This window comes from Bos indicus x Bos taurus, chromosome 12 (assembly GCF_003369695.1).
Source record: "Bos indicus x Bos taurus breed Angus x Brahman F1 hybrid chromosome 12, Bos_hybrid_MaternalHap_v2.0, whole genome shotgun sequence".
Taxonomy (NCBI): domain Eukaryota; kingdom Metazoa; phylum Chordata; class Mammalia; order Artiodactyla; family Bovidae; genus Bos; species Bos indicus x Bos taurus.
In genome coordinates, this window is record NC_040087.1 from 74,228,630 (window position 1) to 74,300,718 (window position 72,089).

At 41.2% G+C, this 72,089-nt stretch overlaps 1 protein-coding gene across 1 annotated transcript; it reads left to right on the forward strand.

Moving 5' to 3' along the window:
• The first annotated feature begins 9,873 nt into the window (after positions 1-9,873).
• RAP2A (RAP2A, member of RAS oncogene family) lies at positions 9,874-51,298 on the forward strand. Its single transcript, XM_027557854.1, has 2 exons — positions 9,874-10,282; positions 47,468-51,298. Exons 1-2 carry the CDS (start codon positions 9,969-9,971, stop codon positions 47,703-47,705), a joined length of 552 nt encoding a protein of 183 aa, XP_027413655.1. The 5' UTR covers positions 9,874-9,968; the 3' UTR covers positions 47,706-51,298.
• Positions 51,299-72,089: the final 20,791 nt, after the last annotated feature.

Here is a 72,089-nt window from a genome sequence, read left to right on the forward strand (position 1 = left end):
CTTTTACTTTTTCATCCATCCATTCATTCATTTGTTGAAAATTAAACACTTTACCTAAGAAGTCATCTCTTTATTTTTCCTTCTCTTTCTTTTGAGAATTATCTGCATGCTGCCACTTCTACATCTGCTTCCCATTATCTCTTGGCTTCCCCCTTTTCTATTTCTTCATACTCCCTTCTTTCTTTGGGGAGATGACCTCAATCTGATCTTCCAGTGCATTCACATAATTGTATCTGTTCTGCTATCTCAGCCCATCTCTCTCGTTCTTTATTTCAACTACTACATATATCATTTGCAATATATCCAAACTGGTTCCTTTTTGTCTGTTTCTTTGTTTTCATACAGCTAACATTATCCCTTATATTTTTTAGGCTTACTTTAAATTTTTGGTCCACTCGAATGTTTATGTTTTTGCTGGAAACTATGACTACTACTTTCTTTGTCTTTTGAAATAACCATATTTATCAAAATACCTTCTTTGCACATGCATTCATTTTCCTCTGGAAATGTGTGCGAGAACAGGCCTAGGATGACCCACTGGCCTGAAGGGGTTTTCTGGGATGCTAGATTAAAATCAGGACAGACCAAGATAAACAAGGATGGTTCATCAGTTCACTAGACTCCAGTCTGAGTGATGCCAAGTTGCTCAGGGGGTGAGAGTAAATGAGCTCGACAGTGAAGAATCCCAAATCCCAATCAATCACTTCTTAGATCAAGAATTCATCTTCTATTTTCCCAGAGAGAAGCAGTCATTAGGTTGTAATTCACCAGCCCAGGGGAGTTAGAGAAGGAGGTGTTAGTGGGCAATTTCCCTGAGTTGGTTAGGACCTAAGGAGTTTCTTGACTCCTCAGAAGCACAAGGCAGGACTTCCCTGGTGGTCCAGAGGTTAAGAATCTGCCTGCCAATGCAGGGGACAGGGCTTCCATCCCAGGTCTGGGAAGATCACACAGCCATGGAGCAACTAAGTCTGTGTGCCACAACTACTGAAGCCTGTTCACTCCAGGGTCTGTGCTCCACAGCAGGAGAAGCCACTGCAACGAGAAGCCCGCTCTCCGAAACTAGAGAAAGCCACTAGCAGCAACGAAGACCCAGTGCAGCCAAAATTAAAGAAAGAAAGAGTAAGCACAGAGCTTCTACACAGCCTTGATTGTCTTCTTGAGTCCTCCTGGACCAGAGCTCAGAGTCAAAATACAGGTGAGGGCCGGCGCTGATTTTCCCAAGGCAATGCTGACCGAGAAGCACCGGCAGATTCACAACAGTTCTTTTCCTATTTTACTCTCCCACAAGGTGGCTGGCTGCTGACTGCCCCAGGCCTACACCACCACTACCCTCTTCTAGCCCCAAACAATCAGAAAAATAAACAAAAATCCTCATGACTGGCTTCTCCCATAGTCTTCTTCACGGAGGGCGTTTCACTCTCCACAATACTCTAGCGATCTAGGAGGAAGGAGCATCTTCATTTTACATATGAGCATGCTGCTGCTGCTAAGTCACTTCAGTCGTGTCCGACTCTGTGCGACCCCACAGACGGCAGCCCACCAGGCTCCCCAGTCCCTGGGATTCACCAGGCAAGAACACTGGAGTGGGTTGCCATTTCCTTCTCCAATGCATGAAAGTGAAAAGTGAAAGTGAAGTCGCTCAGTCGTGTCCGATTTTTAGCGACCCCATGGACTGCAGCCTACCAGGCTCCTCCATCCATGGGATTTTCCAGGCAAGAGTACTGGAGTGGGGTGCCATCGCCTTCTCCACATATGAGCATACTTGCTCCTAATTAGTTTTAAAATTTTTGTTAAAAACAAAATGCATCTTGGATTTATAGGACAGGCCTTTGAAAATGCAAAACACAACAAATATTAGTTACTTTATGAGTAACATCAAGATACTCATATGTCTACTATAGCTTAATTTTTTTTAATATTTTTAGATTTGTATAGAAGATAGCATGAGAAAAATTACTAGAACTGTATTTGACCAAAAACCAAATAATAGCTGAAAAATTTCTGATTTTTAATAGAGGTATTTATTGCTGTTGCTATAGTATTACATTTGGCAAACCTTTTTTTTAATTTCCAAAATGTATCACTAAGCTGTAATTTATTGCTCCTTAACAGCTTTTTTATTGAAGTTTTTTTTTCTCCCTATGGCAAAAAGGTACTGTACAGAAAACATTTTAAATTACATTATTTATCAAAAAGACTTCTCTTTATATATTACTGGTCTGTTGAAATTTTTTTCAATCAACTTCCATTCATTTTTACATAACAGCTACCATGAAAAAATAACTCTAAGCAAAAATTATTTTCCAACCTATCTTCCATCTTCATTTTTTGCTTCACCTCATTTTTCCTTCCTGCTTCTATTTGTGAAAGTGTGAATCCCTTCTTCATGATGTCCTCAAGTCCATTATTACGTCCTATGACAATTTCTTCATGGCACCCACGTTATAAATTATTCATTATTTTGAATAATGCCTTAATTTACCCATTCCTGTCCATTTTATTGACAATTCACTGATTTCTAAGATGTCAATGTTCACTCTTGTCAGCTCCTGCTTGACCATGTCCGATTTCCCTTGATTCTGGACCTAATCTTCTAGATTTCTATGAAATATTGTTCTTTACAGCACTGGACTTTACTTTCACCACCAGACCCATCCACAACTGAGCGTTGTTTCCACTTTGGTCCAGCCACCTCACTCTTTCTGGAGCTATCTGTAATTGCCCTCTGCTCTTCCCCAGTAGCATATTGGACAACTTCTGACCTTGGGGCTTATTTTCCGGTGTCATATCTTTTTGCTTTTTCATACTGTTATGGGGTTCTCGTGGCAAGAATACTGGCGTGGTTTGCCGTTCCCTTCTCCAGTGGATCATGTTTTGTCAGAACTCTTCACTATGAACCCTCCGTGTTGGATGACCCTGCACAGCATGGCTCATAGCTTCATTGAAGGCCAGCTCCTTTGTCACAGCGAGGCTGTGGTCCATGAAGGGCTAGGTACCTTTATACTCTTCTACTTTTTCTTCTGTATTCTTTTTTTTTTTTTTTTTGTATAGTATTTTTGTACCTGTTATAATCTTGCTTTGAGACTTCTGATTTTTTCCCTGAGAGTTGTCACTAGAATGGTACTGCTATAGAGAAGTAAGGAATCAAGTAGTCCTGTATTACCCTTCATTTCACTCCGCCTCATTCCTGCTTTCTTCTTTTGTTCTTTAGGTTGTCACTTCCTCCAAAATATGGCTTCATATTAATTTTCTCAGACAGCTTTCCTTGACTAAATCCCCTCCAGGTTATTACATTTCTCTTGACCTCTAGCAATTCATGTATAAATGGCACATAATATAGCATATTAAAAAGCAGAGATATTACTTTGCCAACAAAGGTCCGTCTAGTCAAGGCTATGGTTTTTCCAGTGGTCATGTATGGATGTGAGAGTTGGACTATAAAGAAAGCTGAGCACCGAAGAATTGATGCTTTTGAACTGTGGTGATGGAGAAGACTCTTGAGAGTCCCTTGGACTGCAAGGAGATCCAACCAGTTCATCCTAAAGGAGATCAGTCCTGGGTGTTCATTGGAAGGACTGATGCTGAGGCTGCAACTCCAATACTGTGGCCACCTCATGCGAAGAGTTGACTCATTGGAAAAGACCCTGATGCTGGGAGGGATTGGGGCAGGAGGAGAAGGGGATGACAGAGGATGAGATGGCTGGATGGCATCACCGACTCGATGGACATGAGTTTGAGTGAACTTCAGGAGTTGGTGATGGACAAGGAGGCCTGGCGTGCTGCGATTCATGGGGTTACAGAGAGTCAGACATGACTGAGTGAATGAACTGAACTGAACTGAACTCAACTGAATATTACGTGTACTTGGAAAAGTGTTTTTGTAGTTTTATTCAATTATTTAGTTATGTATTTTCTAACCTTATGATTTTATTATACCCGTTGTAATTCCAGAGTTTTTCCCTCCTTACTAGCATTAATTATAACCATTAACATAATAATTTAAATGTGCAATCAGCTGCCTAATTCATGCCTCTTCTGTTTATAGTTTATATACCTCCTTCTAGAATGCAAGCTCTTTTGGCTAATTGTCTATTGTTATATCCTCAGAGCCTAGAATAATATGCATAGTAAGTGCTCAATAAATATTATAATGTCTTTGAAATACCATCCAGGATATTAGTAGAAAGAAAGTGCTCATGAGTGTTTGCTAATCTTTGTAAACATATTTTTGTCTCAAATCCCTAACACTTTGTGTAACAGTTGAGATGTATCTGACTGCAAGATGCAGGAAACCTAACAAACTAAAAAACGTAAATGAAAGGACTAGCTGTGTACTTAGCTGTGGTCCCAAAGTGGGCATTTACAGTATAGGTTTGACATTTCAATGCTGTCATCAGGATTAGGCTCTGCCCATCTTTCTTCTTAGCCAACCAAAGTATCACAGCCCAAAGATGGTGACCATATACTCACATTTCAACGTGCAAAGCAGAAAACAAGTGATGTCAAAATTGGGGATGTCGACTTCATCTTATCAGAATCCCATAAATCCCCCAGTCTAGCATCCTTCTTCCCAGACCAACAGCAGGAACTGAATCATGTGCTTACTTCTGAACTATTAGTAACTGTATACAGGGGTGAAGGTGCTACCTTCAGTGATCAATCCTGATTCATCCCCCTCACCTTTTTTTGTATCTTCAAAAGTAAAGGAAAACCAGGGTATGCAAGCAACATTGTGCCTGGTCTTCTACGTTCAATAAATTACACTAGAGTTATGTTGTTCTGGGCTTCCCTGCTGGCTCAGTGGTAAAGAATTCACTTGTCAATGCAGGAGACTCACAAGACAAGGGTTTCATCTCTGGGTTGGGAAGATCCCCTAGAGGAGGAAATGGCAACCCATCCCAGGATTCTTGTCTGGATTATCCCATGGACAGAAGAGCCTGATCTGCTACAGTTCCCATGGCTGCAATGAGCCAGACATGACTAACCACACAGGCACAAATGTTCCTCTGGACCTTCAAGCTCTTAAGATTCTTCAAGGTTTTTCTTTTTTTCCTTTCCCTTATATTTTAATCATTAAGCCTTTCCTTCTGGACTTTGTTTTTTTTTTTTCCTCTGCTTAAAATTGCCTATTGAAAAATTTCTCAACAAAAAGGTTTCTTTCACTGATTTGTTTACATACTCAATTTCTGCATTCTAATTATTTTCTAAAATACTGAGACATATCATATTTTCAAAAGAGACACACATTTATCTTGCTCCTTCCTTTTCACTCTTCATGAATATTTTTGATTCTAACCTGTACTGGAGCCTGGCAGGCCAAGAAAATGTCTTCGGCTCTAACTGCCAGGACCATTTCATAGGTTCTAGATGTATTTGACTTGTCCTTCCCCTTTACGGCTAATCAAGAGATACATAGGCTTTTATGGAAAGCCATAGAAATCAGGGTCTTATAGCCAAGAAGCTCTGGTCATTTAAAAATGCCCTCTTACTTGTTTACATTAAATTCATTGCATACTTGCTTCTTGCTATTGCCAGAAAGTCCAAGAACACAGTGTATTCCCCACTTCATCCCACCTTTTCCAACATCTTTCACAGAAGCAAAGAAAGGAGCTGGGTTTCCATGGTAACACAAGTGTGACAATTGAGGGTGTATGGGCATAGGTGAGATAACTCTCAGATTCAGTGAGGAGAGGAAAAATGAAGTTTCTCTCTCCCTCTCTCTTTTTTTTTCTCCCAGCAGTACACTTCTGAAGCTAAAGAGATCCTAAAGTGTCAGTGTACACTGTTAAGTTTTCACTAGCATACAGATTTACCGCTCTTGGGGAAAATTCAATTTCATTTTATCTCATTTTTATTTCGTGTTTTCCACAAACAAATGAATGGAGATATTTTATTTCTAAAATCACTCTCAGAATAGATAGTTCATGCTAGCATAGCAATCAACACGATTAAGGGATCAGAAGATACACACCCAATTCCCACCCAAATCTTTAAAATTCTCTCCACATTTCAACATCCTTTCTTACAGCAGCTAATTCTTCAACCAGCATTTTACACTGAGCCTCAAATCAGGTCATGACCAAGACAGAATAAGAAAATATGCTCCTACTTGACATGTTTGTCTGAGTGATTAAAAATCTATCTTTATGGCAGCACTGAGAATGAAAACTGAGGTCTGTCATTGTGAGAAACATAAATGAGGTACGACTACTCCAAGAGCCACAGTCTCTACACTTCTCATAAAGTCCACACTGATGAAAAAGCAGGGAAAATAACCTGAGAAATCCCCCTAAAACTTCTCCTCTCTCTATAAGGCTAAGAGGAGTAAATGGGCACTCCATTCACTATTTGTGTGTGTGTGACAACTTCTAACAGATGCGTTCCAGGTCATAGCTTCTCAACTTCTGGGGACCTAAGAAATGAAAACAGTTGCTTAAGGGTACATTCCGGACCCACAATCCCAATGCAAACTTATTTATGTGCTTATTTATTCATTTATTTTCACTGCACCAGGTCTTACTTGCAGCAGGAAGGATCTTTATTTTGACATGCAGGATCTGTAAGCTGTAGCATGTGAACTCTTAGCTGAGGTATGTGAACTCTTAGTGGCAGTATGGGAAATCTAGTTCCCTGACCAGAGATTAATGGAGAAGGAAATGGCAACTTACTCCTGTATTCTTGCCTGGAGAATTCCATGCCCAGAGGGGCCTGGCAGGCCGCTGTCCATGGGGTCACAGAGAGTCGGACATGACTGAAGCACACACCACCAGGGATTAAAGCCAGGCCCCTTGCATTGTGAGTGCAGAGTCTTAGCCACAGGACCACCAAACAAGTCCCTCAAAGCAAATTTCTCAAAAAAAAAAAAAAAGTTGCTGGACTTTTATTCCTTGCAAAGTGAATGGTTTTCCAGTTCCACTGTAATAGAAGGTACTACACAGGAAGTAAAGAACTATACAAAGAGAGAAAGTTTGATGTTTCTTGGCCTATTTAAACCCCAACATGTCTAGGAACTTATTAACACAATACTCAAGTTGGATATTAAAAGAGACAGTATGTCTTTTCTGTGAAAGAAGCATAGCTCTTACAAAGAAACCACAAAAAGCATGTAAGTTTCACGCAATATATGAAAAGTCTAAAAAGCTAGTTGAATATTGTATGCACCTACAAAATCATCTTGAAACATGCCTGCCAAAAAAGCTTAGATGTGAAGTTTTATCTCAAGCCCATGAGCTCTTAATTTTAATTCACCTAGGCACATTACTAGTTTAAGATGGGATAACAGACCCTCTTTGGTTTCAATTCTCTTGAAACTTTCCTCTTGATTCTTAGTTCTTTTGCAATCTGCCTTCGCTGTTGATTCTGGTGGCTCAAATGTAACTCTCATATTTTGATATGTAATCAAGAAATAATGACTCGTTTATATATTACTACATATTTTGACAGGACACTTTCCTGCAATTATTTTAAGCACAAACTTGAGGTGTTATACTATACCAAGGTAATGCAAAAGTAAGCTATCCATTTTAAGGTAACAGCGATACAGCTGTTAGGACACTGCTCAATTTTAGTACATCTTTATAGTAGTAGTTCGATAATTGACGGAAAAAAAAGATGATAAAGAACATCTGTTTTACTGATTAACACAGAACAAAACCCTCTCCACAAGATGACATTGTGGGGGCCAAAAAGGGTGAAGAGGCACGCTATGATCAAACCTTGCTGCGGTGGTGGTTTAGTCGCTAAGTTGTGTCTGACTCTTTCTGCAACCCTATGGACTACAGCTCACCAGGCTCCTTTGTCCATAGGATTTTTCAAGCAAGAATACTCGAGTGGGTTGCCATTTCCTTCTCTAGGGGATCTTACCGACCCAGGGATTGAATTCAGTCTCTTGTGCGAGTCGTGTCGCCTGTATTGCTAGGTGATTCTTTACCACTGGAAGCCCCAGATCAAACCCTGGAAGTATAGAAATTTGTAATTCCCAAGAAACGTGTACTAGTAATGAATGGGTGTAGACTGGTTAGAGAAGGACATAGTTTAAGAACGGTAAACCCAATAACCAGTTATTGCAAAATACAAGCCAGGAATATTTAGGGACATAAGTTCTCCTAAATTTCACTTTATGGATGGGAGAGAATGTGCAATTAAGAGAACAGTAAGTGGCAAAAGTGTGTTGCTAAAAACATTATAGGAGGCATGCCTGGATAACCCATGCAACTGCTGCAGTATGTCTCCCTAACGTCTAGAAATTTTCTCACCCTAAATACAAGATACTGTTCTCTCGATTCATCCCACGATTTAGCCCGCATCCCTCAGCACTATTTCTGTGTGCATCATTTAGGCAGAATGCCACGGAGACGACATTAAAGCGAAATTCATCACTCTCGCTTGCAATTCAACTCGTTCCTTCGCCAGAGTAGGGTGCTGCGACCGCCGCCTCAATCAATGACCCAGCCCAAACCCCACCAGCTCGTCCCTGTCTCCATACTACCAGTCTGGGTTGGCAAGAGAATCGCGATTTCTGATTGGCTCAGAGCAAGTCTCCGTCATGCGTGAGCTCACCTACCATTGGCTGGCAGAGCACGCTCAGGCGCAAAGGACCATCATCCTAGCCAAGCAGTTGGTGATGGGAGGGCGGAGCCTGCAACTGGACTCCCCCCCCCATTGGCTGATGGATGGTATCACGTGGTATAAGGCGGCTCTCCATTGGCCGAGAGTGGCACCACGGGGTCCACAGAGGTGGGCTGGTTGGCTGAGATGGACCCCTAGCTTCCTACTAGGTTGTCCCGGCTGGCTGTTGCTATGAGGTGTCCCTGGGCTTTGCGGCTGTGGCTGAGGGCTCCGCTCTCCCGGTTTTCCAAGCGCCCGTGGTGACAGGGCGTGGGAAGAGCTCGACTTTCTCTCAGGCCAAGAAAAGGGCGGGGCTGGGGGAGGTGGGCGGGACCCCCGGCGACGTCACCGGGCGTGGGCCCCGGCTACCTCGGCCTCACTGCCTTGGGCAGTAAGCTCCCTGCGGCCTCTCGCGTCTCCGTGAGTGTCCTAAGGCGTAAAATAAAAGCTTCCTTTCGTGGTGTGCCTGCTCCTCCCTAAAACAAAGAGCCTTCTCGTTATCTTTATAAAAACAAATCCCTCAGGAATGCTGACGCACCGCGTGGTGTCCAGCCAGGCCCTCGTGCCATGGTCGCCGTTTGGGCCCTGCCGGTGTCTCTCTTCTCACTCCCCTCCTCAGGTTAAATCTTGGAGACTGCTCTGGCCCCTCCAACATCCTGTCTCCACCAAAGTCTTGAACGTGGCGTGTTCAGGTAGAAACCCCTCCCGTCGCCGGGTGGAGAACTGCGCATGCTCAGTAAGTCCCTCACCCGCTGGGTTCGACGGGGTGGGGTGTTGTCCGGTGGCCCAGGTGGTTGTTTATCTAAGCCGCCAGCCGAGGCTTCCGCGCCGCGCAGAGCCTCCCGGGAGCGCGCGCGCGGCTGGTCACCTAGGCGACAGGGGCGCAGGGGCGGGGGCTGCGCCGCCGGGCCCCGCCCCCTGGGCCGCCGGGCCCCGCCCCCCGGCAGCGCTGCGGCTGGGGCTCGGGCGCGCGCTCAGCCGCCGGGAAGAGCAGCAGCCTCGGCGGCGGCGGCGGCGGCGGCGGGCGGGGAGCTGGGCGTGGAGGCGCGAGGGGCGGGGCGGCCGGGCGGGCGGCACTGCGGGCCCGCGGTTCGGGCGGCTCGGGCGGCTCCTTAGCTCCCGCTCCGCGCTCGCCTTCAGTGCCTGCCGGCGCCCGCGGGGCCGCCTTGCCACCTGGCTCGGCCCCTATGCCCAGGGCTGCGCTTGCCTCCGCCGGCGCCCGGGGGGCCGCGGCGGCCGTGAGGTGGGGGCGGCCGCGGGAGGCGGCGGGGCCGGCCGCCGGCGCAGGGTCCGGGCGTGCAGCAAGGCGGGCGTAGGTCTATGTCGCGGGCGGCGGCGGCGGCGGCGGCCGCGGAGGGACGATGCGCGAGTACAAAGTGGTGGTGCTGGGCTCGGGCGGGGTCGGCAAATCCGCCCTGACCGTGCAGTTCGTGACCGGCACCTTCATCGAGAAATACGACCCCACCATCGAGGACTTCTACCGCAAGGAGATCGAGGTGGACTCGTCGCCGTCGGTGCTGGAGATCCTGGACACGGCGGGCACCGAGCAGTTCGCGTCCATGCGGGACCTGTACATCAAGAACGGCCAGGGCTTCATCCTAGTCTACAGCCTCGTCAACCAGCAGAGCTTCCAGGACATCAAGCCCATGCGGGACCAGATCATCCGAGTAAAGCGGTGAGAGGGCCGGGGGCGCGGGCAGGGGGCTTCGCCGGTGGGGGCCCCTCAGCCCTCCTGTTCGGGGATCAGAACTCCCTCCCGCGTGCTCTCGGGTGGCCGTGGGCTGGAGGAGCTGTCTAGGGAGACGGCTGTAGGATCATAACGTTTTATAAAAAAAAATTTTTTTTTTACCAGCATCATCCTCATCCTCTTGAATCTCAAATTTGAGTGCTTTGTTTCACAATTCAAATTTGGCATCCCACAAGCACAGCTCTTTGTCTCTTGGATGTTACTAGTAGCGCCTGTGCAGAACCCCCAAAGCAAAGAAAGTTTAAAACTCGCAGAGGGGAGAGGGGCGGGTTGGTTTCTGCTGGGAAGAGGGCAGCTGTGCAAGTATAGTGGAGACATTTTCAGATTCAACAACAACAAAAAGACCTTTGCAGTTAGTTGACAGCAAAAATTGCTCACACATACGTGGTAAACATGTCAAGTCCGAAGGAAAAAGACCTTTCTCATTTCATAGAAGACTGAATGGTGCCAGGGCGTTTTAACAAAAATGAACTCTGCAATTAAGATGAAACTTGAAAGACAGATTATCATATTATTTGAAGACTTGGCTCAGTGGAATCGATGAGTATATTCTAGTATATAGAAGCACAAATATACCACTCACATTAAAGAATATGACAACTTTTTTTTTCTTTCTTTAGTCTAGCTGCCTTATTCCTCTCAAAAACAAAAAAGAAAGACAGAAAAGGGGGGAGGGGGAGACATTCCTGGAAATAAAGCAAGTTTCTTCAAAGGTGTGACTCAAATGTCAGCTAATGTAAAGTTAATGCAAATAAGCACTTTCCTGATAGGAACTCTTTTACTCTTAAGTGTGCATTTTGAAAATATGGCTGATAGCTTAAATGGCTTATGATATTTGTATTCTCTTAAATTGATTATATTTTTTCCTATAATTTCAAGAATCAGAAATGCAATGTCTCAGTTCCGAGTTTTAGCAAATTTTTCTAATTACTGGTTAAGTGCACGTTACTGTTTTGTCTGATTCTTATTATTAATAATTGCTAATAATTTTGATCTAGTGTAATTTTGTTTTTCTTACCCAATTCTACCTATAACCCTAAATTAATAGACATTGGCTGAAAGCTAGTTGTAAGTGTACTGTAGACGTAATCTCATTTTTAGCCAAGTTGAATCAACTCATTTTGAAAGAGCAGATACCAAGTCATGTGCCCTCAGGGGTTGTTCAAAAATTCATTACAAGAAGCAGATTTTTGATGCCACATATGAGATCAAAGGGGAAGCCCTCTCCTGAAGCACCCCTCCCCACCTTTAACTCATTGAATATGCACTTTAATAGGTAAATTAAAATTTTGTATATTACTTCTTCCATTAAATTTCAAACTAGAATAAAGTCAATATTTTTATGGTCTCTGATGATGTTCTAAGATCTGTGAATTTAATAGCTTTTTTTTTTTCAGTATCATTTTCTTAAAGTTAATTGCTATAGTTAACATAGGAATACTTTTGGTGTTAAAGCATATGATATTAAGAGGCTACATTTAAGTGACTGAAATCTTTAACACTTCCCCGGGACTATTAACAATAACAACAACAAAAAATCCCTATAGAACAGGGCAATGAAACACATTGTCACATGTCAATCTTGGGCTGTATACATATATCACATTAAAGTAAATGCCCCACCTGCTCCACTCTTTGTATTTACATATATACAGATAATACATACATTGATAAAGTCACATGCCCAGTGCAAACTTCTTGACAGGAGCCTAGGGGACAGAATAGGGCAAAATGTCATTGGATAGTATATTCACATGATTTTGTAGTTTCTTTTGGTATATTTGAGATCACCAATAATGAGTTATTCTGAACTTAGTGTACTGGACCAATTTATTTGTTTGCAGTATGACCCAGGAAGGAAAAAAGTAAAACTCTACTTGCCCTGATGTCATTTTACTCACTCGTCTCAGTTCCTGATGTAAAAGGTAGAAAAAAATCAGCTGACGTGGAGTTCATAAGCTCAAGATAATTGTCCATAAGAACCACTTGGGCCTATCTGTGTCCTGATATTTTTTTTACCTTTCCCTAACCTCATTATCTGGCCTCCCAGCCTATAGCATATTTTAAACAATATTGAAAGAAAGGATCTGTGTATTTCATGTATATTATAATACAGTGTATATTATGCTAGAGCAGGCATTCAGTGTATTGATTCTTTAACTTAAAGAATAAAATATGATTTTCAAATAAGTGCATTTTCTATTCTTTTTGAGGATCAATTTTTAAGCAGTTGCTGTAGGAGGTATTTGTAGTTGTTCTTTCCCCTCTGCCAGTTAGCTGCTGTACATATTACATACAACAGTCGTTTGAGGATGTTTAATATCACCATAATGCTGATGACATAAGTGAAATGTAGAGAGGGTTGATATTTTTTGCCAAAAACTAGTCACTGGTGGAGAGGATATTTAAACCAAATCTGCATGAATCCATATACTCTTCTCTTCCTCTACACCAGGCTGCCTTTGAACTTAGCATTTACTGACAAATTGAATTATGCAGCCTTTTGTCTACGGCAGTACTATTTAATTCAAATATAATTGTGGGCCACATGTGTAGTTTTGAAATGTCTAGTAGCTGAATTTTTTTTTTAATGTGAAGCAGGTAAAATTAATTTTAATAATAAATTTTATTTAACCCACTCTAAAATGCTGTCATTTCAACATCTAATCAGTATTCAAAAATTGAAGTATTTTCATCATTTTCTTTTGCATACTAAATTTTCAAAACTTGGGGTGCCGTTTATACTTACTGCACATCTCAGTATTTATACAGTATTATTGCTGTATTTCAGTTGCTCGGCAGCCACACGTGGCTCCAAGGCTAACATGGGACAGTACAGGTCTAAGGTGTAAATATTTTGGGGAAACGCTTGCTTCTCTAAGCTCCAGCTTCCATGTTGTGAATTAACAGTGTGGCACGCACCTCTCAAAGAATGTGCCTGCAGTGCTGGAGACCCAGGTTCAATCCCTGGGTCAGGAATATCCCCTGGAGAAGGAAATGGCAACCCATTCGAGTATTTCTGCCTGGAGAATCCCATGGACAGAGGAGCCTGGTAGGCTACAGCCCATGGGGTCGCAAAGAGTTGGACACGACTGAGCGACTAACACACGCACGCACATGTACCTCTCAGAGTCTTTGTTAGTATTAAATGAGGTAATGCATTTTAAGGTGTCCAGCGCAATACCTTGAACATTAAAATGCCAGCTGTTATTTAACTTTGTTTCCTTGTCTGCTTAAGTGTTATTTTAGAGGAAATAAATTTGTGGCTGCATTTTGAAATTCATTACCTAGTGTAGACTAGTAAAGTGTTAGTCATGTCTGACTCTGCGTCCCCATAGATTGTAGCCCCCCAGGCTCCTCTGTCCATGGGATCTCCCAGACAAGAATACTGGAGTGGGGAGCCATTCCCTTCTCCAGGGGAATCAACCTGACCCAGGGATTGAACCTGGGTCTTCTGCCATTGCAGCCAGATTCTTTACCATCTGAGCCACCAGGGAAGCCCAAGGTGATACTAAAAAGGCAATCGTGATGAAAACAATCCTTGGAAAAATTTTGTTGGTATTCTTTTAAAATATTTTCTCTTATTTCTCTCTTAGCCTTATTTAACAGGCTTATGGACAAGAAAAAAATATATATATATATTTTCTCTTATTAAGGATCTTGCAGGAAAAGGCCACAGAATGAACATGTAACTTTTACTGTAGCATCTGTGCGTGGGCAACAGTGAAATGGAGCGTGTCGCTAGATTGTTCTTGTATGGAGTGTTGCTTCTAGAAAATATAAAAGAGGCCCCCACTCCCTTAAGTGTCTATCAGTTCAGTTTAGTCGCTAAGTTGTGTCCAACTCTTTGAGACCCCATGGACTGCAGCACACCAGGCTTCCTTGTCCATCACCAACTCCTGGAGGCTACTCAAACTCATATCCATTGCGTCAGTGATGCCATCCAACCATCTCATTCTCTGTTGTCCCCTTCTCTTGCCTTCAATCTTTCCCTGCATCAGGGTCTTTTCCAGTGAGTCAGTTCTTTTCATCAGGTGGCCAAAGTATTGGAGTTTCAGCTTCAGCATCAGTCCTTTAATGAATATTCAGTACTGATTTCCTTTAGGATGGACTGGTTGGATCTCCTTGCAGTCCAAGGGACTCTCAAGAGTCTTCTCTAATACCACAGTTCAAAAGCATCAATTCTTCAGTGCTAAGCTTTCTTTATAGTCCAACTCTCACATCCATACATGACTACTGGAAAAAAAGTAGTCATAGGTTCCTAGGTTCATGGATATTCATACACAGATTTCCCACGCCCCATCTGAAAGGAGAGCATTTCTATGAAACCTTTCCTAAGCCACAATGGCATTAAGTGAAGAAGTGGTTACCTTAGGACACATCGTGCTTACACATACACACAAAAAAATTTAGGTGAAGCTCAGATGTGCACAGACACAGTTCAGAGCTGTGGCAGCTTGATGCTGAGATGCTGAGCGTGGTTCCTGGGGAGGGAGCCTGGGGTGCCTCTCTCCTTGATAGGGTAGTGCTACTTCTCAGCTGCTCACATCAAACCAAATGCTGAACGCCATTTTCGTTTTTCACTTTTAAAAGCAAAAATCACCTGATTTTTTTTGGTTATCAAAAACGGGTACTAACAGAGGTCTTTTGTAAACGCGAAGTGGCATAAAGCAGCTTTGGAAAAGCACAGGACATTTGGAAAGTACATACGCAAGTTCCTATCCAAGCCTAGTGGGCCGACTAAGTGGTGGTTTTTATAAATTCCCATGCTTTCTTTTTTTGAAATTGACTTTGGATGAGATCAAACACATAGGGAAGAGTGGCGGGGATATAGAATATATTTCAGTTGAAATAAAACTCGAATTCTTTCTAATGTCATGGGTGCTTGTCCCATTCCTCCCAGGGTAAGCTGTGGTCCTGACGTGCAGTATCTTGGAACACGCTGTCCAAGGCCTGTCTTAGGATAAAGCCCAGAAATCCTCACCATGACCAGGCTTAGCATGCTCTTATCCCTCTTGGCCTTTCCAGCTTCACCTCTGGCAACCTTCCTCGTCCCTTGCATTTGAGCACCCAGACCTTTTAGTTCCGCAAAATTGCCTATCTTCTGGGCATTCCTTCTACATGTAGAAATCACCTGCGTTTTGCAGAGTTAAATCCTCTTGGTGGTTGTAGTTTTTTAGTCGTGGAGTCATATCCAACTCTTTGCAACCCTATGGACTGTAGCCTGCCAGGCCCCGCTGTCTGTGGGATTTCCCAGGCAAAAATACTGGAGTGGGTTGCCATTTCATTCTCCATGAGATCTTCCCGACCCACGGATCGAATCTGCACCTCCTGGTGGCTCAGACAGTAAAGAATCTGCTGCCTGCAATGCAGGAGACCCGGGTTCCATCCCTGGGTTAGGAAGATCCCCTGGAGGAGGAAATGGCTACCCACTCCAATATTTTTGCCTGGAGAATTTCAAAGACAGAGGAACCTGGAACCTATGACTACAGTCCGTGGGGTAGCAAAGAGTCGGATATGATTGAGTGACTAACACTCAGTTAAAAGATTTCCTCCTCAGGGAAGCCTTCCTCATCTTCCCAAATTGAATTTCCTCCTTCCCGTCTTCCCACACTATACTGACTTCATGCCTCTCCCCTTCCCTCAACCACGCGTATTTCAGACATCAGTGACACCCTGTGCTTCCCCTCTGCTTGTAGTGCTTATCAGAATTTAAATATTTGGGTGATATTTAAGTACAATCAGTCTTTCTTATTAAACTCTAATCCCATGTGGCTAGCACAGCTCCTGGCACTTAGGAAACAATCAAGAAAAATATGTTGAAAAAATTCAGTGTTCAAAGAAAGAATTACTCTAGTGGCCTCAGTTTCCCAAAGCATTTGAATTTTATAGATAGAGGAGATGATTCTTTAAAGCCCATTTTGTAGTCCCTTCAACTCTTAACATTCTAGGAGAATACTTGTGTCTGCTTAGGGCAACTGGAAAAGAGATAGTTTAATAAGAACCTTAACGAATTAGAAACGTGACGTTGTCCAGATGGAGAACACAGCATGGGAAATGCATAGGGGGTTTTGCAGGTACTCAGTCGTGTCCGACTCTTTGCGACCCCACGGACTGCAGCATGCCAGGCTTCTCTGTCTTTCACCATCTCCCACAGTTTGCTCAAACTCATGTCCGTTGAATCGGCAATGCCATCCAACCATCCCATCTTCTGTCATCCCCTTCTTCTGCCTTCAGTCTTTCCCAGCATCAGGGTCTTTTCCAGTGAGTCAGCTCTTCGCATCAGGTGGCCAAAGTATTGGGGCTTCAGCTTCAGTATCAGTCCTTCCAATGAATATTCAGGACTGATCTCCTTTAGGATTCGCTGGTTTGATATCCTTGCTGTCCAAGGGACTCTCAAGAGTCTTCTCCAGCACCACAGTTCAAAAGCATCAATTTTTAGGCGCTCAGCCTTCTTTATAGTCCAGCTCTCACATCCATACATGTCTACTGGAAAAACCATAGCTTTGACTAGATGGACCTTTGTTGATAAAGTAATATCTCTGGTTTTTAATATGCCATCTAGGTTTGTCATAGCTTTCCTTCCAAGGAACAAGCACGTTTTGGTTTCATGGTTGTGGTCACAGTCCACAGTGATTTTGGAGCCCAAGAAAATAAAGTCTGTCTCTCTTTCCATTTTTCCCCATCTATTTGCCATCAAGTGATGGGACCAGATGCCATGATCTTAGTTTTTTGAATGTTGGGTTTTAAGACATCTTTTCCCTCTCCTCCTTCACCTTCATCAAGAGGCTTTTTAGTTCCTCTTTGTTGACTGTTAAATAGACCAGATTAGCTAAACCAGGAATTTATATAAAGTGTGAGAGGAGGTAAGGCTAAATATTAATATGCAAAGCTGAATTACAGAAGGTTAAAGACTTTCGGACTTGATCTTGTAGTCAAGGAGCATGATCAAAATTCTTGCTGAAATGGTAATATGGTGATGATATGATAGATGGCTTAGTGATAATAGACCAGAGTCAGAAGGAAGAGTTGTAAGATACTGTCAGAATCTCACACAGATTCTGAGTTAACACAGTGTCTGTCAGAACAGAAAGGAAAGAATGGATGCAAACAATGTGAATTAATCAAACTTAGTGGGAGAAACGAGGGAAAGGTCAAAAGTAACCTTGACATTCTGAACATGAGCGAATAGGATTAGGGAGAAATAGCTGCGGGAGATGTTTTCACCTTTTGAGCCGGTGATCATCCAGATAGATGCACCTAATAAGCAATTAGGATATTGGAATAAAGCCTGAAAGATCAGTTTATGTATGAATAAATACAGAGACTCGAGATCATCTTCATAATTCAGATTTGGAGAGTAGACAAAACCTTCTGGATAGAATATAGAGAGACAGAAGTGGGTGGCCAGTAATAGAAAATAAAATGTACATGGTCAAGGATAGAACTTGAGAATTGCAAGTTACCTAGAGGAGACTTCATTATGTTAGAAGAAATGGCATGTTTTAAGACTGGGACAAAGACTGGGGAAAGGGGTGGTTAATGTGTACTACCCAAGTGAGTGAGTGACTTTTTTTTTTTTTTTTTACTATTCTTATTTATATTTCTCTATCATTTGAGCGATCACTTTAAGTGACCAGCTGGTTGTTTGCCCTTTTTCTTTTCACCACAAGTTGCCAAAAAGCCTGCTCTAAGGTAGAGATGGATTGCCAATTGCTAAAGCATAGATCTTGACCCACAGTAATTTGGCGCATAGAGCTAAAACCAGGAAATACATCCAGTGCTGTTTGTCCCAATAAATGATTTCTGGAGTCTGCCACCAACTCCTTCCCCAAACACTACCTTGCCCAGTTTGATCCCTCTGAAAACCAAAATTGTAATTGAGAGCTCCTCCAAGGTACAGAGCCTAATAACTATGAGTCATCTTTTTACAGCCCAGAGTTTTTTTTTCCCCTGAAAGGGGAACTTGGTTTCATTGCAATGTAAAATTAGAGTAAATTACAGTAGAGTCAGGTTCATTTTACCATCCCAGTATTAGAATTTTTTGAGTTCACTTTGTAGATGATGTCCCTCCAGCTCAGCTTTCTGGGAATACCTCTGTCTAGTTAGCACGATAAGGGAAAAAGTAGTTTGCTATGAATCTTAAAGAATCAGCAGCGTGTGACTTGCAAATCTTAATCTAGTTAAGGTTTTGTAATCATTGTATCAATAAAATCTCTAATCAGGGGAATCATTACAGTTTCTTTTTAAAGGTAGAGAGGGCAAAAAGAATTTAGCCAGCCATCCATGCCACTGCACACAGACAAAAGATATAAGCCCTCCCCAAATGGATAAATCCTCTGGCAAATGGAACAAATGGATGATTCGAAAGGCACTTTGGCCACTGAAATGAGAAGTATTCAGGCAGGTAGAGGACACTGACCTTCTAACTCTCCTTTAGGAAAAAGTCAATAATTGATAAACGTTAAGGAGTAGGAACTAATAAAATATGTCTAGATGACGAAACCAACAGGAAAAGCCAACACAGTTGGAATCTTTTTAAGTTTTCCAGTAACACTACACTTAAGTGGTCTAATTGTATGCCATCTTTTCAGAAATTATATATGGCACATTAGATATTTATACATATTTCTAAGCAGTGATCTTTACATAACACTAGGTATACCACACTTAAGGAGGTTTTTTTCCCAAGGATAATTTTTACTTTCTATGGTTTCTCTCTCAGCCATCGTCTTTAGAACCTGAACCCCTGGGGAAAGAAGTGTGGCTCCCATTCTAGGGTTTCCTCTGGCTCTGTTTGGGCTTACCCCTTTCTCTCCATCTGTTCTTACCTACTGTTTCCTCATGTACTTATGTTTTTCTGGCTTATAGTATAAAAGGAATTCTATGTACCCCACATTTGTGGGGAGAAATTTGAGTTTGGATATGAGTAGACTTTAACCCAAGATAAAACTGTTGGAGACTGAATAATTGCAGAAGTAAAAATGAAGAGAGTGGATTTCTGTAGGAAATGTATTATGAAATATTAATGGTGTACAGAAACCTACCATGTATATGTTTGCCTTTTGAGTTGTAACTCGGACAGTTGTGAAAGTGAAAGTCGCTCAGTTGTGTCCGACTCTTTGCAACCCCGTGGCCTATACAGTCCATGGGATTCTCCAGGCCAGAATACTGGAGTGGGTAGCCTTTCCCTTCTCCAGGGGATCTTCCCAACCCAGGGATCAAACCCAGGTCTTCTGCATTGCAGGCAAATTCTTTACCAGCTGAACCGCAAGGGAAGCCCAAGAAAACTGGAGGGGGTAGCCTATCCCTTCTCCAGGAGATCTTCCTGACCCAGGAATCGAGCCAGGGTCTCCTGCATTGCAGGCCGATTCTTTACCAACTGAGCTATATCAGGGAAGCCCTTTGACAGCTGTGGTTCATTAAATTAAAAATCATTCTCAGCCTGACAGAAAAATTTCTTAAACATACTTTTATGGTTTACCAGATCTAGCGTTTTAGTACAATGATATCAATAATGACAATGCTGCGATTTTAGACATCTGCATTTCAGTAAAGAATACAAGTAAAATATATTGATAAGATTTAAGGTTATCAAAATATATTAAAACACATATTTTGATAACCTTAAAGATTAAACCTTCCAAGATTTCGACATGGTGTATACTACTGAATGGGCTTCCCTGGTGGTTCAGATGGTAAGGAATCTGCCTGCAGTGCGGGACACCTGCCTTCAGTCCCTGGGTTGGAAGATTCCCTGGAGGAGGGCATGGCACCCCACTCCAGTATTCTTGCCTAGAGAATTCCATGGACAGAGGAGCCTGGTGGGCTACAGTCCATGGGGTGGCAAAGAGTCAGATATGATTGAGCAACTCTACACACACACACACACACGCACACAGTACTAAATACTGTTTAAATGATGCTTCTAAAAGATTGAAACCTCTTTGGAAACGTATGACCTAATATTTCAACTACTTCACCTTTTATTCTTGTAGGAAAACTCTAATAAAAAAACAGACACCTATATTAGCCTGGTTTTTAATAAATTTCAGTTTAAAGGTCACCGCTAGGAAATAAGATTTTTTTTTTCAGCATGTGAGTCAGAATAAGGTTATTGGTTATCTGAATCAAATGTCAGCAGCATATTATACTGCAGACATGGTTTGGGAGATCTAGTAACAGAACAGCATTGGAATTCTTTGCAGTTTGATGTATTTCATTACTTAATGTTGGAAATGAACTTATCATACGTTGCTGAACTCTGTCCGAATAAGCTATTTAAAACAGATTGCAGCATGTAAATAAAGTATACTTGTAAATTACACATTCTTTAAATCAAAATGCTAAAATGTATTCACTGGTCACATTGGATAGATTGTTGGTTTGGTTTTGTTTTTTGTTTTGAAAACGAATCAGATTGGTATTTTATGGGGAAGTATGCTGATTAATGATTTTGTGGGTTTTTTAAAGTTTATTCTTACTGAGATAATTGACATATATACATTGTAATAGTGGTAGGGTTTTTTCATTCAGTAAAATTACCCAGGACAAAAACATTGTAAAGCTTTAACTTAAAATATTTAGAAGTTATTTCTCATAAAACGTAAAGATTTAATATACGTATATACTGCAAAACAATCACCACAGTAAGTTTAGTTAACATCTGTCACCACACATAGGTAGAATTTGTGTGTGTGTGCTGACAACTTTCATGGTGTACTCCCTTAGCAGCTTTCAAATATCCAATACAGTATTACTGCCATGCTGTACCCTGCCTGCCCAGGGCTCACTTATTAGTAATTTTATAACTGATAGTGTATACCTTTTATTTTTTAACCACCTTCGCCCATTTACCACCCTCCCTCTGTTCTCTGTATCTTTGAGTTCAGTTTTGTGGTTTATTTGTTTCTTTTAAGATTCTCTATGTAAGTGAAATTATACAGTATCTGTCTTTCTCTGCCTGACTTATTTCACTTCGCAGAATACCCTTAAGTTCTATCCCATATTGTCTCAAATGGCAGGATTTCCTTTTTTTTTTTCCTTATGGTTTAGTAATGTGCTGTTTTGCGTATATGCCGCATTTTCTCTATCAGCCTGTCCAACAGTGGATGCTTAGGTTGTCTCCATGTCTTGGCTCTTGTAAATGATGGGGCAGTGAACTTGAGGGTGCATGTATCTCTCTGAAATAGTGATTTTGTTTTCTTCACATGTAAATGTCCAAATGTGGCATCCCTAGATCATATGATAGTTCTTTTTTTTTTTTTTAATTTTTTGAGGAACTTCCATACTGTTCTCTATGGTGGCCGTGCCAATTCCCATCCCTGCCCACTGTGCACAGGGGTTCTGTCTTCTCCACATTCTCAACAACACTTGTTTTTTGTGTTCTGAGTGGTGGTCACTCTAACAGGTGATAATCTCATTGTGACTTTGATATGTCCTTCCCTGATTAGCAGTGTTGAGCACCTTTATATGTACTTGTGGTCATCTGATGTCTCCTTCGGAAAAATGTCTGTTCAGATCCTCTTCCCATTTTTTAATTGGATTATTTTTTTCTATTGAGTTGTGTGAGTCCCTCTTATATTTTGGGTATTAACCCCTTATAAGGTATATGATTTGTAAATGTTTTCTTCCATTCTATAGATTGCCTTTTCATTTGGTTGATGGTTTCATTTGCTCTGCAGAAGCTTTTTAGTTTGATGTAGTCCCCCTCTTTTTTATTTGTTTTGTTGCCTTTGCTTTTTATGTCAAATCCAAAAACTTATTACCAAGACCACTGTCAAACAGCTTACCACCCTATGTTTTCTTTTAGGAGTTTTATGGTTTTAGGTTTTGTGTTTAAATCTTTAAATCCATTTTGAGTTGATTTTTGTTTGTGGTGCAAGATAATACTCCAGTTCTATTCTCCTACATGCAGCTGTCCAATTTTCCCAGCACCAGTTCCTAAAGAAACTATTCGTTCCCATTGTATATTCTTGGCTGCTTTGTTGTGAAGTAGTTGATCGTATATGTAAGGGCATTCTTTAGTCTGTTCCACTGATATATTAACATATGTCTGTTTTTATGTTGGTACCATACTGTTTTGATTTCTGTAGCTTTGTAATATAGTTTGGAATCAGGAAGTGTGATGGCTACTGCTTACATCTTCTTTCTCAAGATTCCTTTGGCTATTTGAGGTCTTTTGTAATTCTATACAATTTTAGAATTGTTTATTATATTTATGTGGAAAATGCCATTGGAGTTTTGATAGAGATTGAATTGAATCTGTAGACTGCTTTGGGTACTATGGACATTTTAACAATAATCTTCTAGGTCTTGAGTACAGAACAATATTAGATTTTCCTTCATTTTCTCTCATCAGTGTCTTATTTTTTTAAATTGTTATTATCTGTCAAAAAGAATATTTTTTAAGAAGCTATCTACTTCTTTGTATTCAGCCAGCAGTGAGGGGCTTTTACATTTTCTTAAATCATGGCTCTCAGAAATACATTTTACAATGCACATAGAGATATAAATATGTATAACTGAAACCAAAATTTCATGAAACAAGAGTTACACTTGCTGTGTTGCTATTATTATAGTTTCTGTATTATTCTTTTCTTACTTCGTTGTTTATAAGTATTCCTCTTGATCCACTAAATTGATCTCATCACACACAATTTGAAAACTGCTATTATGGAACATTTTTCTCTGAGAAAAATAAATGGAACTATCTTTCATAGTTTGAAACAACTTTTATCTTCTCTTCCCACTTTTCCATTTTCCAGCAATGCTGTATAAATGCTCTAAAAGTGAAGTAAATTTCCCAACTTGAGCTAGTAAATGCAGCCTCTGTTACAGAAAAAGAAACCATTCAGTCAAGGACCAAAAAGATACAGAAAGTGTATCTTTTGAGGAAGCATTTATTACTGTTTGTTGGGCAGATTACAGTTATGAGGACTTGTTTCTCATGTAGTTTTGTTCATCCTGATAAGGCAGGATAGCTCCGGCCCTGTGCAGTGTAGAACAGAGAACGGGACGTTGCAGGAGGATTCCGACCGGAATGCATGTTCATTACCACAACAGGTTACTGGGGAGACTGATCTCTATAAGAGGCTTGCTGCATCTCTCCAAGATGATATTGATTCAGCTCTGCCTTTAAGACAGTAAAAATAGATGAAGATGACCGTAATTATAGCTATCTTAAAATCACTTAGTAAAATTACCCCAGAGAAACATTATAAACCTTTACTTAAAACACTTAGTGTTGTTTTTCATGTTTTTCTTGGAGCAGCCCTTAAAAATTAATAATTCAAATGTGGAAATCCTACATCCTATTAATAATTCAGTACATCTTAATATTTTCTTCTTACCAGATGTCTTTACATCTTTCTGCAAATGAAGCCTTAGAGTGTTTTTCTCGCATTTTGGGTGGAAATTTTTATTTTGTTCTTAATTCTAAATACATGTGTTCTTAGGTTTCCAATGAACATAATAAATATACTGTGTTTATTGTAGTTGTTCTAATTATTCAGTTTTTAATTTTATCGTACGTAATGATCTGATTTTACCTATGAAGACCATAAGGGTTAATCTGATTAAAGCTGAGCTTCAGTACTTACTAGTTATGTTATGAGGAGCTATGAGGAGCAAGTTAGCATTCTCTGCATCTCAACTTCCTCATCTGGAATATAGGTATAATAAAAAACTGATTAGGTAATGAATGTAAACTTTCTTTGCTTCGATTCAGTTCCTCAGTCACGTCTGACTATTTGCGACCCCATGGACTGTAGCACGCCAGGCTTCCCTGTCCATCACCAACTCCCAGGGCTTGCTCAAACTCATGTCCATCGAGTCAGTGAGGCCATCTAACCATCATCTCATCCTCTGTCGTCTCCTTCTCCTCCCGCCTTCAATCTTTCCCAGCATCATGGTCTTTTCCATTGAGTCAGTTCTTCACATCAGGGCCAAAGTATTGGAGCTTTTCGGTCCTTCCTTTGAGTATTCAGGACTGATTTCCTATAGAATTCTTTGCATAGTAACCCTAAAATATCAATAATAACATTTCACCAAAGATCAAAGAAATAGAAGTGAGACCCAAGTGTTTTCCAACTTTATAAAATCAGTGTACTGCCATGTGATTTCTTAGGCATTAGACTCAGTTGCCTTCCTCTATGTAGATAAATTATATAGCTAATCTAGTATTGCATTTCCATTTTTCCATTGCTTTCTCCTCCGTGGGCTTCCCTGGTGGCTCAGAGATAAAGAATCTGCCTGCAGTGCAGGAACTACAGGAGACACAGGTTCAACCCCTGGGTCAGGAAGATCCCCTGGAGAAGGAAATGGCAACCCACTCCAGTATTCTTGCCTGGAGAATCCCATGGACAGAGGAGCCTGGCGGGCTACAGTCCATGGGGTTGCAAAGAGTCGGACACAACTGAAGCGACTTAGCACACAGCACGATCTAGCATTGCATTTCCATTTCTCCACTGCTTTCTCCTCCGTGTCTGGAGTGCTCATCCGGTGTGTGTTACAGACCTTGTCGGCCTCAGTGCTTTGTGTGTTTGTCTTCCACAAGACTCTCTTGCCTATAAGTGGTGACAGTATGATTTTGGACTTACAAAGAATTGTGATTTGTGTGTGTGTGTTTGTCACTCAGTCGTGTCCGACTCTTTGCGACCCCATGGACTGTAGCCTGCCAGGCTCCTCTGTCCATGGAATTCTTCAGGCAAGAACACTGGAGTGGGTTGCCATTTCCTCCTCCATTGTTTTTAGTACATGTATGTAAAATGTAAAAATACTTCATAGGAAGTAATCATACATATAAAAAGTATTTGTTAAATAATATTTCTTTTTTAAAAAGTTGACAATGATAATAGACCTTGTGTGAAAGCCAAAACTGTGCATAGGTTAGAAATAATTTTAATAGTGTTTATGGCTAGTTACATATAAGTACATCTGTATATATGTGTGTGTGTATATATATAAAGAGAGAGAGGAGGGGGCAATGGAGGGAAATAATGTTGACAGAGGTTTTTAGTAAATTGATTCTAGAAGTCTTGTCTTTGCATAAAAGTCATCACTGTCAACATGAAATACTATGGTTTAAAGCATTTTATTTGCATAACATTGCCCTGGGCGTTATGCAGAATAAGTACAAGATTCTATCTTCGTCCATCTGGTGTGTCAACATGTACTACAAATGAATATATGTTTGACAGTGTTGAGTTTATTATATATGGAGAGAGAGACAGAATACATTTTTTTTTTTGGAACAGTTTTATGTCTAAGTTTTAAAGTATTATTCCACCACAGACATTGCTTTTACCAGACCACTTTTTCTAAGGAAGCTTTGGGGGTACAACTTGTTTTCCCCCTTCCTATTTTATTCAGCTGTAGCTCACCTACAGCACTATGTAAGTTTAAAGTGTACGGCATAATGATTTGACTCATGTACATCATGAAATGATTATCACAGGAGGTTCAGTGAACATTAATCATCTCATACAGATGCAACATTAAAGAAATAGGAAAAAAAGATTTTTTTTCCTTGTGATGAGACTCTTAGGATTTACTCTCTTAACAGCTTTCATTGATAACATACAGCAGTGTTAATTATATTTAATCACATTGTACGTTATATCCTTAGAACTTATATACTTAGAACTGGAAATCTGTGCATTTTGACTCCTTCATCCAGTTCCTCCCTCAACCTCCATACACCCCTGCCTCTGGTAACCACAAGTCTGTTCTCTTTTTCTGTGAGTTTGTTTTTCTGTTTTTGTTTTTGAAGCATGACTGGCCTACAGTGCTATGTGGTTCCTGGTGTACAACATAGTGATTGGATATTTCTACACATCGCAGAGTGATCACCGTGATAAGTCCTGTTTCCATGTGTCATCATACAAAGACTTTACATTCTGGTGCACAACACAGTGATCGGATATTTCTACACATTGCAAAATGATCACCGTGATAAGTCCTGTTACCATGTGTCATCATACAAAGACTTTACATCATTACTATGCTATTCCCCTGGACAGCTCTATACATTTCATACCTCTGAATCATATTTTGTAACTGGAAGTCTGTGCTTCTTAATCCCCCTCAACTATTTCTCTCACCTTTTCTAAAGATGCATTCTGACTCAAAAATTTCTCTAAGTCTAATGTCAACAATTGTGTATTTGCTTTATTTAGTACATCTTAATCCTCCCTGGAAATGAAATCTTAAAACTTGCTGTTTGTATTTGGTTGTTGAATGGTTTGAGCAGAATTGTTGTCTTAGAAAGCATTAAAAAGGCAAACTGATTTATGGATAATTGAGAGAAAACAGAGTAGGTTAGCTAGTACCCAGGGAAGATAGCTGGAAGGTAAACTAAAGATAAAAGTTCATTTAAAAATAAAAGTTCATTATCAGGGTTAATTTAATAGAGATTAGGAAACAAAGGATAAGCTTTGTTGTCATATCAGGGTTTTGCGGGGGTGAGGTTTGGTTTTTGCACTTAGTAAAACTGAAAATTTCAAACATGATATATATAAAACTATTTTTGTTCAGCCTCTAAGTCATGTCCAACTCTTTGAGACCCCATAAACTGTAGCCTGCCAGGATCCTCTGTCCGTAGGATTTCCAGGGCACCAGGCAAGAATACTGGAGTGGGTTTCCATTTCCTCCAAAACTATACTGAGATATAATCTCCTCCTCACCCAGACGACCCACGTGTACTCAGAATGTTTTCTCTTTGGCTTTGTGAGCCAAACTTTGACCATCAGTCCTGTTGGCATAATGAGGGGCTAGATGCTCGCTGTTAAGACGGGTGCATACTACCTGAACGCTAACTAGAAAGTTAAGGTGATTTTCAAGTTTTATTTTAGAGGAGCTAGAGATGAGAAAATCACATCTCGATGATTTATCAGTTTACGCATAATACCAATGACACAGAACTGGATTCAGTGGCCTTACATTAAAGAGCTGTAATGCTTGCATGAACTCTACCTGTTCTTGCTCTCAAACAACCATTAACCAGTTTGGCATACTGCTGTCTTCAGAGGGGAAGGACCTAAACACTGTCGGGTGGTAGGACGCCTCCCAGAGCTACATCCATTTGAAAAGGCCAGTCTTGGTGTTTATTCCTCAGGCTGTCCTGAGCACATCATCTGGTTTTACTAAATGAAATGGTTGGACATTTATGGAGGAAGGACTATTTGGGGAAGGCGAGTGGTTCTGTTGCTCCCATCAGCACATGCTGTTGAAATCACAAATCCTAAAGCTTTTGGAGGGGAAGGGGACAACAGAGGATGAGGTGATTGGATGGCATCACCGACTCAATGGACATGAGTTTGAGTAAACTCCGGGAGTTGGTGATGGATAGGGAGGCCTGGCGTGGTGTGGTCCATGGGGTTGCAAAGAGTTGGACACAACTAAGCAACTGAACTGAACTGAAAGCTTTTGTACGCCATACTGATTGGCTTCTAACAATCCCATGAATATTTTCCTTTGAATGAGTACCACCACTTTCATCTGTTCCCCTTTCTCCAAAGGTGACCTGGTGTCTCTTTACCTGGGACAGTTCAGGTTTATGCCTGTTGCCTTGGCACATTTGTTTACAGTGTCCCTTTCCATCTCAAAAGCGTCTCTTGGCAGTAAATTATATAGTCCCTCTAGACTCTTACCTTAAGTTCTCTGTTTTTAGAATCATGACAACTGCAGCCCAGTTTTTTACATGTATTTTTGAAATACCCAGTCTGTATAAACAGTTTCTTTCTTTGACTTGGCACCATCCTTCTGTATTATATTTCTTAACTTGGGGCAGCAGATCCTCATGAACCGGAAATTCAGTTTAAAGAATGACATCTTCTTTACAAAACATACTAGACTGAAGATGGCTGTGGATTGTTGGACATGATTCCCAGAAAGAGGTGGGATCTATTTCCCCTTCCTTGACTCTGGGCTGGCCCGTAACTACTTTGACCAAGAAAGATGGTGGAGGTGATGCTAAGCGAGTTTGGGGCCTAGTCTCTACAAGGACTGTGCACCTTCCACCATGGTCTTTTGGAGCCCTGAGCTGCCATGTGAGAAGTCCAGCTGCCCTGAAAAGGCCCTGAGACCATGTGGAGAGAGGGAGGGAGCTGCCCATCCAACTGTGCCCACCGACGGGCCAGGCCTAGGGTGCAGCCAGCGTTGACTGTCCGCCCAGCCCAGCCCTAGCTGAGGACCACTGAATGAGCCCAGTCAGTACCACATGGAGCAGAAGAATCACCCAACTGAACTCTGCCCAAATTCCTGAGTCACACCACCACAAAATACAGTAAAATGGTTATGTTAATCCATTAGTTTTGGGGTAGTTTTTATACAGCAATAGTTATCTGAAATGGTAAAACATTTTTAGATGAACATGTTGATATTTTATAAATTATTTTGATAAAAGTACTATTGATCCTTTGGATTTCTCTCTGTGAAGATCTTTAAAGAATATTGAGGATGAGTGGTAAGTGAATGGATGAGTGTATTTTAGCTATTAAAAGGTGGTAGACTGATGCAGGCGCTCACCATTTGCCTTCACATTTTATCTGCCCTGTGTCATTTTACTGTTCTTACCCACACATGACTAACCACACTTACAAGCTGGAATCAAGATTGCCTGGAGACATATCAGTAACCTCAGATATGCAGATGACACCACCCTTATGGCAGAAAGTGAAGAAGAACTAAAGAGCCTCTTGATGAAAGTGAAAGAGGAGAGTGAAAAAGTTGGCTTAAAGCTCAACATTCAGAAAACTAAGATCGTGGCATCCAGTCCCATCACTTCATGGCAGATAGATGGGGAAACAGTGTCAGATTTTATTTTGGGGGGCTCCAAAATCACTGCAGATGGTGATGGCAGCCATGAAATTAAAAGACACTTACTCCTTGGAAGGAAAATTATGACCAACCTAGACAGCATATTAAAAAGCAGAGACATTACTTTGCCAACAAAGGTCCATCTAGTCAAAGCTATGGTTTTTCCAGTGGTCATGTATGGAGGTGAGAGTTGGACTATAAAGAAGGCTGAGTGTTGAAGAATTGATGCTTTTGAACTGTGGTGTTGGAGAAGACTTTTGAGAGTCCCTTGGACTGCAAGGAGATCCAACCAGTCCATCCTAAAGGAGATCAGTTCTGGGTGTTCATTGGAAGGACTGATGCTGAAGCTGAAACTCCAATACTTTGGCCACCTGATGTGAAGAGCTGACTCATTGGAAAAGACCCTGATGCTGGGAAAGATTGAGGGCAGGAGGAGAAGGGGATGACAGAGGATGAGATGGCTGGATGGCATCACCGACTTGATGGATGTGGGTTTGGGTAAACTCCGGGAGTAGGTGATGGACAGTGAGGCCTGGCGTACTGCAATTTGTGGGGTCGCAAAGAGTCAGACATGACTGAGTTGACGGAACTGAACTGAAGATCATATATAATTTTATTAGTTTATAACATATTAACGTTTAGTTTCAGCAGAAAAATCTAAGTCTACATGTATATGTTTTGCAACTGCTTGTAATAATAATGGTCTTACTGGACCCTCCCCCTGTACTCTGCCCACAGTGTATGTTGTTTATAAAAGTAGTTGGCAAATACATCTAATCTGTCTTAAGAATAAAAGCTTCTTCCATGTATTGATTTGGTGGTAGTCTGCTTCAATTTTGATACCTAGCACTTGGTACAAAGAAAGTATTTGTTGAATTATAAATAAATGTTCCTTTAGTTCGTTACATTATGGATTTTGACCATTTTTCTTCCAAATATCTGGAGAGCCTTTATGCTGCAAATCAGTTTTAAGCATTTTGGCATCTAATGGTAAACCGTGATAAAGGGTAAAGAAAAGAAAGCATGCTGGATAAAGTACATCGAAAATGCTTTCTCAGCCTAGGGACCGTGGATATGGCTTTCCTGGTGGCTCAGTGGTGAAGAATCTGCGTCAGTGCAGGAGAAGTAGGTTCGATTCCTGGTCAGGAAGATCCCTTGGAGAGGGAAATGGCACCCCACTCCAGTACTCTTGCCTGGAAAATCCCGTGGACGAGGAGCCTGGTGGGCTACAGTCCATGGGGTCGCAAAGAGTCGAACAGGACTGAGCGACTGAAACAGCAGCAGCAGCCATGGGTATGTTTGGATTGTTTCTGTGACATTTTCACTAGGGGCGCGTGCGAAAGCGGTCATATTTGTAGATCATCACTTCATTAAGTCATTCTGTTTTGTAGGACTGTGTCAAGAATTGATTCCAGTACTAGAGAAACAGCTACATAAAAACATTCCTGGCCCTTACTTTCCTGAGGTCCCAGATCTAACTTCAAAGGTGGCACAGCTAGTTTAAGACAGAAACGAGACCTTGGTTCTTGTCATTCTCTTCAGTTCTGTCCCATTTTCTTTTTGATTATACCACATTGTTCTGTAAGGCTTCAGAGCATGGTTCAGCCTACGGCCATACCACCCTGAACACCCCCCATCTCGTCAGAGCTGTGCTTCATATCTAGTGACTTGACTCAGCAGTGTTCGAAGCAAGAAGGTGAATAGAGTAAGGAAAGATACTTCTGTTTGGAGAAGATGGTAAACTGCCAGCTTTTGATATTAGAGGCAATTTGATAGTAGCAGCAGACTAATTTGATATTAATATCTATCCTGTTGTTCTCACGTTGTACCAATAGGAGCTAATGGCCTTTATTGTAGAAGACCATCCTGCCGGGGAATGGAAGCTGGAGATAAGAAATAAGATACTGTGTAACAATTTTTGTACTTTTTTACAGCTATATCACCACAATTAAAATTCTAAAACTGACTTACTAACAGATGGTTGGAAAGAACTTAGAAAAGAATAATTAGCATTCTGTAGTATTTTACAGTATCCGTAATACTTCAATGGGTAATTCATGCAAACTGCTTAGCACAGTGTCTGGCACCTACTAAGCCTTCCATGGGTGCTAAGCTATTGTTAGGAAAGTCATCACCATCTTCTTCCATACTGTAATACCTAATGTTTGTTTCACAAGTAAGGAACGGGAGGGGAACTTGCCTGGCAGTCTAGTGGTTGGACTCTGAGCTTCCAGTGCGTAGGGTGTGGGTTCAATCCCTGGCCAGGGAACTAAGATCCCACATGCCGCATGGCACAGCCAAAAAAGGAGAAATAAAAGGAGGGGGGGACCTGAGGCTGAGAGAGGTCACGTGACATGTCTTAGGGAGCACAGCTGGGACTTTTTCTAGGTACCCTAAATATACATCCAGTTCTCTTCCCTTTGTGGACTCCATCATGATTTTAGCCAGTGACAAGGAAAGTTATGACCAACCTAGATAGTATATTCAAAAGCAGAGATATTACTTTGCCAACAAAGGTCTGTCTAGTCAAGGCTATGGTTTTTCCAGTGGTCACGTATGGATATGAGAGTTGGACTGTGAAGAAGGCTGAGTGTTGAAGAATTGATGCTTTTGAACTGTGGTGTTGGAGAAGACTCTTGAGAATCCCTTGGACTGCAAGGAGATCCAGCCAGTCCATTCTGAAGGAGATCAGCCCTGGGATTTCTGTGGAAGGAATGATGCTAAAGCTGAAACTCCAGTACTTTGGCCACCTCATGCAAAAAGTTGACTCATTGGAAAAGACTCTGATGCTGGGAGGGATTGGGGGCAGGAGGAGAAGGGGAAGACAGAGGATGAGATGGCTGGATGGCATCACTGACTCGATAGACGTGAGTCTGAATGAACTCCGGGAGTTGGTGATGGACAGGGAGGCCTGGTGTGCTGCGATTCATGGGGTTGCAAAGAGTCGGACACGATTGAGCGACTGAACTGAACGGAACTGAAAGCTGTGGTTGACCTTAAGTGTTAGCCTTTATCTAGTGGTTTAACTGTTGTTCTTTAGTTGCTAAGTCATATCCAGCTCTTTGCGACCCTGTGGACTGTAGCCCGCCAGGCTCCTCTGTCCATGGGATTTCCCAGGCAAGCATACTGGAGTAGGGTGCCATTTCCTTCTACAAGGGATCTTCCCAATGCAGGGATTGAACCCACATCTCCTGCATTGGCAGGCAGGTTCTTCACCACTGAACCGCCGGGGAAGCCCCAGTGGTTGTAGAGCCGCCATTTATTTTTCTAAGGTAGTGATTTGCAAGGATGGGGAGAGGAACATGTGCAGGGTTTTAGGATAACTGTTGTGGAAATGGCATAGAAGATAGAATAATGAGGCAAGAAATTGGAGGTAGGACCAGTTAGGAGACTTGCATAGCTCAGGTGTGAGTTGTTTTGGAAATTAAAGGAGTTTTGTAGCAGGAATGAAAATGAAGGGACCAGTTTTCTCACATCCAATAATTCTCACCCTGCCTGTTCCCTGTAATCAGTACTGTTGCAGACCTGTTGTTACAGCCTCTCATCTCCAACTTGATTACTTTAGAGACTCTTGACGACTTTTGCTGACCATCCTTTCTCCCTTGCTCCCACAGTGACCTCTCTCATAACCATTTCTAACTTCTTTTACTTTGCTGTTGGGTTGAATCCTGCCAACATACCCGTAGCTCATCATTCTCCATTGGCTGCTCTTGGGCACCATAATCGCTGCCAGTAATGAGGGTTTCCAGCTCCTTTCTTCACTGTGCATTTGTTTTGTTTTGCGTCTGCCATCTGTCACCTGTTAACTTCTCCCAGTTCAAATGAAAAATCCTTTTTAATAGACATCACCAGTCAAACTTACGCCCAGTTGAACCAACCAGTTACAACCTGCCGTGCATAATTGATGGCACTCTTTGCCTGAGCTGTTCATTGCTGAGAGAAGAAAAGCTCATTCTGCTGGTCAGATAACCTGAACTTTCTGGAGATGCAGCATGTTTCTGTTTTTTAGTTTTATTTGGTGCTGTTTATATTTAGTGATTTGGAAATAAATATTTTAAGATCTCAAAGTTTCTTTAAAAATCTTAGCTCTACCTAGCTTTGATGCATCTTTAAATGTTCTTCAGTCAGAGGTAACTTTTTAAAAAATACTTGAACTTTAACTGTGTACCAAAAACATACAAATTTCCATTCATCAATGTTTTTGCCAGGAATGCTGAAATGAGGGGATGCTGAAAAGAAATATCCTATAATTTGATGTAAATATAGATAACAGTTCAAATAACTTGCATATTTCTGAGTAATTGACTCAATTTAGTCTTTTCAAGTACAATAGTTGGACCTGTTTTTTAATGCAGAGGTTTTAGATTTCAGCTATCACTAAAGATAAAATGCAGGTTTTATGTTTGAAGACCTTTGTTTCTTAGATGAGAGTTCTGTGTTCTTCAAATATGTGTCCATGCTTGAATTGTCCCTGCTGTTTAAATTATGTAAGAAGATGCTTACTTTGTTGACAGAGTAGTTGATGACTGAATATACATTAAAATGCAGGTTGAAATTTTGTTACACATTAAAGTACATAATGTGGACCAGTAGCTGCTTTCCTCTGCCTTAGTCTGGATATCTTGGATATTGTGCTTTAAAAATAATAATAATAATGGTTTATTCAGATATATGCGCGTGTAGTTTCTAAATAACAAGGTTTAAGGCTTCCAGTTGCAAACACTTCCCCACATATGACACATCTCTGGGGGGGAGTATTTTTATATCTAATAGATAAAAAGTCATAGTTAGTCATAGTTATATTCTGTTTCTAACATGGATATTTGGAGTTCTCTGGCTTGCTGTGACATCTTGCTATGCCTGAGAAGAATTGTAGTCAGTCAGATGGATGCAATTTATAGATCCAATAGTGAAGAAAATGTTCAGCGTTTTCATCGTTTTTATTTCTAAAAGCATTTACTTTAGTATAGTATTCCTTATGCTTTCAGTCTTCAGCCAGCTTTGAATATAAAATAAATAGCATAGGACGTGGACAGAATTTTAGAATACATTAGCAGTGTTTAGCTGAGCAGTAAACCAACTGATCAACTTAATCATGGACTTTGTGCAACTTACACCTATTACCAACATGCATGCTTACTCAGTTGGTCTTAAAGGTTATTTTTCTATTCCTATTTCAGTGAGGAAATCATTTAGATAATTATCTTATTTGTTGATTTTTTTGTTTCAGTGTCTTTCTTTAATTGAGGTATAACTTTTATGTGGTAAAACACACAAATAAGATCAGACAGCTAAATGTATACTCCAGGTAGCCAAATCCTGCATAAAGATGCAGGACAAACCTTTCAGACAACCCAGCAGTTTCCGTCAAGTTTCATGCCTGTTACTTCCATGCTCGAAGACCAACACAGATTAGTTTTGTTTATTTTTAGGCTTCTGAAAGTCAAAGTGTTAGTCGCTCAGTTGTGTCTGATTCATTGCGACCACATGGACTGTAGGCTTCTCTGTCTGTGGGATCCTCAAGGCAAGAATACTGGAGTGGATTGCCGTTTCCTTCTCCAGGAGATCTTCCTGACCCAGGGATCAACCCAGGGTCTCATCATTCAGCATCCTCATTATGAGACTCATTCATGTCTCTTGTAGCAGTAGCGAATACTTCATTGAGGTACAGTAGTCCCGTGTGTGGATATCCCACGATTTCATTGTTTATTCTGTTGATGGGCGTTTGGGCAGTTTTGAGATCAGGGCTATCGTGACTAACACTACTGTGAACATTCTAGTACGTATCTTTTGGTGCATATGTGTGCACACTGTCCCTTGGTGAATGCCACAGAGCAGAATTACTGGTCATGAACGCACAGTAGATACAGCTGAGCCTTGGACAACGTGGGCAAACTGTGCAGGCCCACTCACATGCAGACATTTCTCAGTGGTAACCCCTGCAGTGCCGCACGGTCCGTGGTGTGTTGAAGCCCTGGTTGTGACCGTGGATACAGAGGGCCAGCTGTGAGCTGTGTGCAGATTATCCCCACATTGTTGAAGGGTCAACTGCAGTGACAAATGATTCTCCAAAACAGTTGTGCCAATTTACTCTTCTCCCAGTAAGAGTTGTTCCACTTGCTAGCCGACATTTGATATTATCAGCCTTTTAAAATTTTAGCTTATCTGGTAAGAGTTTAGTGGTACCTCATTTTGATTTTAGTTTTTATTTCTCTGGCATGTAATGATAAACACTTTTCTATCTGCTTAATGACTGGTGGCATATCTTCTTTTTAAAACAACTTACATGTTTGGTCCACTTAAAAATTGTTTTGTCTTTTTCTTAAATGTTGTAGAAATTCTTTATACATTTTGGAGATCCATGTATTGCAGGTACCTTTCCCCCACTTTGCCTTGCCTTTTCACTTGCTTAGTGGTTTCTTTTAAAGAACATAAGTTCTTAATCTTTCATTTTTATGTTTAGTTCTTTTCTGTGTCCTAGTTAATACATCTTTCTGCACTCCAAGGTTATGAAGATTCCTCTTCCATATTTAATTCTAGGAGGTGTATTGACTTTTATTCTGGGATTTATCTCTAATTTGTATGAAGGGTGTGAGACACAGAGAGTCAAGGTTTTTCTTTTTGTCCCGCCATGTATGGCTATCCAGTTGATCCAGTGCTATTTATTTAAAAGACCATTTCCCCAAAGAACTGTAGATGGACCTTTGTCATAAATCATGAGATAAGTCATACTTGTAAAAGCAGTAGTTTACCTACGAACCATTTACTGATTTCTCTGTCGTCCAACAATTACCTGCTGTCTTCTTCAACCAGTCCATTATCATGTCTTTGTTGATGCTGCCTCCAAAATATATTTTAACTTTTATTTCTTTCCACTGGTATTGGCCATCATTCCAATTCAAGCCATCATTGATGCCTTGAACACAGCAGTCATCTCCTGTCTGCCTGCTACTTCTGTGCCCCTAAAGAACATTTTCTGTGTATTAGCCACACTGCTCTCGTGACACATAAACCTCCTCACTTCCCTGCTAACAGACCTTCAGTCACTTTCTCCTGTTCTTAGAAGAGCGGTCATGGGTCCTTCTTCAGTCATCCCTCCTGCTTTTCTTCCCCTTGCTCTTTATGCTGTAACTGTGCCAGTCTCCCTTTTGTTCCCTGAATAAAGCTGGCAGCTTTCTACTGCCTTTCCTTTATATTTTCTTCTGGTTAAAATGTTTGATTCCTGGTTTTTTGGTGTTTTTTTTTTCCTGTGGCTGACTCAACTCTCAATCTTCAGGTTTCGGCTTAGAATTCATCTCCCTAAAGATGCCTTCTTTGATGCCCTCATGTAATATTGGCCCACCCAAGTTACTGTATATTAATCAATATTGATTTTCTCTGAAACAGGTATCACAGTCTTTAGTGATATTGGTTGTTTGTTTATTGTGTTTCCTTGAACTTGAGCACAAACTCTTAAGGATTTCATATGTCTTATATCCACAGTCCCTCACACAATGCCTAGTAGATACTCAAAGAAATAAATTAATGAAAACCCAAGAAGCCCAAATTCTTAATGACATAAAATGTAAATATAAGAGTTCAGACTAATGAGCTATTTATAAAAGTAAGGGAGGATTTTAAAAGATGAAATCTGACCTAAGCTTTGAATGGATCTTAGAATTTGATTGGTAGGGACCATTCTCATTAGAGAACTATCATGAACAGGTGGACAGAATTCAGAATGGAAGATTCTCTTTATCAAGCTGTAGGAGATAAAGTTGAATTAGATAATGAAGAACTAGAGTTTAGATACCTGAAGAAGTGAAACGGAGAGGTTTAGAGATTATATCATCAGTGCTATCACCCTCTGAAGAGAGGGGCATACGTGGCATCACATATGTTCCAAGGTATTGGTGCATTTCATCCAAGTTTCTCTTTCAGGAGCATATTCTGTTCCATGTCAGTAGTGTGTGTAGTAAGTTTCCTCTTTCTGGTATTGTTCATTTGTGTCATCTTTTTTTCTTGATCAGTCTGGCTAAAAGTTTACCAATTTTATTGCTTGTTTTCAGAGAACTACATTTTTAGTGTTACTGATTTTTTTCTGTACTGTTTTTCTGTTTTCTATTTCTTTTATTTTTGTTGTTGTTGTCAAGTCACTTAAGTTGTGTCAAGCTCTTTGCAACCTCATGGACTGCAGCACGCCAGGCTTCCCTGTCTTTTACGATCTCCCAGAGTTTGCTCAAATTCATGTCCATTCAATTGGTGATGCCATCCAACCATCTCATCCTCTGTTGCCTGCTTCTCCTGCCCTCAATCTTTCCCAGCATCAGGGTCTTTTCTGACGAGTTGGCTCTTCACATTAGGTGGCCAAAGTATTAGAGCTTCAGCTTCAGCATCAGTCCTTCCAGTGAATATTCAGAATTAATTTCCTTTAGGATTGACTGGTTTGATCTCCTTGCTGTCAAAGGGACTCTTAAGAATCTTCTCCAGCACCACAATTAAAGAGCATCAGTTCTTCAGCACTCAGCCTTCTTTATGGCCCAACTCTCATATCTTTTATTTTTGTCCTTTAGTATTTCTTCCTTCTGCTTAATTTGGATTTATTTTGTGCTTTTTCTCTTAGTTTCTTAAGGTGGTAGCACAGATCACTGATTTGAGACATATAAACATGTAGTGCTATAATTTCCCTCTCTGCAGTGCTTTAACTGCATCCCACAGATTTTGTTATGTTTTATTTTCATTCACTTAAATTTTTTCTAATTTTTTAATGATGTCTTCTTTGGCCCATGGATTATTTAGAAGTATATGCTTGAGTTTCTCAGTATCTGGAGATTTTTCTAGGTATCTTTCGTTACTGATTTCTAGTTTAATTCCATTATGGTCTGAGAACATGTTTTGTATCATTTCAGCTCTTTTACATTTGTTACAGTTTTTATAGCCAAAAATATGGTCTTAAGTGAATATTCCAGGTGCACTTGACAAGAATATGTATTCTACTTTTATGAAGTAGAGTATTCTATAAATATTAATTAGGTAAATGGTTGGTATCCTTCTGCACTGCTACACTACAACTAGTTCTCCCAGTTTGGGTCATCTTCCTAGCAAAGCAGGCAGAGAAGAGAGAAGGGAAAAAACTAGAGCTTTCTCTCATCCTCCTTGGACCTTAAGAAGCCTTGTTTTCAATTCCTCTAACCAGAAATTTCTAATGAAGTCCTAGCTATGGGCATTGCCCACCACCCCAGCTCTGCTAGGGGGCCCGTTGTAGGTGAGCTGTGAAAGGACAAGCAAAGAAAAAAGGGAGGCTTTCCCACCCACGCACACCTTCCAGCTCACAGGCATCCCTTCACTTGACCTTCTGGGTAGAATGAATTTCTCCCAGAGTTCTGGCTGTGTGCATACCACTGACTGCCCACTCTCGGAGCAAAGAGAAAAAACCAAAAACTCAACCTCATGGGTCTTCTCTCCAGGAATTGGCCGCCTGCACAAATCTGCCTGTTTTTCTCTTTATATTTCAGAGTTGTTTGGTAGTTACTTTTTGTATTTTCTCATGAGTTTTCACTTGTGATCAGTGGGACATAAAGACTTTAGTGAACTTAAGCCCCCTTGGCTACCCTAGTCCTCCAGTAGCTTTCTTTTTTAAAGACTCTATTTCTTTAGTGTAGTTTAAGGTTCACAGCACAATTGAGATGATGCAGAGATTTCCTGTATAGCCCTTGACCCCACACATGTATAACCTCTCCCATTAACACCATCCCCCACCAGACTGGGGAAAGGGAAGGGAAGGTGAAAGGTGCTCAGTATTATCTGACTCTTTGCAAATCCTCTGCACTATACAGTCCATGGAATTCTCCAGGCCAGAATACTGGAGTAGGTAGCCTTTCCCTTCTCCATGGGATCTTCCCAACCCAAGGATCAAACCCAGGTCTCCCACATTGAAGGCAGATTCTTTACCAGCAGAGCCACAAGGGAAGCCCAAGAATCCTGGAGTGGGTAGCCTATCCCTTCTCCAGCACATCTTCCCAATCCAGGAATCGAACCAGGGTCTCCTGCATTGCAGGCAGATTCTTTACCAGCTGAGCTCTGACCTTGGTTAAACTGATGGATCTACACTGACTTGCCGTAATCGCCCGGTGATTTACCTTAGTACACTCCTGGTGTTGTACGGTGTGCGTGCGTGTCAGTTGCTCAGTTGTGTCCAAGTCTTTGCCACTTGGTGGACTGTAGCCTGCCAGGCTCCTCTGTCCATGGGATTCTCTGGGCAAGAATACTAGAGTGGGTTGCCATTTTTGTCCTTCCAGGGGATCTTCCCGACCCAGGGATTGAACCTGCATCTCCTGTGTCTCCTGAATTGCAGGCGGATTCGTTACCTGCTGAACCATCAGAGAAGCCCTGTACATTGTGTGAATTTGGGCAAATGTTTAATAGCATGTATCCATCATGATGGTATCATGAAGAGTATTTTCACTCTTAAAAATCCTCTGTATTCCATCCATTCCGCCCTTCCTCCCCACCCCATCAACCCCTGGCAACCATGGATCTTTTAACTTGTCTCCAGAATTCTGCATTTTCCAAAATGTCATGCAATTGAAACCATGCAGTATGTCACCATTGCAGATTGGTTTCTTTCACTTAATAAGGTGCATTTAAATTTCCTATTTTTTTTCATGACTCATTAGGTTATTTCTTGTTAACACTAATGATACTTCATTGTCTGGATATACCACAGTTTATTTATCCATTCACCTGCTGAAGGATATGTTGGTTGCGTCCAAGTTTGGGCAGTTACGAATAAAGCTGCTATATACATCTATGTGCAGGCTTTATATATTTGTAAATGTTTGGTTTGGGGAGCTAAATACCAGGGATTGCTGGTTTGTATGGTAAGGGTATATGTTGTTTTCTAAGAAATCACTCAACTGCCTTGCAGGTGGCTGCACCATTTAGCACTCCCACCAGGAGTGACTGAAAGTCCTGCTGCTCCACGTCCTCCTGGCATTTGGTGTTGTCAGTGCTCTCGATTGTGGCCATTCCAGGAGGTGTGTGCTGGTGTCTCTATTTTAATTTCTCTGACAAAACACGATGTGCAGCATCTCTTTACATGCCTGTTTGCCCATATGTATACCTTCCTTGTTGAGGTGTATCTTAAAGGTCCTTGGCCCATTGTTCAATCAGGTTGTCTGTTGCTTGTTGAGTTTTAAGACTCCCTTGTATATGCTGGATAACAGCCCTTTATCAGATGCCTTTTGCCAAGTATCTTCTCTCCCAAATGGCTTTTCAACACAACATTCAAAGTGCCTGAGTTACATTGTCATGACCAATTGGTCCCTCACCATCACACTGTTCTTCAGATACAGTGTCAGCTCTTAATTTCTGTAAAAACAGATTATTTTCATTTTTATCGTCATGGAGTAGCCCTGAGTGCCTTGTATATCTTTCTGGTGTCATTACAGCCCTTACTTAATTTTTAGATTACATTTACAGATTTCTTTCTGTTCTTCTTCAGTATGCATGCAGTCTGAAACCAGGAGACTGTTACCGCCAGGAATTTTGGTTTCCTTTTATTATTCAAGCTAAATTACCAGAAATTCCCTTTTAAGATGAAATGTTTAGTCACCTCAAAACAAGTCAGTTTAGAGGAAGAAGGAAGCCTTACTTAGCTTACGTTTTCCACCTTTATAAGAAGTATTGATGTTTTTATGCTAGCAGGCTGTGGTTGGGGCCTTCAACTCCCAGCCATAAAACCACTCTCTTTGTCTAGAACTGCCATCATACTTCCCTGAAAGATTAAAAATACCCATCCCAAGGGTGGGGAAACAGGCACCCTTGACCTCAGCTCTACTGGCTGTAGTATAAATTCCTGGATGTCAGTCAAGATTGCATGTGTGTGAGCACAGTAGTCTGAACTAATCTAGAAATGTGGTGGTGTTGTTTTTCCTGGTTCAAAGGGTCTGCCATACACACACGCATACAGCACACACTGTGCACACTTTTGAGAAGGAAGCTCCCTGTGTAGGTGTGGTTCATCGGTTTGCTGTTGGTTAATGAGAACACAGGGAGGGGAATGCTTCACACACAAATGGGGAGGGCGTAATTAAGTTATGGTACGTTTATTATCACATAGACTATAAAATGGGGTACTCCTTAACCATTAATACGATGCATACCACTTATGGGTATACAAAGTCCAAGATAATAAGTGAAAATAGAGCGACTAAATATAACGGGTATGCTCGCCTTTCCGAAAAATCTACATTTGTATAGGTATGTATAAGAAAATAGCATGAAACGATACACACCAAAACAGTTATAGCAGTCATTCTCATGGAGGTGAGATGAAGGATGTTTTTTCATTTTTGTCTTTACTTATTTAAATATTGCCATGGACTTTAAAAAATTATCTTGTGTTACTTAATTTGAGCAGGGAGATGGGGAAGAAAACCTGTGAGAAAAGATTTCTGTGTTCTCAACAGTCACAGGAAGGACAAGGTGTTATAGGTCACAGCTCATTAGATAGGGATAAACTTTTTAGCACCAACTTTTTAACACTCACATTTTAACAGAGCTGACGGGACAAAATGGGTTGCCTGAGATGTGAGTTCCGCATCACTAAAGATGTTCAGATACAACCCATTTGGTGAGGTTGTCATGGAAATGATTAAAGCATCAGGTGTTCTGACATTTTACCTTGAGACTCTCTTGGTAGGTGAGATTTTTAACAATGGGTAGAAGGTTGAACAAGGGAAAGTAAAACTCTGTCCAATTCTCATTTCTGAGTTCAAAGAGAATTGTATTTCCGCCTGCTTACAGAAAAGTGAGTAAGGAAATAGCACAGTGTTGAAATTCGTGTGAGGGCCTAGCCTCTTTTAACATGCTACAATAGAGCACCCTCAAAAGGAAGTCAAAGGAACTGAGTGTGGTGGCATCTGTCCCCAGGTTATCATTGGTGAGTCAACGAGGGGAAAAGGAACTGAGCCTGGGCTTGCCGCAGTATAAAACCATGAGCTATACACACCCAGTGCTGTCTAGGGTCACAAGTAACAACAGGTCAGTGATTCCTAAACCTTGCCGAACCTCACAATCATTCTTCAGAACTTAGACACAGTTTTAAATAGGCACTTAGGCCCAATCCCAGAAATTCAGATTCAGTAACCCTGGATTTGGGCCTGGGAATCTTAGTGATCAGCTGAGTTTAGACACAACCACAATTAAATACACATACACATATACCCCTATCGGGACAGTTACATAAAGACCATTGATAAACATCAGATGCGCTTGAACTGTTCAGGTTTACAAAGCCGCCTCGTGTGGAGAAGCCCATCAGTGCTCTACAGCTAAGTGATACTCAAGCCAGTGTTTCTGATGTTTCATTCAATGCATTAAGCAGAGCTGCTCAAAAGAACTAGCTCTATTTATTAATACATTATGTAACTGTGCTTATGAATACTGTTAACAACAGGGACATTCATGTTAATAAAACCAGTGTTAGTTCTCAGACCATAAACAAAAGTAAAGCGATTTGAGCTGCAAAAGCCACTGTATGACCCTGGTTGCGCTCTCAAAGGAAATACTAAGGAAGATACGCTGAAGTCGATGAGAAACCAGCTGATACCTGAGATGTGGATACAGCGGTGCCCTGTTCATGATCACATCAACAGTAACACATAAATTAAGTGTTTGGGGGATTTTGCATCTTCAATTTCATTCCTAAGTGATATGTTTATTAATAGAAAGTGGGGAGCAAAAATCAAGACAGCTCACCAAACTATGGTAAATAATGATCATGAGATGAAAATACTAATTATCTCCTGCTAACCAAGCACCTAGTCTTCCTAAATAATCCAGTCGATCTCATTGTAAAGGTCACGTTCGTCTTCTGAGGCCACTTTCGCCACCCAGGTTCCAAAGTTCATTTGTTCCAAGTGAACAAGTTCCCTACACCGCAGGATTTCTGACTGCTGGAGTCAGGGAGGCGATACAGATGGACCCCGCGGGCCCTTTGCTCTTCTTCCCACCAGCATTCACACTACCTGGTCTGTGTCCTGTCTGGAATGCTCTTCCCCAGACACCTTTTTGGCAAACTCCCTCCCTCCCTTCAGGTCTTGCTCAACTGCCACCATCCCAGCAAGGCCTTCCCTGCTCTTCTGGTTTAAAATTGCACCTGTGCCCCCAGCCCCCTCCCTGTTCTGCGATTGTTTTTTCCCATCACACTTAACACCATTTCAGTTCAGTTCAGTTCAGTCAGTCAGTCGTGTCCGACTCTTTGTGATCCCATGAATCACAGCACGTCAGGCCTACCTGTCCATCACCATCTGCTGGAGTTCACTCAAACTCACGTCCATCAAGTCGGTGATGCCATCCAGGCATCTCATCCTCTGTCGTCCACTTCTCCTCCTGCCCCCAATCCCTCCCAGCATCTGAGTCTTTTCCAATGAGTCAACTCTTTGCATGAGGTGGCCAAAGTACTGGAGTTTCAGCTTTAGCATCATTCCTTCCAAAGAACACCCAGGACTGGTCTCCTTTAGGATGGACTGGTTGGATCTCCTTGCAATCCAAGGGACTCTCAAGAGTCTTCTCCAACACCACAGTTCAAAAGCATCAATTCTTCAGTGCTCAGCTTTCTTCACAGTCCAACTCTCACATCCATACGTGACCACTGGAAAAACCATAGCCTTGACTAGACAGACCTTTGTTGAAAAAGTAATGTCTCTGCTTTTGAATATGCTATCTAGGTTGGTCATAACTTTGCTTCCAAGGAGTAAGTGTCTTTTAATTTCATGGCTGCAATCACCATCTGCAGTGATTTTGGAGCCCCAAAAAATAAAGTCTGACACTGTTTCCACTGTTTCCCCATCTATTTCCCATGAAGTGATGGAACCAGATGCCATGATCTTCATTTTCTGAGTGTTGAGCTTTAAGCCAACTTTTTCACTCTCCTCTTTCACTTTCATTAGTAAACCAATAATTTACTTATTTACTTGGGTTTATTATCAACCACTATCTTCTCTGCTAGACTATATGGCAGAGCTCTTTGCTTTGTTCGCTGATGTATCTTAAGTGTTTTGAATAGCATCTAGCACAAAAATAGGCTTCTATCAAATAAACACTTGTTAAATGGATGGATAAATATATAATACATTGACTGAAAGTGAAAGTGTTAGTCGCTCAGTTGTATTCAACTCTTTGCGACCCCATGGACTGTATGCCCCCAGGTTTCTCTGTCCATGGATTCTCCAGGCAAGAATACTGAAGTGAGTAGCCATTCTCTTCTCCAGGGGATCTTCTGACCCAGGGATTGAACCTGGCATCTCCTGCACTGCAGACAGATACTTTACCAGCTGAGCCACAAGAGGAACACATAACTGTTGTATGTGAAGGTCCTAGATGTGCACAACTCTTGGGTCCTACGTTCAGAGCTCTCAGTATGATCAGAGAGCATAATCACTGCTGATACACAGTAAATGCATGCAAAGTCCTTTGATAAAAATTAGAGTTGTCCAGATCCATTTCCTGCGAAATGACAATATCCAAATCTTAGATTTATCTTTGATAATGCTGTTGTTCAGTCACAAAGTCATGTCCGACTGTTTGTGCCCTCATGGACTGCAGCGTGCCAGGCTTCCCTGTCCATCACCATCTCCCAGAATTTGCTCAAACTCATGGCCATCGAGCTGGTGATGCCATCCAAGCATCTCATCCTCTTTCATCCCTTCTCCTCCCACCCTCAGTCTTTCCCAGCATCAGGGTCTTTTCCAATGAGTCAGTTCTTCTCATCAGGTGGCAAAAGTATTAGAGCTTCAGCTTCAGCATCAGTCCTTCCAAAGAATATTCAGGGTTGATTTCCTTTAAGATGGACTGGTTTGATCTCCTTGCAGTCTAATGGACTCTCAAGACTCTTCTCCAGCATCACAGTTTGAAAGCATTAATTCTTCAGCACTCAGCCTTCTTTATGGTCCAACTCTCACATCCATACATGACCACTGGAAAAACCATAGCTTTGACTGTATGGACGTTTGTCAGCAAAGTGTTATCTGTGCTTTTTAATACACTTTCTAGGTTTGTCATAGCTTTTCTTCCAAGGAGTAAGAGTCTTTTAATTTTGTGGCTGCACTTTGAAGTTGTGTGTTTCAGACTGCTAAGGAGCACACTGCCTAGAGCATGCCCTCTTGTTGAGACCGTTGTCAGTGTGATCTTGTGTCAAAGGGAAAAAACGAGACTCTGTTGGGAATACAGTTAGCTTTATAAATTAGAGTGAGCGGAGAGAACCATGTTGCCCAGAAGATGAAGCTGTGAAAGTATTGTTGCTAGCATTAACTGCCTGCCCGTCACTGGTTCCTGAATGATAAAAACGCTGCACAAACCCTGCCTTAGTAAATCCTGACTGCGTGTAGTTTCTAACAGATTAGCTGTGTCTAGTCACATTTGTTATCACTTGTGTGCAGTTTTGCAGTTTGCTTCCTTGATAAATTTAGAGATTCTGCTTAGAAGAGAAAGTACAGACACACATATTGATTTATGCTGAAATCACAAAAAGCCTTTAGAACGATGTATAAAGTAAAAATGTATTAGCAACATTGCTTAGAACAAACAAACACAAGTAGTAAATAAATTTGCACAGTAGCATCTGTTTTTTACACCATGAATAACCATTGTAGAGAGAATCATCTTTCAGTACAAAATGATTTACGACCGCTTGTCTTTGTTCTTTTCATATTTCTGTTGTCTGTTAGCATTTTCCAAACATCTTGACTTACAGACACCTTATCTTAGTCCATCTGGCTCCTGTAACAAGAATACCACAGACTGCATGGCTTAAACGACAGAAATTTATTCCTCATATTTCTTCAGGCTGGGGAGTCTAAGGTCAAGGCTCTGGAAGGTTCAGTATCTGGTGAGGGCCCACTTCCCTAGGGTCATCTTTTCACTCTGTCTGTACGTGGCTATAAGGGCAGTGATCTCTGGGGTCTCTTGTATAAGGACACAAATCCCATCCATGACCCAGTCCTTTCCCAAAGGCCTGATCTCCTAAATCCCATCCCATGGGGGATTAGGTTTCAACATCCGAATTTCAGGGAACACACATTTAATCTATAGCACGCTGATTCTAGTCAGGAAGGAAAAGAAGAGATGACATCAAACAGAGCTAATGATTGGAATGTTTAAGTCCTTGTCAGGCTGAAAAGAACAGTAATTACCTTTCAACAGGCTAATCTGTGACAGTTTGTATAAAGGGATAGAGCATAGTTGTATTTGGTGGGTTCCATCCTAGTGAGTTCTGCCAGCTTTTTTCTTATTCAGGAATGATTAGAACGTGATCAGTTTTGTACACTTTCATTGTCATTTCAGTTGCTCAGTCGTGTCTGGCTCTTTTGCGCTCCATGAACTGTAGCCCACCAGGCTCCTCTGTCCCTGGGATTTTTCAGGCAGGAATACTCGAATGGGTTGTCATGTCCTTCTCCAGGGGTTCTTCCCGACCCAAGGATTAAACCCGTGTCTCCTGCATTGGCAGGCAGGTTCTTTACCACTGAGCCACCTGGGAAACCCTGGTATACTTTTAGAACACAGTAAAATTTATAAAATTCAAATTATGTGTTTAGTCACTAGAGGTATTACCTCATCATCTGAAATTCTGCATAAGCATCCCTTATAATGAACAAAGTTTACATTAATCCATCCAAGGGGATTATTCTGAGATTCTGATAATAATTTTCCAAGTATATCTGGAAAGGTAAATTGATTTTAAAAGATATGTAATTGATTAAAACATCATTTTGAACAACCCATTTGTGATCTACTGTGAGAGCTGCTTCTAAATGCCTTCTGGCCAATGTCAAACCAACTGGAGCAAATAATTTTTCATGTAGCTAAGGAGAATATCTGTAGTATCAGTTCAGTTCGGTGGCTCAGTCGTGTCCAACTCTTTGCTATCCCATGGACTACAGCACACCAGGCCTCCCTGTCCATCACCAACTCCCAGAGCTTACTAAAATTCATGTCCATTGAGTCGGTGATGCCGTCCAACCATCTCATCTTCTGTCATCCCCTTCTCCTCCTGCCTTCAATCTTTCCCAGCATCAGGGTCTTTTCCAATGAGTCGGTTCTTCACATCAGGTGGCCAAAGTATTGGAGCTTCAGCTTCAGCATCAGTCCTTCCAGTGAATATTTAGGACTGATTTCCTCTAAGATGGACCAGTTGGATCTCCTTGCTGTCCAAGGGACTCTGTAGTATATCATGAAAAAAGAGAAAATCCACTTCACCTGTCTAGCTCTGTGCTAACGTCTCCAACCCCTGTGTCCGTGTCTGTTCTCTCCTAGGTATGAGAAAGTGCCGGTCATCTTGGTGGGGAACAAAGTAGACCTGGAAAGTGAGAGAGAGGTGTCCTCCAATGAAGGCCGGGCCCTCGCCGAGGAATGGGGCTGCCCTTTCATGGAGACATCGGCCAAGAGTAAAACCATGGTGGACGAACTCTTCGCCGAAATCGTGAGGCAGATGAACTATGCCGCACAGCCCGACAAGGACGACCCGTGCTGTTCCGCGTGTAACATACAATAGCACTGACATGTGGCTGCCCGCCCCCCACCATTGGAGGCGACACCAGCCTCTCCTGCTCGACCATGGAGCCTGCAGGGTGTGCGGTGTGAACCTCCAGGGAAGCAGCAGATTGTCCTTCAGAGCCAAGCGGCGATTGTCAGCTGATATCTCTGAGTCACCTTTGGGTCCAGTTACTGCAGTCTTCACCATCGTCCTCAGTCCCCTCCAGGCACCTGCAACTTCAGGCGTCGTGGCCCAGTTGATCCACAGGGCGACCTCCTTCGAAAGCTATGATGGCATTGTCACTTGAGTTGACAGAAGCAACTATGGTCAACGTTAAAAGTAATCACGGGACAGAAACCGGAAGAATTCCTGTGACCGCTTAACCATTAAAATATTTTGTCTTCTTTAAAAAAAATAGATGAGTCAAGGAGAAATATTTTCCTACCAGAGTACTGAATTTCAGGAACTGAGATAGTGCTTCTAACCAATGTATCACATCAAGGAAGTAATAGCAGCTGACCTGCCGACAGCATTCCAGGGAGAGATTCTTTGCTCAGCTGACACACTTCTGTTTTTCAAAGTTGATGCTTAATTGTAGATGTTATCCTAATTTGTGACACAGAACTAACTCACGCACCAGTCTCTGATAGAGCCAGAGTCAGCACAGGTTGGGTGAAAATACAGCCTGATGTTAGAATGTCATCACCTGCTTTGCCCAGAAAGTGGAGACTCTCACAAGGGTTTGAGTCAAATTAAAACCCCAGACCCACCCCTCTGTTCACCAAGCAGGGATGGTCTTTGTTACTTTACTGAACAAGAAGGAAGCAACTGTGATGGAAAAAGATTGCCTAGCCTTACTAACGAGAAGCGTTCCAGTAGATGAACTAGTACCATCGTGTAAGGAAAATGAAGCCATGTTGCATCCACATGTTCCCGTTTGCAGAAACCTCGCAGGACAGTACCGATATCTTGCATTTTTATGTTCGTTAAAGCAGCAAATTCCTTCTTGCCTTTAAGGGCTATGGTTGTGGTGTGATTCTTGGCTAACCTGCTTTCAAAATCAAGTTTTCTATAGCAGAGCTTTATTGCAGGCATTAAAAAAAAATTTGAATAACCATGTGAAATAATTGGGGCTTAAAAGTAGAACAGAAATTATAGAGTGGAAGGTAAGAGACAAAAAAAACCCCTTTAATTTTCCTGGAAAATTCTATGAAGATTTTCTTACAACAATTTTGGCCTGATTACTGAAGTGGCAAATAAAGCTAGAGTGAATATTTTGTCTTGAAAAGGTGCTCAAGCCCTGACATTTTTGGTTTTTATAGCCGCCAAGTATTTATCATTTGCATGACTAATGGCACAGGAAAAACGTATTCATAAGTTTTACAATCAAGCGCAGAAGGGTTTTCAACCACCTTCAGAGTTATAAAATGCCGAAGAGAGTGTTTTGAGCTGATCCTCTGGAGATGAATTTGGCCTTCAGAACTGCAGTATCACTGAGCCTGTGATCTGCATACCGCCTCAAATTTCTTGTCGGTTTCACACTCTTGTGCAAGTCACCTTGGGTCTTACGTGTGTTACTGAGTGAGAATGTGTGTTTGCGTGTGCACGTGCGTTAATGTTCTGAAGAATTTGGCACAAGTCAGAGATAGTTGCCTATACTGAGAATCTGTCCTGCAGAATACCATGGAGCAAAAACATTTTTTTTGTCTTTTTTTTTTTTTTTTAATACATTCTTGAAATCATTGCTAGCCCTCCCCCCAAGTGTTTAGTAAACTGATGTTAATGTTGGAGGAGAGAAAAAAGGTGGATAGTACTTTTCATAAATGAGAAGACAGATGTGTGGGTCAAACCAGGCATGGTTGTCAAAAGTCTTTGAATTGTGAATATTTGCATTCTTCAATATAATTTTTTGAATAATTCCCAATTATGAAGCACCTTTTATAGGCCAGAAAGTTCTAACCAGTTTTACTGCATCAAATTTGGTCATGTAAAAGGTGATTTGACTCAATCATGTAGACAAGTCAGTGATTCGAGAAGTATGATTTTTATCAACTGAAAGAGAAATATTTGTTAGTGCACTGTTTGAGTTTTGAAGCCTCTGACTTCTCAGAATGATTCTGGTTTTTAGAATTCCATATTTAGTAGAAATTTATGGCAAGTAAGATTACATATAAAAAATCTATAAAGACTTTACGGTTTTACATTGTGGATTGCTATGCAGACAAAAATAAGTTAAATAATGTGAAAGGTATGGCAGGATATAAGGTGGAAACGATTATCTAAATATTTGGGTTTTAGTTAGATGTGTTTATGTCAGACAATAAGGTGGTTGTTTTTATTTTTACTGTAAAGATGTTAATAACTGATATGGCTGCCTGATCAGTGTTTCCACCCAGCCCTGCGTATTTAGTGACAAAGCATCAAATATATCCAGAAACTTGGAAACCCTCGTGTGCTCTTACTGTTGGTGTTTCATCTGGTATGAAAATAACTCAGCTTGAATGAATGTGTTTGTTGAGATGTTAATACAGAGCTTAAGAACAGGAAGATGAAATTTGTTGGCACATGATTAATAGTTGGTGACCTTGTGTCGCTATTTATTTTATGCCCTGATCAGAATAGCAACTAGATAAGTGAAAGTTTTTCTAACATGCCTTAAAAATGTTATGGTTTGATCCAAAGACCCACTTTTTCTTTAGCTACTACGATAAGGTTTTCTTCTTTTTTTTTTCCTTTGTTTTGTCTTGTTTTACTTTTATACAAAAGCAGCATTTTTTTTTTGTAAGATTTTTTGTTCTGTGTCGCAACTTTTTTGTTGTTTTTTGGTTCTCTTAAGCTGTGATAGTGATGGTAACTGATGCCTTTCTTTTTGTTCAACTCATACAAAACAAGCCAGCATCTGATCAAAAGTATTACATAAAATCTTCCTTAAACTATGGAAAGGTGCTTTGATGATTTTTCTTCTTTGGTTTGTAGAATTAGGACTGAACTTTTGACTCTAATCACTACAGTTGCCATCACTTTTCTGTGGTCAAACTACTGATATTTGCTTTTCTATATAAAGAAATGTTGCCTGAGGATGTCTGCTGCTTGTTTTCAGGAGTCGTCCAGTAGGAATATTGTCTATGTGTATGAATATGAAAGTGCTTATTTCGCTTGTTGCCATTGGGTTTTTGTTTGTTTGTTTTGTGGTTTTTTGTTCTTCTCGGTAGTCCTGTGTTAGCACTTGGGTAAGCTTTAATGGTCTCCTTAGCCAATCCAATGTTAAAGACTATGGGGTCTTTTTTTTTTTTTTGATTAACGTGTCTGTCATTGTGCATCTCTTAAATCTTGATCAGGGTTTCAAGAATGACTGCAGTGGGTTTTGGAAACAGACTTATCCTTATTGATTTGGGGTTTCCCAGAGATAAATATAGTTCACAGTTAATTGTTGAGCTCTAATACAACTGACCATTTAAAATTGAACAACAGTTTATTGTTTTGTAACAGTGTCAGTTGTTAAACCTTGACCTTTCAGTTAAAACATGAATTGTAGTTATAACTCAATGCAAATTCAACAGTTGTATTTGGAGTTAAATTATTTTAACAAATAAATTTATTTAATGAAATTGCCTCTGGATTTTTTCTTGTTGTTTTATATGTATTCATGGGTGAAATGTATTTTTTCAAAAACTAAAAATTGCTGTAGAATTCTGTTTACAGAAATGGTCAAGCTGAGAATTCATCATATTAAAAAGGTTAGTAGATCATTTTCATAGCTTTTAAAAATAAAAACATGAGAAAGATTTTTTAATTAGTAAGTTTAGATATGAACAGTATTTTATATTTTTGATGATAGCTGGCTAATTTGAAATCTCAACGGTATTCACGTTCACAGAATTGTTCTAGATAATTAACATTAATTAGCAGTTGCTTTGTGGCCCTGCTGGTATCACAGAAATGTATCTGTGTCCTTCCACTGATGGCTTGGGGGTGTCTCTTTGTTTAGGTCTTGTGGATTTTTAAGGTACCAGAGGCTGGAGGTTGCTGTTTAGTAAGGGCTGTAGGGCCTGCTTGTTCTATATAGGGCCCTGTGAATGTTGACAGATGCTGTTAATTATATACAGCCTTCAGCTGCTCTGATAAGGAGCCCATTCATTCCCTAAGCCAATTTAAACTGTGCCTTTTGGTCATGTTGCCTTCAAACTGTGTTGAAATTTCCTGGCAACATTCCACCAGTTTAGAAGCCTCATTGTTTTGGAATAGAATAATTTGAATGAATATAACAGAGGCACTGTAGGCAGAATCTCAAATATTTAAAGGAAAATGTGTCTATATTTTAGTATAATAAACAAGTATCTACTGGTTGGCCTCATAATCTCATTTGAAGCCTTTGTAAAGTATTCAAGCCTATCACATTCTGCTTCCAATTGGGAGAATTTCTTTGTGAGTGGAAAATAAAATTTTGAAATTCTAACACACTGTACTGTTTATTGATTGTTAGAGGACCATGAATAAAAATATAAAAAGCTAAAGAGAAAAGTGCTACCAATTGGGAACCCTTCTGACCTCTTGAGACCTGGGAAGCAGAGAAAATTGTCACAAAATCCCTTTAAAAAGCTGCTGACCTCTTATTTCTTTCTCTATAAATAAACTTTATTACGTGAAAAATATATTACATTAAAGGGTGAAAAATGTAATCCCTGAAAAAAAAACCCAAACATCCGCTTTCATGAGCAAACACCCATTTGTTCTAGTATAGCACAATTTTTTTCATGTTCTTTATTTTCTTTTTTTTAATTAATTTATTTTTTAATTGAAGGATAATTGCTTTACAGAATTTTGTTTTCTGTCAAATCTCAACATGAATATCTATGTTTCCAAGTAACTAGGAAAAAAACATAGTGATACTTCATTTGTTAAATGGAAAATTTAAACTGGTTTTAGATTTTCAATATTAACTTTTTTCCCCTGCTTTTTGCCTTTTTTTTTTTTTGAAGTTGTTGTTCAGTCACTAAGTCCCGTCCAACTCTGCGACCCCATGAACTGCAGCACACCAGACTTCCCTGTCTTTCCCAATCTCCCGGAGTTTGCTCAAACTCATGTCCATTGAGTCGGTGATGCCATCCAACCATCTCATCCTCTGTTGTACCCTTCCCCTCCTGCCCTCAATCTTTCCCAGCATCAGGGTCTTTTCCAGTGAGTTGGCCCTTCTCATCAGGTGGCCAGAGTATTGGAGCTTCAGCTTCAACATTAGTCCTGACTCCAGTGAATATTCCAGGTTGATTTCCTTTAGGATGGACTGGTTTGACCAACCTTGCCATCCAAGGGACTCTCAAGAGTCTTCTCCAGCCCCACAGTTCAAAGGCATCAATTCTTTGATGCTCAGCCTTCTCTGCTGCTCTTCCAGGTGACGTGATATGTTATTTCTTCAAATATTTTCTTTGAACAATAGTCTTAATGTTACCTTTCTAAAGATTCGTGCATGATTAATGGAGAAAAAAAGTAGAAGAATACCTGCTGGAAATATTCAATATGAAGACCTACTTATACACACAAATTAGAGGGGAAAACAACTGACTGAACAATAATGTGATTCCGTCTGTGGGAATTTTTATTAAGGAATCTCCCACTTCAAAAACTCAAAAATATGAAAGATTTCATTGTTTTATCATATCATTACAATTTTATATTGACTGGGGTATGCTTTACACTTTTACCTTTAAAAAGATCAAATATCAGTGAAATGTACAGAAAGGGAAAAGCCACTCAATTTCCAAATTCCCAAAACAACCATGTTAATATTTGATGTAAACCATTCTAGACATCTTTCTCTGCATATACAGATACACACACATGTATAAGAAGGATAAATAATTCTATGTTGCTTATAAGAAAACTGGCTCTAAAGCAATAAAAATGAATCACACGTGGTCACTGAACTAATAAAAGTGCCAGGGTTGAGATCCAGACTCATAACTTTAAATCACCTTTTTCCTACTGTTACTTCTTTTTTTAAATGGTATCCACTCATTCCAGGCTCACTCATCTGTTATTCCCTGAGGATTACTCCTACACCTGGCATGGCACAACCTTACCGATAGGCACAGACACATAATCCCTGATACCAAAGACAATTTAATTGTCCTGGTCCCTTCAAGCTGCTCCGACAAAATACCATCGTGCATGCATACTCAGCTGTGTCCAGATATTTGCGACCTCATGGACTGTAGCCCACCGGGCTCCTGTGTCCATGGGATTTCCCAGGCAAGAATACTAGAGTAGGTTGCTATTTCCTCCTCCAGGTGACCTTCCTGACCCAGGGGTCAAACCACATCCCCTGTGTCTCCTGGATTGGTGGGTGGATTCTTCACTACTGAGCCACCTGGGAAGCCCCAAATACCATCAACTGGGTGGTTTATCCAATAAACATCTATTTCTCACAGTTTCAGGGATCGCAGAGTCCAGGATCAAGGCTCAGGCAGATTGAGTGTCCAGAGAGGGCCCTCTTCCGGGTTGCAGATGGCTGACTTTTCCGTGTCCTCACATAGAGGACAGAATGGGGAAGGCAGCCCTCTGAGGTCTCCTTCATCAGGGCACTAATCCCATTCATGAGCAGTCCACCTCATGACCTAGTCACCTCCCTCACCTCCCAAAAACCTCATTATGCTGGGGATTAAGTTTCAACACACAAATGTTGAGGGAACAAACATTCAGCCTCTATTACTAGTCTTCTTGCTTTTCCCTTTACCTCACCGTATACGAATTAGCCTACTGGCAAGAATGAATTAACTTGTACCCTGCCTACTTCAGGGCTTCCCTGGTGCCTTAGACAGTAAAGAATCTGCCTGCAATGCAGGAGACCCAGGTTCAATCCCTGGGTTGGGAAGATCCCCCTGGGGAAAGGAATGGCTACCCACTCCAGTATTCTTGCCTGGAGAATTCATGGACAAAGGAGCCTGGCAGGCTATGTTCCATGGGGTCGCCAAGAGTTGCACAACTGAGCAACTAACACTTTCATTTTTCATTGCCTATTTTTACATGCCAGTGCTCCAGCAACCCAGGAGGACCCAGAGTCCTGGGCATAGTCTACAGGTACTGCAGCTGGCTCCATTCTTTCCAAAGCCAATGCAACCAACCTGAGCTGTTGAGGAGCTTGAGGAGTCTGGACGGATGGCCGTACAGCAGGGTTCTGGGGCTCTGCTGTTGGAGCAAATGTCTCTTTCCTAAGGAGGCATTCAGGCTGACAACAGATCTGCAAGGGCCCTCCCTGCTCCTGGAGGGTGGGCAGTGGGGGGCTCTGAGGTAATTTAGGGACACAGCAAAACTAAGGGGGCCAGAGGCATGTATGTATCAGGACACAGAAGAGTAAATGCCAGGTCTGTGCCTACAGTTGGATATTAGACATTTTTTGGTTTTAGATTTATGGTTAAAAACATCAGGACTGGAAAGTTCTTTTTTAAGACCCTTCTACAAAATGAGTGATTCATATGTACTTATAGCAACTGAAATAAATCACTGTTGAGTGGAAACTACTAACACCAAGGAATGATATATGATAGAGAGACAATAGAATTCCTGTGAAGAAAGTCAGAAACTCCAAGTTAGGAAGCCAAAAAAGGGTGAACCAAAGCAGCCAGGGGTTCATTTATCTGGTCCGTAGTCATGTCTGTGTGGTAAGAAAGTGAGGAAGTTCTAGCCTGCACTGGGAGTGTGGAGTCAACCACTGGATCACCAGAGAAGTTGGAAAGGTTGAGCCTTTAAGTTATAGATTTAATCCCTCTTGGTCAAGGTTAATGAAAACATATTTATGAAATTCATTTTAAAAAATAGTAACTATCTGATTCCTTTTTTCTTCCTTGTACAATCGGTTCATAATTATTGATAATGAAGCAGTTTAAATGTCTAATGATGATTGATTTCCTGTCAATTAGTGAATTTACCAGACTATAGATAAACTGGTTTGGTTTGTAGACTATCCTAACTGCCCATGAAAAGAGATTGTTCTCCCTAGAGAGGTTTTCTCCCAGAGAATCTTGGCTGATAAGATGTGGTAGATATCTGAGCGGGAGGAACTGTCCTGATTAAATCAGAAGTGTGAACCCTAGAGCGTTCCTCTCCTCCCCCATCAGATCACCAAGCCCTAGAGCTTGGTTCTTTCTGCTGCAGGGGAGCAAGTCAGTGTACTAATCAGGATGTCTTTTTACTAAACCCATTCCAACCAACTTTCCCTAGAAAGCGACAGTATCACAGGTGACTATAGCACCTTAACCAGATTTAGTCCACAAACCAGTTAATCTACAGTGGGTTAATACGGAATTTAGTTTGAGTTTGCTTTTTTTTTTTTTTTTTTAACTGACCTATAACACACACACACACACACACATATATATAGCACACACAAAACTCTTGCTCCTTGGAAGGAAAGCTATGACAAACCTAGACATGTATTAAAAAGCAGAGACATCACTTTGTTGACAAAGGTGCAATGTAGTCAAAGCTATGGTTTTTCCAGTAGTCAGGTGTGGATGTGAGAATTAGACCATAAAGAAGACTGAGTGCCAAAGGACTGATGCTTTCAAATTGTGGTGCTGGAGAAGACTACTGAGAGTTCTTTGGACAGCAAGGAGATCAAAGCAGTCAATCCCAAAGGAAATCAACCCTAAATATTCACTGAAAGAACTGATGCTGAAAATAAAGCTCTGATACTTTGGCCACCTGGTGTGAAGAGCCAACTCACTGGAAAAGACCCTGATGCTGGAAAGATTGAAGGCAAAAGGAGAAGAGGGCAGCAGAGGATGAGATGGTTAGATAGAATCACCTACTCAATGCACATGAATCTGAGCAATCTCTAGGATTCAATGAAGGACAGGGGAGCCTGGCATGCTATAGTCCATGGGGTTGCAAAGAGTCAGATACAACTTTGCGACTGAACAACAACAAGAATAACACACATATAGTAAAATGCCCAAAACTAAGTGTACAATTCAGGAAACTTTTACATATGAAAGCACCAACCACATCATAATACAGACTATTTCTGTCCCTCCAAAGGGCTGCTTCATGCTCCTTCTCAGTCAATACCCACACCCCACAGGTTAACATCATTCTGACATCTAACACCACGGGTTAGTTTTGCCAGTTCATGAGCTTCATATAAATTAAATCACACAGCATATGCTCTTTTGTATCTAGAAGCTTTGGGTATTTGTGAGATTAGCCATGCTGTTATGTGTAACAGTAGCTTCTTCTTATCGCTGTACAGCATTCCTGTGTATGAACTTACTTACATAATTAATCTACAGTTGATGGACATTTGCGCTGTTCCCACTTTGGATCTATTATGGAGAAAAAAATGCTGCTATGAACATTCCCATAGATGGCTTTTGGTGGTAGACAGACACAAGGCTCACTTCTCCCAGGTAAATATAAAGTCACAGGTGACGGTTTTCTCAGGTGGTTGTACCGGCTCACACCAAAACCAGCGGTGAGTGAGAACTCAAGTTCCACGGGTCACAGGACAGGCTCCCTGGGAAGCAGACGCTGCAACAGAGTTAGTATGCAGGATGTCTATTACGGAGTGCCCTTGGGATCCCAGGTGGCTTCCCAGGAGGCACGAGTGGTAAAGAACCCGCCTGCCAGTGCAGGAGACTTAAGAGACGTGAGTTCAATCTGTGGGTCAGTAAGATCCCCTGGAGAAGGAAATAGTAACACACTCCAGTATTCTTGCCTGGAGCATCCCATGGACAGTGAGGCCTAGTGAGCTACCGTCCATAGGGTGGGTCGCAAAGAGTAGGACACGACTGAAGTGACAGCACACACACACACGCCCCTGGGATTGGATCCTGCAGACGGGAGCAGTAGGAACCAAGATTGGGTAGAGGGAGAGGGAAATTGAGCCGCATTGCAGGGCCGACAACTACCTGGGCTCGGGAGAATTAGAATGGCCCCGCAGAGTTATCCCGAGTCGGGCCAAGTGACTCGTGCCGCTTGTGTCAAGTCCTTTGTGCCCTCCGTCCTTCAGTCACTGTGACCTTGGATGAGATGCGGCTGAGACAATCACAGAAGGATTAGGGGTGGAGGCTGTCCGTGCTCCAAGCATCCGGGCAACAATCACTCCATTGAAAGGAGATCCGGGCAGTACCCCGCACAGTCTACCTACTCCACACACCCACGTGCATACCTAGTGCAGTCAGTGTGTTTCACTTCAGTCATTCTGGTGGGTGTGTGGTGGAATGCCATCGTGGATTTTACTCTGCATTTCTCTAAGGTCAGTAATAATCATATGCTTATTGGCCATTGGTTTTCCTCTTTTGTGATGTACCTTTTTGATGTCCATCACCCTTTTGTGATATTAGTGTCTTTTGTCCATTGTTTAAACAAGTTGTTTTTCTCTTATATATTCATATTAGGTCTTAGTATTTTATGGATATATATATATATATATATGCAAACATACTATCCCAGTGCGGTTTGCCTTTTCATACTCTTGTTGGTGTCTTTTGATAAACAAAAGTCCTTAATTTTTTCTGCAACCTTTAAACTTTTTATTTTGTATTGGGATATAGACGATTAACTCCAAGGCCTAATTTGCCTGTTACTACAGGTACTTTCTGGTGGCTCAGACGATAAAGCGTCTTCCTACAACACAGGAGACCTGTGTTTGATCCCTGGGTCAGGAAGATCCCCTGGAGAAGGCAATGGCAACCCACTCCACTACTCTTGCCTGGAAAATCCCCTGGACAGAGGAGCCTGGTAGGCTACAGTCCATGGGGTTGCAAAGAGTCGGACACAACTGAGTGACTTCACGTCACTTCACAGGTACTTCTTGACTTCCTACTTTTGCCTGGAGTAACAGGCAAACTTGGCCTTGGACTACAGAATGAAGCAGGGCAAAAACTAACGTAGTTTTGCCAAGAGAACGCACTGGTCATAGCAAACACCCTCTTCCAACAACACAAGAGAAGACTCTACACATGGACATCACCAGATGGTCAATACCAAAATCAGATTGATTATATTCTTTGCAGCCAAAGATGGAGAAGCTCTATACAGTCAGCAAAAACAAGACTGGGACCTGACTGTGGCTCAGATCATGAACTCCTTATTGCCAAATTCAGACGTAAATTGAAGAAAGTATGAAAAACCACTAGACCATTCAGGTATGACCTAAGTCAAATCCCTTACGATTATACAGTGGAAGTGACAAATAGATTCAAGGGATTAGATCTGATAGAGTATCTGATGAACTATGGATGGAAGTTCTTGACACTGTACAGGAGGCAGTGATCAAGACCATCCCCAAGAAAAGCAAAAGGCAAAGAAGAAAAGGAAAGATATACCCATTTGAATGCAGAGTTCCAAAGAATAGCAAGGAGAGATAAGAAAGCCTTCCTCAGTTATCAGTGAAAGAAATAGAGGAAAAAAATAGAATGGGAAAGACTAGAGATCTCTTCAAGAAAATTAGAGATGTCAATGGAACATTTCATGCAAAGATGGGCTCAATAAAGGACAGAAATGGTATGGACCTAACAGAAACAGAAGATATTAAGAGGTGGCAAGAATACACAGAAGAACTGTACAAAAAGATCTTCACAACCAAAATAATCATGATGGGGTGATCACTTACCTAGAGCCAGACATCCTGGAATGTGAAGTCAAGTGGGCCTTAGGAAGCATCACTACGAACAAAGCTAGTGGAGGTGATGGAATCCCAGTTGAGCTATTTCAAATCTCAAAGATGATGCTGTGAAGATGCTGCACTTGATATGCCAGCACATTTGGAAAACTCAGCAGTGGCCACAGGACTGGAAAAGGTCAGTTTTCATTCCAATCCCAAAGAAAGGCAATGCCAAAGAATGCTTAAACTACCACACAGTTGCACTCATCTCACATACTAGTAAAGTAATGCCCCAAATTCTCCAAGCCAGGCTTCAGCAATATGTGAACCATGAACTTCCAGATGTTCAAGCTGGATTTAGAAAAGGCAGAGGAACCAGAGATGAAATTGCCAACATCTGCTGGATCATCAAAAAAGCAAGGGAGTTCCAGAAAAACATCTACTTTTGCTTTATTGACTGGGCCTTTGACTGTGTGGATCACCACAAACTGTGGAAAATTCTGAAAGAGATGGGAGTACCAGATCACCTGACCTGCCTCCTGAGAAATCTGTATGCAGGTCAAGAAGCAGCAGTTAGAACTGGACATGGAAAAACAGACTGGATCTAAATCAGGAAAGGAATACATCAAGGTTGTATATTGTCACCCTGCTTATTTAACTTATATGCAGAGTACTTCATGAGAAATGCTGGACTGGATGAAGCACAAGCTGGAATCAAGATTGCTGGGAGAAATTATCAATAACCTCAGATATGCAGATGACACCACTCTTAAGGCAGAAAGCAAAGAAGAACTAGAAAGCCTCTTGATGAAAGTGAAAGAGGAGAGTGAAAAAGTTGGCTTAAAGTTCAACATTCAGAAAATGAAGATCATGGCATCTGGTCCCATCACTTCATGGCAAATAGATGGGGTAACAGTGGAAACAGTGTCAGACTTTATTTTTTCAGGCTCCAAAATCACTGCAGATGGTGATTGCAGCCATGAAATTAAAAAGTGCTTGCTCCTTGGAAGAGAAGTTATGACCAACCTAGACAGCATATTCAAAAGCAGAGACATTACTTTGCCGACAAAGGTCCGTCTAGTCAAAGCTATGGTTTTTCCAGTAGTCATGTATGGATGTGAGAGTTGGACTATAAAGAAAGCTGAGTGCTGAAGAATTGATTCTTTTGAACTGTGGTGTTGGAGAAGACTCTTGAGAGTACCTTGGACTACAAGGAGATCTAACCAGTCCATCCTGAAGGAAATCAGTCCCAAATATTCATTGGAAGGACTGATGCTGAAGCTGAAACTCCAGTACTTTGGCCACCTGATGTGAAGAACTGACTCATTGGAAAAGACCCTGATGCTGGGAAAGATTGAGGGTGGGAGGAGAAGGGGATTACAGAAAATGAGATGGTTGGATGGCATCACTGACTCAATGGACATGAGTTTCAGTAAATTCCAGGAGTTATTGATGGACAGGGAGGCCTGGTGTGCTGCAATCCATGGGGTTGCAAAGAGTCGGACACGACTGAGCAACTGAACTGAACTGATAGTCAATTAAGAATGTTGCGGTAGTAAAGAGGAACAGCGAAGGGACTCAGCCATACATACACATATATTCATTCTCCCCCAAAGCCTCCTCAGAAGTTCTTAATTTTAATGAAGTTAATGTATCAATCTTTTCTTTTATAGTTATTTTCTGTATTCTTTTAAAGAAATCCTTCATTACTTCAGGGTTGCTCTTGACCTTCAGGCCCTCAATATTATGCTGAGTTGATCTTAACATGGAATGATTATAGAATACTTACTCATACAGAAATTGTTGACCAAAGGGAAATACAGCTACTGTTACTAGTATTCATTATTTTATTTATTTTGGCTGCCTCAGGTCTTAATTGAGGCATGTGGGATCTAGTTCCCTGACTAGGGATCAAACCTGGGCCCCCTGCACTGGGAGCATGCAGTCTTAACCACTGGGCCCCCAGGGAAGTCCCTGTTTCATATTATTAGTGAAACATTTAATGACAAGTTTGGTTCTTGGCCAGTGTTTCCCTAAACGTATTTCACCAAGCACTACATCTGTGTTGAAAAAAAAATAATAATTCCATGGTCAAGTAAGTTTGGAAAATACCTGGTTAAACAAAATTAAGCAGGTTCTTTCCTGTAGAATTCCTTGGAGTCTTCAATATTCTTATATACACTAGGCAACTTCAAGAGAGATGGTAGGTGTTTTTCATCCCCAAATCACTTGACCACAGAAGGCATCCCCTCAGAGCATTTCACCCGACTGTTGTTTCACAGGTGACTAATTCAGTAAATATATCTCAAGGCAAAGGATATAATGTCCATCAAAAAGAGGTTGAAAAATCTGAATCCAAGAGTCCACAGGGATATTTTAAAATATCTCTAAAAATAAGGGAGGAAGGGGAGTAGCCACTTTTTGTAGGATACTAATTAATGAATGTAGAAAGACAGAATTAAAAAATCATCCTCTTGCATCCCCATGTAAAAGTTGATTTGGATTTTGTATGCTCTTTGCGATCCCATGAACTGCAGCCTGCCAGGCTCCTCTGTCCATGGGATTCTCCAGGCAAGAATACCAGAGTGGATTGCCATGCCCTCCTCCTGGGGATCTTCCTGACCCGGGGATTGAACCTGTGTCTCTTACTCCTCTTGCATTGGCAGGCGGGTTTTGTGTGTGTGCGTGTGTGTGTGTGTGTGTGTTTTACCGCTAGCACCACCTTTGAAGCCCTGCATCATATTATGGGATGGCAATCAGGCAAGTCCACATCACAGGCATTCCACAAAAATAGGTTTGACTGCTGCAAAAAGGTTTGTCTCAAAAGACAAAAATTGGGGGTGGGGGAACGACACTGTTCTAGATTTAAGGAAAAGAAACAGACATTTTAAAGAAGAGAGGATGCATGCTTCCCGCCTCCTGGTCTTTCATATATGCAAAGCGGGCCCACAGGCAAAACTACATTGCATATGGAACATCTCCAAGGAAGGGAAAGGGGTCCCACTCCTGACAGAGTGCATCCAAATCTGTGTGTGAACCTCGGGAGAAAAAGCCGTCCTTCCCCCTGATCTTGAGACACGAGAACCTCCTCCACTGGGGATTGGACTCCCCTGCTCCTGAGAATCAGTGAATTGGGTTAAGGTTTTTCCCTTAATGTAAGCGATAATACTTGCTGCCCAAAGACTCACCTGTTTGTTCATTTGTTTTTTGCCACCTTTATGGTTGAACAATACAAACTAAAGAAAATCCAGGATACTGTTGCCCTGTGGCCAACGCCAGAGCAAATAAGGAATTTCGGAGTTCATCCTGTGAGACTGAGTGGGAGATTTAGGATAGACATCAGCAGTCCCCTTAAACCAGTTCAGAGTTTCATCACACGCTTCCCTCCTCCCTGCCTCCCTACATCCCTTCCTTTTTGTCTCCTTTGCCACCGCATCTTCCGTGGCCCCATGTGGCTGGATTTTCTCCACATCCCAAACACGGACAGTTGCTATTTAAAGCGTTCACACTGCTTCCTTTGGAGGATGATGCTGGTCTGGTGGTTGCTCTGGTTGTTTTTTCTAGCAATAAATTAGCTCACTTCAGCCATTTCCGGTGTTTTCAGTCTCCACTCAGAGAACTGTGATTTGCAACTGAAACAGAGCAAAGATGCAAGAAACTCTTCTCATTCAGTCACGCCGCTAGTATTCACTGTGTATTTTTTTTAATTACAAATTTTTATATGTAACAAAACCGATTTCTAAAGCAGGACAACAGTGATGGTGGCCTCTAGGGCCTCCCAAGGCCGCCCATGGCCATGGCCTGGGGCCCGGGGACAAGGACCGGAAAGGATGGACAGGACTGGCTGGGACCCTGCAACCGACTGGGGAACCAGAACAGATGCTTCTTGGACTCAAGGAAGAGGCGTTTCAGAAGCAAACCCTGGCAAGGGTCCGAAATGGAGAAAAGTGATAGTAAGAAGTGAAAAAAAAAACCCTAAAATAATGGCTGGCCTTCTCATCCTGACTTGAAGGAATTCCAAAGAGGAGCAAATGAACACATCTTTTCTTCTTATTTTATTCCATCTGCAGAGCTCCCTTCAATATGACTGTCTTCATTTCTTCTTCCTACAGAATTTTGTCAGCCTCCGTCCTGAACAAATATTGTCTGACATATTAGCACATCGGGAGCTTGGGAAAATACAATTAAAGGTAAAATGTACTAGAACTGAATGATACCGATAACCTCGTCATTCACGTTTAATTACATTTGGATGGATTCTTCGTTGCCATGGAAACTCTCTATCCTTAGGAAATTTTGGAGGCAGGGATCGCCTCCAAATTTCACAGTTCTGTATCTTAAAGGAACTTTTTGTTCTATTTAGGAGTGAAGATATTCTGCAACTTTCCATTAGGTAAGCAGGCTAACAGCCAAAGCAGTTAACGTAAAAGTCATTATTTGCTTTTCATTGTTACAAATTTCACTGCTACAAATTCTTTATGGAAATGTTTTCTCTGCTGTCTGTAGATCGGTTGATTCATTAAACTTCTAAATGTCCCATATGGCAGCCACTAGCCATGTTTGCATGTAGCTGTTTAAATTTATGTCAGGTAAAATTAAAATCGGAATATAACTCTTCGGGCTTTCCAGGTGGTTCAGATGGTAAAGCGTCTGCCTGCAGAGCAGGAGACCTGGGTTCGATCCCTGGGTCGGGAAGATCCCCTGGAGAAGGAAATGGCTACCCACTCCAGTCTTCTTGCCTGAAGAATTCCATGGACAGAGGAGCCTGATGGGCTACAGTCCCTGGGTTCCAAAGAGTTGGACATGACTGAGGGACTACCATACATAATTCTTCAGTGCCATTACTAAAATTTCAAGTCCCACTACCCACATTTTAAGTGCTCAATGGCCTTAGGTAGTTAGTGGCTATATATTAGCATAGATACAGACCATTTCAGTCATCACGGAAAGTTCTATTGAATGGCAGTACGTTAGAATAAAAATTGCTTGCATCAGACCTATTCAATTTTCTTTGCTCAGAAACAGCAAAAGACTTAAGAACATATACGTGAGGCTTGTTCTATGGGTGTGCACCCTGTGTTGTCATAAATGACCTTGCACTTAAGAAGGACCCTGCTGCTGCTGCTGCTAAGTCACTTCAGTCGTGTCCGACTCTGTGCGACCCCATAGATGGCAGCCCACCAGGCTCCTCTGTCCACAAATTCTCTAGGCAAGAGTACTGGAGTGGGTTGCCATTTCCTTCTCCAAAGAAGGACCCTACGCTTAGCTTAATGCTCTGTTCTCACAATCTTGAAATTCTTAATAATTTTGAACAAAGGACTTAGGTACTAGGTTTCCCTCAAATTATGTAGCCAGCCCTGAGCATATAACATGGAGCTTGGATGCTGAGTTCTTTGTTTCCTTTTTTTGCTGTTGTTCTTCAGTTGCTCAGTCATGTCTGACTCTTTGCAACCCCGTGGACTGCAGCGTGCCAGGCTTCTCTGTCCTTCACTATCTCCTGAAGTTTGCTCAAACTTATGTCCATTGAGTCGGTGATGCCATCCAACCATTTCATTCTCTGTGGTCCCCTTCTCCTCCTGCCTTCAGTCTTTCCCAGCATCAGGGTCTTTTCCAATGAGTCGGCTCTTCGCATCAGGTGACCAAAATATTAGAGCTTCAGCTTTAGCATCAGTCCTTCCAATGAATATTCAGGATTGGTTTCCTTTAGGATTGATTGGTTTGATCTCCTTGCTGTCCAAGGGACTCTCAAGATTCTTCTCCAGCATCACAACTTGAAAGCATATGGTTCTTTTTCAACCTCCTTTCCTACAATCCTCAGAGAGTAAGGAAAAACAGTTGGCACATGGGATAAAATATAAGTGCCTGTGAACTTTAGACCATCTCATCAGAGACTCTCATCAGGGATTCAGTTTAAATAATGTCTGTTCCCAAGAATGCCAAAAGCCTGCAGCTATGTCCTGGCACCTGCAACGTTAAGGGAAAATTGAGTTCTCTTTCGAACAGGTGTTTTATAACGAGGATTCTGAGTTGCCCACAGTGGAATTCCTTTCCATTAAACAGCCTTGCCAGAGTTCATGTTTAAGCTTTAGCCTGATTGGTTTTATTCACCATTCATTCATTCTTTTATCCTCACTGTCATTCAGTCAGCAGAGACAATGCATCTATTATGCACAAGATACTGTTGTAGATCTGAATAAAAAATTATATTACACAAACCTACTGTTGCCATCTGGTAAATTATGTGTTGCAATTAACCCAACGTTAATGATAGATACAGGAGGACAGTTAAAATCAAATGCAGCCTGAGTACCATCAGGGGCTTATTAGCTACTATCCATGTTTCCATGGTCACATTAAAACAAGAAGAATAAAGCTAGAATGAATGTAGCCTCAATTCTTACTGATTCCTATATTGCGTTATGAAGGGAAAGGGTTTCTTCCAACTAAATTTTGGTTAGATTTCTTTTTCAAAATTACCTGCCAGAAAAAAAGGGAAAAAAATAGTTCATAAAATAGCAGTGTTAATAATAACAATACAGGAAATACTTAAGTCATTTTCACTTACTTTGGAAATTCATTACATGAGGTGTTTTTCTGACCATTTTGATTGCTTATTATGTTGATTTAAGCTCACATTCACATTGATGTTGTACTCGGTGAGCTTATGTGATTCAAGAGTGTATCAGATGGCAGAGAGAAGACAGTTACATGATTCAAATGGCCCCCCAAAATTTGCAAAGTGAGAGACACTCATGCTGAGAATTGGACTGTCAGTTTAAAAAGTACTCCTCTCTCCTTTCTATATCTTGTGGATTTGCAGAAAATCATGCCACTAAAATTGATGAGAAAATAAGGGAAAACGAAATATAAAGTAGAAAAATCAGAAAAAAATAGAGGTGACATTATTATTCACCATGTGTGCCAGATGGGCATGTACTCCTGAAAGCTGAGCCCTTCCTGTTCCATTCTGAGCTCCCTGGAAGCCAAAGTGAAAGCCAAAGAGGAAAGCAAAACTGTGCAATTCACTGCGTACTTGAGATGAAGGTAACCCACTCTGCAGAGGTTCCAGGGGTTCCTGTGAAGCCCTAGAAAGGGCTCCCTGTACGATGGAGCAAATGATACCATCGGCTCCATAATAGGGACTCTTCTGTTATCAGTCTTGTTGCCCGTCACTCCTTTATTCACTTAAATGACTGCTGTTTATAGAATAATTTTCTGGATTTTCAGCAAAGGGGCAGGTTTTAAATATTCCACTCAGACCATTACAGAAAGATGAAGTGTTTCTACTTGCTTCACATTTCAGGCACAGTGAAAATACCATGAGCTTATTTAAATGAGGTGAATGAGGAAAGGACTCACGAGGTGTCTCAGAGTTTAGGGGTCAAGATTACTTTTACAGAAGGACCCTCTTCAGATGTTTCATGATAGGGAGAATGGTGTGGGGTGAAAGCTCAGGAATTAAAAAAAGAAAGAGAAGGAAAGGAGGGCGGGAAGACAGATTAGAGAGCAGAGAGCAGTCCTGAGATTAGCCCTGCTGGATTTAACATCCTCCACAGTGACACCTAGGAACCCTGGGAGGGAAGATGCTAGACATTCAACAGGAGCAGAGATGGAGAGTGCGGACACTCTGGACGTGGCGTTGAGGTGTTATTAAGCCTGCATGTAATATTTGTGTGTGTGCTTTCTTTCTTATTATCTATATACAACTGACATATAAAATTATATTAGTTAGGTATGTTTTTTAAAATTATATTAGGTATGTTATTATATTAGGTATGTTATATATTAGGTATGTTTTTAATAAACCTAACTTTTAGAGCAGCTTTGGGCCCACAGAAAAAGGGAATGAAAGTATAGAGAGTTCCCATACACACCCTGCCCCCTCCACATGCACAACCACCCCACTATCAACACCCCCTCCATTATCATCTAAAGTTCACAGTTTACATTAGGGTTCCCTCTTGGTACATCCTGTGGGTTTGGACAAACAGGTAGTAACAAACATGCAGTAGCATAATGAATGAAAGCTTTTCTTAATTATATTCTAATTGACTATAGTTAGCACTCATTTGTGTATGTCTGTATAGCCTATCCCTTCTCCCGCGGATCTTCCCGACCCAGGAATCGAACCAGGGACTCCTGCATTGCAGGCAGATTCTTTACCAGCTGAGCTACCAGGGAAGCTATATATATATATATATATATATACATATACATATACATATACATATACATACACATATATGTGTGTATTTTAGAATCAACACCCAAAAAGATGTCCTTTTCATTATAGGGGACTGGAATGCAAAAGTAGGAAGTCAAGAAACACCTGGAGTAACAGGCAAATTTGGCCTTGGAATATGGAATGAAGCAGGGCAAAGACTAATAGAGTTTTGCCAAGAAAATGCACTGGTCATAACAAACACCCTCTTCCAACAACACAAGAGAAGACTCTACACATGGACATCACCAGATGGTCAACACCAAAATCAGATTGATTATATTCTTTGCAGCCAAAGATGGAGAAGCTCTATACAGTCAGCAAAAACAAGACCAGGAGCTGACTGTGGCTCAAACCATGAACTCCTTATTGCCAAATTCAGACTGAAATTGAAGAAAGTAGGGAAAACCACTAGACCATTCAGGTATGACTTAAATCAAATCCCTTATGATTATACAGTGGAAGTGAGAAATAGATTTAAGGGCCTGGATCTGATCGATAGAGTGCCTGATGAACTATGGAATGAGGTTCGTGACGTTGTACAGGAGACAGGGATCAAGACCATCCCCATGGAAAAAAAAATGCAAAAAAGCAAAATGGCTGTCTGGGGAGGCCTTACAAATAGCTGTGAAAAGAAGAGAAGCAAAAAGCAAAGGAGAAAAGGAAAGATATAAACATCTGAATGCAGAGTTCCAAAGAATAGCAAGAAGAGATAAGAAAGCTTTCTTCAGCGATCAGTGCAAAGAAATAGAGGAAAACAACAGAATGGGAAAGACTAGAGATCTCTTCAAGAAAATCAGAGATACCAAAGTAACATTTCATGCAAAGATGAGCTCGATAAAGGACAGAAATGGTATGGACCTAACAGAAGCAGAAGATATTAAGAAGAGATGGCAGAATACACAGAAGAACTATACACAAAAGATCTTCATGACCCAGATAATCACGATGGTGTGATCACTGACCTAGAGCCAGACATCCTGGAATGTGAAGTCAAGTGGGCCTTAGAAAGCATCACTACAAACAAAGCTAGTGGAGGTGATGGAATTCCAGTTGAGCTATTTCAAATCCTGAAAGATGATGCTGTGAAAGTGCTGCACTCAATATGCCAGCAAATTTGGAAAACTCAGCAGTGACCACAGGACTGGAAAAGGTCAGTTTTCATTCCAATCCCAAAGAAAGGCAATGCCAAAGAATGCTCAAACTACCGCACAATTGCACTCATCTCACACGCTAGTAAAGTAATGCTCAAAATTCTCCAAGCCAGGCTTCAGCAATATGTGAACCGTGAACTTCCTGATGTTCAAGCTGGTTTTAGAAAGGGCAGAGGAACCAGAGATCAAATTGCCAACATCTGCTGGATCATGGAAAAAGCAAGAGAGTTCCAGAAAAACATCTATTTCTACTTTATTGACTATGCCAAAGCCTTTGACTGTGTGGATCACAATAAACTGTGGAAAATTCTGAAAGAGATGGGAATACCAGACCACCTGATCTGCCTCTTGAGAAATTTGTATGCAGGTCAGGAAGCAACAGTTAGAACTGGACATGGAACAACAGACTGGTTCCTAATAGGAAAAGGAGTGCATCAAAGCTATATATTATCACCCTGTTTATTTAACTTATATGCAGAGTACATCATGAGAAACGCTGGGCTGGAAGAACACAAGTTGGAATCAAGATTGCCGGGAGAAATATCAATAACCTCAGATATGCAGATGACACCACCCTTATGGCACAAAGTGAAGAGGAACTAAAAAGCCTCTTGATGAAAGTGAAAGTGGAGAGTGAAAAAGTTGGCTTAAAGCTCAACATTCAGAAAATGAAGATCATGGCATCTGGTCCCACCACTTCGTGGGAAATAGATGGGGAAACAGTGGAAACAGTGTCAGACTTTATTTTTCTGGGCTCTAAAATCACTGCAGATGGTAACTGCAGCCATGAAATTAAAAGACGGTTACTCCTTGGAAGGAAAACTATGACTAACCTAGATAGCATGTTGAAAAGCAGAGACATTACTTTGCCAACAAAGGTTAGTCTAGTCAAGGCAATGGTTTTTCCTGTGGTCATGTATGGATGTGAGAGTTGGACTGTGAAGAAGGCTGAGCGCCGAAGAATTGATGCTTTTGAACTGTGGTGTTGGAGAAGACTCTTGAGAGTCCCTTGGACTCCAAGGAGATCCAACCAGTCCATTCTGAAGGAGATCAGCCCTGGGATTTCTTTGGAAGGACTGATGCTGAGGCTGAAACTCCAGTACTTTGGCCACCTCATGTGAAGAGTTGACTCATTGGAAAAGACTCTTGTGCTGGGAGGGGTTGGGGGCAAGAGGAGAAGGGGATGACAGAGGATGAGATGGCTGGATGGCATCACTGACTCGATGGATGTGAGTCTCAGTGGACTCCGGGAGATGGTGATGGACAGGGAGGCCTGGCGTGCTGCGATTCATGGAGTCGCAAAGAGACGGACACGACTGAGCAACTGATCTGATCTGATATATACATACATATGTATATAATCACATTTTCTTACGCACTCATCCACTGATGGAAAAGTCCATATATTTTTATCCTCAGGAAGTCCCAGTTCTTTGTAGTCATTTGGCTAGACTTGAGTGTGACATTATCAAGAGCTCAGGCTATAGGAACAGTTAGAACCAAGCACTTCTCGTCCTCAACAGAAATCAGTGGGTTCAAGGGGCTCTTTCCTTATTAACTCTGCATTTGACTTCCTTTAGTCCTGGTCTGGAAAACTATACATTCTAGTGGGAGGTGGAAAGAATATGGGTAATGGAAAATAATGGAGTGTGGGATAAATCTAATTAGGAAAAGCTGATTACAATCTTACCTCAGGAGACTGAGTTGCTTAGGGAAATGAATTAAATTTTAAAGTTAATTAGGCAATAATATATTGCATCATTTGTTGAAAATCGTCCTAAAAATTATGTGTTCAATTTCAGAGTCAAAGTAGAGGCAAGTTTTGGAGCCCATGTACTATTTCCAAGTCCCCACTAAATTTCTCATGAAAATACTGAAAGGGAAAAATTGACAAAATGGGAAAGTCAAGGTAGGATTTCTACTAACTGCATTATTTATATGTTTTATTACATTTTAAAACACACACACACCCTCACACATGCATCTATACTAACTTAAAGGCAAAATACTAGAAATAATTTCAGTATGGTAAAGGAAAAAAAGCAATATTCTTTATAATTACCACATCATCAATATTTAACACTGTTCCAGGAGTTTCCCTAATTCATTGAAAGATGGAAAAGATAGAGATAAGAAATAGTAGGAATTAAGGGAAGAAAATATTGCAGACACAGTTGTCTAGTTGGAGAACTTTAGAAAATCAATTGGAAAACTAAAATTATAACTAAAAACGAATGCAAATAAAGGTACACAAATAAGTCCTGTGCTGTTCTTAGTTAGTCATGTCCATCTCTTTGCGATGCATTGTAGCCCACCAGGCTCCTCTGTCCATGGGGATTCTCCAGGCAAGGATACTGGAGTGGGTTGCCATGCCCTCCTCCAGGGCAAATCAGTGCTAAATACGGTCAATTAAAATATAGTAAAGAAATGCTCCTGTTTATTATGGGGCAAACAAACAAGTAAAAATGCCTTAACAAGAGAGGTGAAGAGGCTACAGCGGAGGGAACCACAATAATAAGATACGGTGCTGCTGAAGATCTAATACTATTCAGATGCTATTTTTCTTGAATTTAATGCAACATCAGTCAAACTGCCAATTTTGAGGGAACTGATAAAATCATTGTAAATAGTTCACCTGAAAAATAAATGGGAAGGAAGAGATCAGAACATTATAATAATGTAGAAAAATGTCAGTGGGGGGGATCTTGAGTGCCTGATCTTTAAGTGCCTAATGAAAAATAAATAAATAAAACTTTGTAGATGCTTCAGAGTCAGACCTGGTTGAAGCTATGCCAACTACTACTAGCTGGGTTATCTTAGCCAAGGGGCTAAACTTTTCTAAGACAGACAATTTCTTCATCTAGAAAATCATTATATATATAATTTATTTATATCTAAATATATGTTTATAACATATTAGTGTATTATTTCAGAGAAGGCAATGGCACCCCACTCCAGTACTCTTGCCTGGAAAATCCCATGGACGGAGGAGCCTGGTAGGCTGCAGTCCATGGGGTCACTAAGAGCCGGACACAACTGAGCGACTTCACTTTCACTTTTCACTTTCATGCATTGAAGAAGGAAATGGCAACCCACTCCAGTGTTCTTGCCTGGAGAATTCCACGGACTGTGGGCTCTGGCGGGCTTCAGTCCGCAGGGTCACAAGAGAGTCGGACACGACTGAAGTAACTTGGCATGCACACAGTATATTATTTGTTTATAAATATATATTATTATATGAAGTATGATTATAATTAAGAGATAATTTTATCTCTTAGCATAATACCTGCTACATTTTTACTTGTTTATATAGACAACGAAATCTTTAGGGAAATGTGTTCCATGAACCAAAAGAGGGTCATTTCTCAAACCTGATAAAGCACATAATTTAGAATGAAGCCATATTATAAATCTTTATGGCTATAATA

Bases quoted from the DNA above. Each gene is read 5' to 3' on its own strand.
- RAP2A (XM_027557854.1), top strand. From the start codon at position 9,969: ATGCGCGAGTACAAAGTGGTGGTGCTGGGCTCGGGCGGGGTCGGCAAA. The intron at 10,283-47,467 runs GTGAGAGGGCCG...GTTCTCTCCTAG, and splicing joins CAGATCATCCGAGTAAAGCG to GTATGAGAAAGTGCCGGTCA.